The following is a 72,089-nucleotide window of genomic DNA, read 5'->3' as shown; positions in this document are numbered from 1 at the left end:
AATCCATGAACTCACATTCCACTCTAACCCTTTAAAGATTTTTCCTAATCAGCTTGCAGTCAAATCTTTTTGCTCTTCTTGTGCTTCATGCTCTATTTGTTTCAACTGATTGATGTCATATTCTACATCTGCAGTTACATTTGGGATGTGAACGCAGCAATGATCAACTCGTCTCTAAAAATCCACATACTCCATGCTCCTTCAGGAGTAACAAATCTAAGGCTAATCGATTTTGCAAAGTCATTTTTGTGGTGGCTTGTAATTGTACGTTTAAATTTTGAATCTTTCCCGGGTAATTCTTGCTAGTCTATCTACTTGGCCTGTAAGTTTGTACAGCATCTCTCTATTCTGATAGTTTGCTATAGGACCGAGTAAAGACTCTAGGGCCCACCTAAGTTTCACTCCACTAGAGGGTTCTTGCCAAGTGTCATCTGGATTTTTGTTGTCTAGAACTTCTCGTCTTGCTCTTATCTGCAGAAGTTCATGTTTTCCATTAAATGGGGACTTTTTCCAAATTGGACATAAGGTTGGGAGGCCCAAAGTAATTTCCTTTACTTTCCCATCTACAGGCAGATGTGTTGTCCAGGTACCATCGCTTGTTGCCCATACAAATTGTCCTGGACTTTTAATTGTACTCTTGGTACATCCTATAATCACTTTATAATTTATTTTGCCTTGTTTATGTTTGATCTCTCTGCAAGCACAACCAATCTGTAGGGCTATTGCCAGGGGTGGTATCTGTTTTATCTCTGCATCATCAGAAGTGCAGTCATAAGTTTTATTGCATGCCCACTAACTTACTTTGTCTGCCCACGTTCTGCTACTAGTGGCAGTGTATGTTACTGCTGGATCTGTTTCACTCTCAGAACTTTCCCACTTAATACACCAAGGGGTGTTTGCCATATATTGGAATTTTTGAAGTATACTCACAGACTACGCACTGTCCTGAGGCTCTATCTGATCTTTCTGATCTTCGGCCTCTCACTTCCATACCAGAGTAGTTTCTGTAACATTTTCTATGATCTTTTTATAATGTGGCAAATAGCATTGCCATTGTGTGATGCCTCCTGACTGTCTCAAAGGGGTTCCTAGTATGCCATCACTTAGAATACAGTCTTTCTGGCTCACGGGTCTCATCTATGTTCTTACTTTCTCCCAAGTTTCTTTGACTACCTGTCTCAGTTCAAGTACCTGTTTGCATGCAATTGTTTTGTTCTTTTGTATTTCAGGTAGTTTTGATGTTATGATTCCTCAATTTACTGGATCTCCTGCTGCCTTAGGTATTGGCAGACAGGCAGTTATCCTACTGCTGTTTTGTATTTTGGCAAAATCTTTGACTAATCTAATCATTACATTCTCAGCTCAAACTGCGTTAGAAATTTTTATCACTTATGTTTCTGCCTCTCTCTTCATTCTAGAATGAAGAGTGGTTAGTTGATCTTTTTGCATTCCACATCTCAAAGACATTAATGACCATAATATTAGCACAATTACTAATAGCATTCTCAAAGTAATTAAACACATCTTCTCTGCAGTCTTGGTTCCACAGTTTATACAGTCTGTGATCCAGGATGGACTTTCTTCACTCGGGTATAGTGAATCCAGGGGTCCACACCGGCTACTTTCACTGCTGTAAAGGTGGTCAGCAGTACCTGATAGGGTCTATTCTACTTTTCTTTCAGCGGTTCTTCATTCCAGTTTTTAATGTACACCTCGCCTCCTGGAAGTATGTTATGAACTGGGTTCTCGAGAGTTATTGGTCTATTCCACACGAGGATGCTCCGGAGCCGAGCTAAAGTTTTCCCAAGAGACAGAACATAATTATACACTTCCTGTTTTCCTGTAATGTGTACATTAGGGTTTGGCTCAGGAGATTTATATGGTTTCTCATACAATATCTCATAAGGACTGACTGACATCCCGCTCTTAGGTTTTATCCTAATCCTCAACAGTGCTATTGGCAAAGCCTGGGGCCACTGCAGCTTGGCTTCTTGCCATATTTTACTGATTTGCCTTTTTAGTGTCTGATTCATCCTCTCTACTTGTCCACTTGACTGGGGTCTCCACGGTGTGTGGAGGTCCCAAGTTATCCCCAGCAATCTACTTACTTCTTTTACTACTGTAGCTATGAAATGGGGCCCCCTATCTGATGATACCCCTAGGGGTACCCCAAACCTGGGAATAATTTCCTGTAGTAACCACTTAACTGTTTCTTTTGCTTGGTTTGTGCGACAGGGAAGGGCTTCTGGCCATCTGGAAAATGTGTCAACCCCTACTAACAGGTATTTGTATCCTTGAGTTCTTGGCAATTCTACGAAATCTACCTGCCAGTAATCTCCTGGCTCTGTTCCTATCCGAATTCTTCTTAGCTGTGCCTGTTGCCTAGCCACTGGGTTGTTTTTCAAGCAGACATCGCATTTTGACATGACTGATTTTGCCATTGTTAACATCCGTACCGAAATTAAATTCTGCTTTAGCAATTTTACCAATGCCTCTGCGCCTCAATGACATTCGTTATGTTTAATTTGTAGAACTTCTCTCATTATCAAGGGGGATACCACTATTTGTCCTTGTGCAGTCAAATACCATCCTTCCTAGTTCTTTTGTGCATTCAGTAAACGTGCCAGTCTCTCATCTTCTACTGAATATCTTGGTTTTGGAGGCAGATTAAACTGGGATATATTGAGCCTTGAAGGTATCAATGCCATTGTTGTTTGCACCTCTCGAGCAACTTGTCGGGCTGCCCAGTCTGCCTTTCGATTTTCTTCACAGATTTTGGAGCTTTCTGATTGGTGTGCTTTACAATGTATAATTGCCACTTGCTCAGGTTTTTGTACTGCTTTTATCAGTTGCAGGACTGCCTCTTGGTGTTTAATGTGTGTACCTCGAGAAGACAATAATCCCCTTTCTTTCCACAGTGCTCCGTGTACATGCACTACCCCAAAGGCATATTTTGAGTCAGTCCATATATTTACCTTTTTCCCTTCACTTAATTCTAGTGCTCTGGTTAGAGCAACCAGTTCTGCCTTCTGGGCAGATGTATTTGGTGGTAATGCCTTTGCTTTCACTACTGTGCTGACTGTTGTTACTGCATATCCAGCGTATCTGGTTCTGTTTTCCACGAAGCTGCTCCCATCTGTAAATAGCTCCCACTCCGGCTGCTCTAGCGGGACGTCTTTCAAGTCTTCTCTTGCTGAATAGGTGTACTCTATTACCTCTACACAGTCATGTTCCAATGGGCTTTCTTCAGTTGTGGTACCTAGGAACAAAGCTGGATTCAAAAGGTTAGTTGTTTTTAATGTGACATCATCTTGCTCAGTCAGGACTACCTGGAATTTTATCATCCTGCTTGGAGATAGCCAATGGCCCCCCTTCTGTTCTAAGACAGTGGTTACCATGTGTGGTACATAGACATCTATGTGTCTTCCCATAGTAAGCTTCCTGGCTTCTTGTATCAGCATCACGGTGGCTGCGACCGCCCGCAGACACGGAGGCCACCCCGCACTTATGTTGTCAAGTTGTTTGGAAAAGTAGCCCACCGGCCTTTTCCAACTTCCCAGACGTTGGGTCAGGACTCCTAGTGCTAGGCATAGCCTTTCATGTACAAACAGCTGAAAATCTTTAGACAGATCAGGTAACCCTAATGCTGGAGCAGTCGTCAGTGCCTCTTTTAGTTTTAGGAAGGCTTCCTTCTGTGGCTTGCCTCAGGTGAATGGCTGCGTCTTCTGAGCTTCGTACAGGGGTTTCGCAATCAGTCCATAGTCCATGATCCACAAGCGACACCATCTTGCCATCCCGAGGAAGACTCGCAGCTCATGTAAGTGCTGGGGCTCTGGAATAGCACAGATAGCTTGGATACGGTTAGTACCTAGTTTTCTTTGCCCTTGTGAAATTTCACATCCCAGGTAGATCACAGTCTGTTGGGCAATTTGTGCCTTTCCTCTGGATACTTGGTAACCTCCCATTCCCAGTGAATTTAAAATCTCAATGTTTACCTTTATACAGGTTGCTTTTTCTTCTGTAGCTATTGGTATATCATCAACATACTGCAACAATAGGTATTGGTCTCTTGGTACTTGCCCATTTTTGGTCCAAATTTCCAGCTCCTTTGCCAGCTGGTTTCCAAATAAAGTCGGACTGTTTTTAAATCCTTGTGGTAATCGTGTCCAGGTGAGCTGGGTCTTTCTTCTGTTCCCTGGGTTTTCCTACTCAAAGGCAAACAGTTTCCTACTTTCTTTGTCAAGGGGAATGCAGAAAAAGGCATCTTTTAAATCAATTACAGTAAACCATTTATAGATCTCCTTTACGGATGTTAGCAATGTGTAGGGATTTGTTACCACTGGATAAATGTCTTTTGTTATTTTATTTATTGCTCTCAAATCCTGCACTAATCTATATTCTCCATTTGGTTTCTTTACTGGAAATATTGGTGTGGTAAATTCTGATTCACATTCTTCTAAAATTTGGTACTTCAAGAATTTCTCAATAGTCTTTACTATTCTTTGCCATGCTTCCGGTTTTATGGGATACTGTTTGATTTGTACAGCTCTTGCCCCTTCCTTTAATTCTACATGCACTGGTTGTGCCAATTTAGATTTCCCTGGTATATCCGTTTCCCATACAGAAGGAATCACTGCATCATCTACCTTCCTAGGGATAGAGGGAACTGGTTTTTCTTTGATCATTAAAATCTGTCCCGTCTTTGATTCAGGTATTTTCATTACAAGTTCCCCGTTTTCAAAGGTTATTACCGCATCAAGTTTCGCCAGCAGATCCCTCCCTAAAAGCTGAATTGGACACTCAGGTACATATAGGAATTCCTGCGTTAAAGTCTTGTTCCCAAAGCACAAATCTAGGGGTTGCAAGAATGGCCGATTTTCCTCCTTCCCTGTAGCCCCAACTATTGTTGTTTGCTTATTTCCAATTTTACCTTGTAGATCATTCAGCACAGAGTAGGTAGCTCCAGTATCCACTAGAAATTTGACTTCCTTATGCCCTAGCTGTATAGTTATGACAGGTTCTTTAACCTGTTTTACGGGTTCCATGTCTAGTCAGCTATTATATTCGCCTAACACCATTGCCTTGGCAATGTTTTCCTGCTGGAACTGATTGCCCTGGTGAAACCGGTTGTTTGGCTTGTTTGGGCACTCTCTCTTCCAATGCCCCTCTCGCTTGCAATACGCACATTGATTTAGGCTTAACCCTTGCATAACTGGTTCTCTACCACAACTACCTCCGCCACTTCCCCCGAAACTTGGGTTCCCTTTTCCTTCTACTACCGCCAAAGATTTTGCTGCTGCCCCCCACCAGCTTCTCTTTCGCAATTATTATACACCCTCCAGGCCACCCTCAGGATTCTGAGTTTTCATAACTATTTTCACTACTCATGCTACCTTACCAGGACCTTCTCTACAAGTTCTAGCTGACCGCCTCTAAATAATTAAATCTGCAGGAAAAAAGGCACTTCTACAAACACTGACTCCTCCACTCCCACACCTTGTCGCAAGGGAGCAATCACAGTCCATTTTTGTCTGCCTATGTCTTTTCTTTCTACAACCAGGGCAAGCACCGACCGGCTTTGGGTTCCGTGGGCCACTGGGATCGCTGATTCATTACCATCACCATCTTTTTCACCTGCATCCCTCTCCCTCCTTTCTATCATGGCCAGGCTTTGCCCAACTTTCGAGGAAGAGGAATCAGGTGATGATGGGAGAGGAGGATAAAGAGAGAAAGGTGTACTAGATGAGACAGGCTTAGGATCAGGTGAGGTAGGGGCAGGCAGTGGGACAAGGACAGATGAAGCAGGTGGATAGGGTTAGGTTCTCTTAGTCTTATTAGAGCTATCTGTAAATCAATATCTGTATAATTTCCCCTATTCAATGCCAAATGTTTTAGAAAATGTTTCTCGCAAACTCCACACTTATCACTTGCAGATGTTCTAACCACCATTAATCTACATTCATCCGGCCATTCTGGCTTTCCCGCAAATAGAAAAACAAATCAACATACGAAACCTCATCCATTGTGGGGTGTTTTTTTTGGTTTTTTTTTTTTTTCCTTCTTGCTTACGAAACAACATTAAGTGTGAAATACTGTTATATTGCAAAGTCCCGTATTTTGGCTATTTTTCACCATTCTCCAAGACACATTCTGGCCAGCATGTATTACAGTAATTAATCAACTTAGCTTTACAAAATTCTTCCCCAAAATTACCCTGTTTCCAGTGTGCTATTAAGCACCCCAAAGGAGAAGTTTGTGGAATAGAGGCATTGCTGCCCAAAATTCCTTTGAGCTTCTCCAACCAAAAATACCAAAGCCGAACCAGCAACGCTTTCGCGATTGTCTTACGGACGGCGCCTAGGCAATACCACCAGGAATTCCTTAGCCCAACCAAGCGTAGCTTTCGCTCCTTCTTACTGGCAGGCACCCAAACCAAAATAAAAGAACCCTACCTCTCTCCCGGGGACATTGTGAGCGGCAGAAGCGGTCGTGGCCGATGGGCTCCTCGAGAATCCCTCGGTGCCGGCTGGAGCGTGATCGAGTCGCGAACTCGCTCAGCAGCACTCACAGGGTCCCATCTGGGTCGCCAATACTTGTTAGCGTTGAGCAACACATAATCACGAGAAATGATTATATGCAGGTGCTTTTATTGAAGAGCTCTGGGTGTCAGGGGTAAAGACCCAAATCTGACTCCGACATAGGTTCGGGATGGAGATGCTTTTATATTCTATCGTTATATAACTTTCATGTTAATTATTAAACTTACATTGTTCTATAGTATACATAGATTTCAGCCAAGCATGGCCACCTTAGACTAGGAACACAGAGTTTCTCATTGTTCTTCTTATGATTATACAATAATTATTTTAATCACAAAACAATCATTTCAGCTAGCAATTATACTACTTACGCAGGTAAAACACAAGGCTTAACATTTCAGAGTTTATCTTAGCATTTTCCAGGGCGCCACTTTCAATACTGAAAGAAACTAGATGGAAAAATTAGTTTTCCTCATTCTTTTCTGTCTATTTTAAGAGGCACAACAGCAAAACCACTGGTATGAGTCTGAGTTGCCCTACCACTCACGGATGACAACCTTGTAGTGACTAGTCTATTATTTGCACACATTTCTGATGCTGTTTGTTAACTGTTGTGCAGAAAGATCTGTAAACAATTTTCACGGAAAGACATTCCTGAGTTGCTTCACTTATCTCTGAAGCAGAGAACTAAGCTGGCACTCTACTTCTGAGATCTTGCTGTGCTCGCCCACAAACCCATTTCCTTCAAATGCATTTTACTTCCAACCAAAGCACTTCATTACTTCATGAGGTAATCTCTTGTTCTTAATGTTCGGGGGATTGCTTTAAAACTGTAAGCACATATTCTAGTAAGCAGGTAGAACATCTGTCTTAAGTAGTAGACATCACTTGGCTTTGGTTCATGCATCATAACATCAGCAAGGAAGGTCATTTACAACCAATAGATGGGTTGGGGTAACAGGCCACAAGTTTAGGAATCTTTCTCCAATTAATTTTGCTTTAAAATTTGGCTCTTAGCATTTCAAGTGTGTCTTTATTGAAACAATCAACTATTTATTACCTGTACCACAATGAAGCACAATCAGCAGTGCTTGTGCATCCTTCAACAAGTCCAAGAAGAAGAATGGTCTGAGCCCCCAGTGTAGCTCAGGGAGTCTGTCATCAAGCCAGAGTGCTCCAGGCATCTTCTCAACCTGGAGAAGAGCAGACTCTGAGCAAATGTTAGAGCAGTCCTCCAGTATCTGAAGGCAGCCTAGGAGAAGGAGGCAGATGAGCTACACAAGGGCATGGAACAATAGGAAAAGTGTTGATGGCTTTAAAACCTGAAGAGTATATGTTTCCTTTGGGTATTGGGAAGAAATTCCTTGCCAGGAGGCCTGGTGAGACACTGGAACATGTTATGGGTGACCCATTCCTGGAAGTGTTCAAGGCCATCTTGAATGGGTCTTTGAGCTTAAGGTGGCCTAGTGGAAGGTGTCCCTGCCAACGACGTGGGGGGTAAATTTAGGTGAACTTTAAGGTCCCTTCCAATGCAAACCATTCTATTATTCTCTGGTAATATTCATTCTGTGCAGTAGCAGTAACTAGCTGAAGATAGAAAAACAGACTATTGATTCTGAAAAACTGCCATCCAGTTAAACTGTTTTGGTCTCACATAGAAGCTCCTTTTAGCATTATTATGTGTAGGAAAAGTTAGGGCACTTAAATATCATGAACAAAAATATTTTACTCTTTTTAATGCTTCTGACATTTGGGAATTTCCTTTCACTCTCTGTTTTTTTCTTCTATTCTTCCTTCCTTCCTTCCTTCCTTCCTTCCTTCCTTCCTTCCTTCCTTCCTTCCTTCCTTCCTTCCGCCACTTCCTTCCGCCACTTCCTTCCGCCACTTCCGTCCGCCACTTCCTTCCGCCACTTCCTTCCTTCCTTCCTTCTGCCACTTCCTTCCTTCCTCCACTTCCTTCCTTCCTTCCGCCGCTTCCTTCCTTCCGCCACTTCCTTCAGCCACTTCCTTCTGCCGCTTCCTTCCTTCCACCACTTCCTTCCGCCACCTCCTTCCGCTTCTTCCTTCTGCCACTTTCTTCCGCCGCTTCCTTCCTTCCTTCCTTTCTTCTTTCTTTCTTTGTTTGAATATCTTCCTCCCTTCCATTCCTCCCTTTCTCCCTCCCTCCATTGTAATGTCAATTGTTAAACAGGAAGTAGTTTCAGGAATTTTCTCTTACCTGAGTATAATTTTGAAGCTTAGAAATGGATCAAGAAGAAAATTGTGTGAAGACAGAGCATTTTAAAAGATTTTAACATCAGATTTAGAGTTAGCTATTGAAAATTCAAAAAGACAACATTGAAATGATGCAATGGATGAGTTTAAGGGATTTTTTTTTTGTATTTCTTTGATACCAATTATGATCTCAATTTTTTCACCTTCAAAATATACATCTTGAAAATTGCTACTTTGAAAACCCAAAATATTTCCAAAACAAGGAAATGGATTGATGCAGATGAAAATATCATCTTCTAAATAGTCATCATCTAGTCCAAAGGATTCTCCTCACACAGTAAGATTTATGGAGATTTCTATTCTCACACAAATACAGAAGAATTTTTCAACTGACTAGAAAATCTGTAAAAACAAATGAACCTTTGAAAAAAAACATCCATAAAGAGCAGGAAATTATATGCATCCATCCTTACGATATGTTGGTTACTAAATATTGCCTCTGGTTTGTGGGTGAGTACATTTCCCATTCACACACACACACATACACCTCCCTCCCTGCACACGTCTGATATTGGATCTCAAAGAGGGGATTTTCTTTTTCCTATTCAGTAGACATTGCTTCTCAAAGTCAAGGCCTATTCTTTTTTGATTCTCCTATTGCCTGGATTTATTACCTACAAGGTAAAGTGCCTCTGTCTATTAGCACGGGGTAGGAGGGGACATGGAGAGGTGTGATTTGAAAACAACTAGCCGCTTAAGAAAGAGAAGTACTTCTGAAATACACTGTAAAGGCAAAATATGAGGCCATAATCAGGGGCAGTTTGCTGTACTGGCACAGTTTCTTCTGGAGAGAAAGCATGGAAAACCTTTTCGCTAAGATGTGTGCGGCAAGAGACGCAGAAGACGGGCAGACGGCAGCTCTCCGAAGGTAGGTGCCGGTCCCGGGCGTCTTTCAGCAGAACCCGTGCTCCGTAGCTCACCGCGACCGGCACAATGCTCTGTGAGTGAAAAAGCTGCTTCTTCGCCTCCAGGAGACAGTGATCTCGGCAGATGCTGAGACGTAAAGAAGAAAGCCGCACAGCACTGGGATTGAGTGCGCAGCACTCACACTGAGAGAGGACAGGGACTAACCACTTTCCAGAAGTTAAAACTTATTCAAAATTACGTAGGGAAAGTGTTCTTGGAAAACCTTCTTTTACAACCTTCCAAGACATTTGCAGCACTCTGTGGCTTATCTACTTCTTTGTTTTCTTCTCGGAGATGGTATGAACTCGACTGACTTCATGAAAATCATTTTTGGACATTTGCTGTGCTGGCACAGTTCCTCCTTGAGAGAAAGCGTGGAAAAGCTTTTCGCTAAGATGTAGGCGGCAAGAGACGCAGAAGACGGGCATACGCAGCTCTCCGAAGGTAGGTGCCGGTCACGGGCGTCTTTCAGCAGAAGCTGTGCTCCGGAGCGCACCACGACCAGCACACTGCTCTGTGAGCGAAAAAGCCGCTTCTTCGCCTCCAGGAGACGGTGATCTCGGCAGATGCTGAGATGCAAAGAACGAAGCCGCACAGCACCGGGATTGAGTGCACAGCCTTCAAACTGAGAGATGAAAGAACTAACCAATTTCCAGCAGTTTATATATATATTAGCATACATAGGGAAAGAGTTTTTAGATAACTTTCCCTTTGCATCCTCCTAAGTCTTATGCAGCATTCCGTGCACAATCTTACTTTTTGCTTTCGCCCCGGAGATGGTAAGAACTGGACTAACTACATGAAAACAGTTTCAGGGACGCTTGCTGTGCTGGCACAGTTTCTTCTTGAGAGAAACCGTGGAAAACCTTTTCGCTAAGATGTAGGCGGCAAGAGACGCAGAAGATGGGCAGACGCAGCTCTCCGAAGGTAGGTGCCGGTCCCGGGCGTCTTTCGGCAGAAGCTGCCCTCCGTAGCGCACCGCGACTGGCACAATGCTCTGTACGCGAAAAAGCCGCTTCGTCACCTCCGGGAGACGGTGAGGTCGGCTAATGCTGAGAAGCAAAGAACGAAGCCACACAGCACCGGGATTGAGTGCGCAGAATCCGCTTTTAGGAGCGCTCCGTGACCTTCACAATGGTTTTTACACGAGCAAACCGCTTTGTGGTTTCGGGGAATATCGAAAGAACAAGCAGAAGCTTTAGACACGATTGCCACCATTGTGTAGAGTTTTGCTCGTTCTAGCAGGAATAACTGCTTTAGTTCTTACACTAGGTGTCACTGCTTATCAAGGTTTGGCTGCTTTTAATCATTTGAGATGCTGGATGTTCAAACAGCTAAACGTAACATCTTTTTTAAATCAGGTATTCATGACGTACATACTATTAGACATAGCACACTGCAAATAAGAGCTGTAATAGATTTATTGTTAGGATTACACATGGGCACGAGTGTAAGGAATTTGAAGGAATGTATTGTATGAATCTTTTTGACCATTCTGCAGCCATTCATAAGAAACTCACACAAGGACAAGATAACATGAAGAAATCGACTGGGAATGAGTGGGGTTTGCATCGATGGTTTGAGGGATGGGAAAGAACTGGGTGGCTGAAAGATCTCGTAAATGGAGCTTTGTTTTTGCTAGTAGTCATTATTTCATTGCTTTGTGTTATTCCATGCATTGTGAAACTGGTGTGCCTCTTGGTAGAAAATAGGGTGGAAAGGGTCTGGCTGATGCAAGAAGAATGGGTAATTGTGACAATGTACCTGAACCGCTTAGAATACAGGGTGCACCAGCCAGAGGCTGAACTCATTGGGAAGGATTCAAAGAATCCCAAGAAAAACATGACCAAAGACTAAAAGAATCCCAAGAAAAATAGGGGCTACTGACCTGTTTAAGCCTTAGGAAATCAGTGGCCGCTGATTTAGATAGGCCATTCAAGTTCATTTACTGGTGTACCTTCCACTCCTTTTTCACCTGTCAGCATCACAGGTTGAATTGGGACCTTGGAATCAAGATTGTTTGGGATTCTGTTCTTAGCTTTAGGAGAGAAGTACAGCAGGTGAAGTACCTATTACTGATGCGATACCCAGGAACACAGAGTTGACACATTTCATGGAAGTCCAATCACAGCTAGCAATACTAAGAGGACAGGACGGGACTCTTCTCATGACGCTCTTCTTGTTATACAGCCTGCTCTGATTCTGGTGAAACTGTTTCATTAGCTTCTCTCTAGAAAGGAGAAAAACCAATTAAATGTCCCTCTCTGCTGATGCAGGTTTACCATTCGGTTTGTCGAGCCTAAAAGTAGAATTGGAACTAGCAGGAATTACGGTGTTTTAAGCCTCCTGTCCGTTAAGACAATCTCAGGTTGATAAAAGCCTACATGCTATTGGCTAAATACTCGGTTTCCCCAAGAGCGGATGCATGCAATTTGATCCAACTTTCTGCAACAAACTCCACTAGTACAAAAGAGTCACAAATAGCAGGAATAATTTTTGGACCATTAAAGGAAGAACACTTCTCACCTCCTTTTGGTGAGAGCATAATCTGCTAGCTGAAGTAACAAACTTGAGGACAGAAATCTCCCTGCTCCTGAGCAAGTGCTGACAAGGGAACCACCTAAGCTCTGTGACTTTCCCCTTTCCATTCATTGGTCAAGCCTAGTAGCCTAAAATTTAGAGGGTCAATCAAAGTCAAATGCTAATCTAGTCAGAGGTCGATGAAAGGGCCAAAAATAATCAGAGTTCTTCTTAGACAATGGAAATGGAAGCAGAGCTACCAATCAATTTCCTTGCAACATATCCCTAAAACTCATTCCCTTCTATTCATAACTTATGTATAGCCAGCAGTACATTCAGGAAAAGATGAAACTGACTGATGTCAGCAAGGGAAGGACTTGAAAGAACTATTCCCATGAATCATCGCATAGACAGTAAATCTAGCATTAAAATCAGAACCCTTTTAGTAAGTATCACTTATGGGAAATTCAGGACTCCTGCACAATGGACCAAGAGGATTAGGCAGAAACCGTTTATGGTTTACATGATGCACTTACACATTCTGACTCTCTGCACACGCTAGTCACGCATTTCATATTGGTGCCTTTGTCTTGTCCAGGCATTCTGCGTGCACCTCTCAGAAGATATGTTTCCTTACAGTCCAGGTACTTTGCTCCCCCCCCACCTCCCCGTTTTGGAGTTCTTGTGGTCTTGGAATATGCTTTCTCAGCTTCTCCTCTCTTGTTTTACCACGGCTTATGTCTTGATGAATTCCAGAGGGCCCTGAGAAAATTCTGAGAAGAACAGTTCCACGCTGGATGGCTGGTGCAGCCCGTAGTCTAAGCGGTTCAGATACATTGCAACAATTACCCATTCTTCTTGCACCAGCCAGACCCTTTCCACCCTATTTTCTACCAAGAGGCACACCAGTTTCACAATGCATGGAATAACACAAAGCAATGAAATAATGACTACTAGTAAAAACAGAGCTCCATTTACGAGATCTTTCAGCCACCCAGTACTTTCCCATCCCTCAAACCATTGATGCAAACCCCACTCATTCCCAGTCGATTTCTTCATGTTATCTTGTCCTTGTGTGAGTTTCTTATGAATGGCTGCAGAATGGTCAAAAAGATTCATACAACACATTCCTTCAAATTCCTTACACTCGTGCCCATGTGCTAATAACAATAAATCTATTACAGCTCTTATTTGCAGTGTGCTAGGTCTAATAGTATCTACGTCAGTGAGCACCTGATTTAAAACAGAAGATGTTATGTTTAGTTGTTTGAACATCCAGCATCTCAAATGATTAAAAGCAGCCAAACCTTTATAGGCAGCGACACTTAGCGTAAAAAATGACGCAGTTATTCCTGCTAGAACGAGCAAAACTCTACACAATGGTGGCAATCAGGTCTTAAACTTGTGCTTGTTCTTTTGGTATTTCCGGACACGTGCAAAGACCATTGTGAAGGTCACAAAGTGCTCCGGACCACGGCTGCTGCAGAAAGAAGCCCGGGACCGGCGCCTACCTTCAGAGAGCTGCGTAGGCCCATTTTCTGCATGTCTAACCGTCTACATCTTAGCGAAAAGCTTTTCCATGCTTTCTCTCAAGAAGAAACTCTGCCAGCACTGCAAGCGTCCAAAAACGTTTTTCATGAAGTTAGTTGAGTTCTTACCAGCTCCGAGGTGAAAAGAAAAAGTAAGATTGACAACGGAGTACTAGATAAGGTTTAGAAGGATGCAAAGGGAAAGTTATCCAAGAACTCTTTCCTTTTGAATAATAATGTAAGTTTAAACTGCTGGAAATTGGTTACCTCCTGTCCGCTCTCAGTCTGAAAGCTGCACAATCAATCCCGGTGCTGTGAGGCTTTGCTCTTTGCGTCTCATCATCTGCCGAGCTCTCCATCTCTCGGAGGCAAAGAAGCGGCTTTTTCGCGCACTGAGCATTGTGCACGTCGCGGTGCACTCCGGAGCACGGGTTCTGCCGAAGGACGCCGGGGACCATCACCTACCTTCGGAGAGCTGCGTATGCCCATCTTCTGCATCTCTTGTGGCCTGCATCTTAGCAAAAAGCTTTTCCAAGCTTTCTCTCCAGGAGAAACTGTGCCAGTACAGCAAACTGCCCCTGATTATGGCCTCATATTTTGCCTTTGCAATGGATTCAAGAAGTACTCCTCCTTCTTAAGCGGCTAGTTGTTTTCAAATCGCCGCCATCCATGACCCCTCCTACCCCGTGTGAATAGACACAGGCACTTTACCTTGTAGGCAATAAATCCAGGCAATAGGAGAATCCAAGAAGAATACATCTTGACTTTGAGAAGCAATGTCTACTGAATAGAAAAAGGATAACACCCTTCTTTGAGACCCAATATCACACATCTGTGTGCCGGAGGGGAAGGTGTATGTGTGTGTGTGTGAATGGGAAATGTACTCACCCACAAACCAGAGGCAATATTTAGTAACCAACATATTGTAAGGGTGGATGAATATCATTTCCTTTATTGATTATTTTTTTCAAAGGTTCATTTGTTTTTACAGATTTTCTAGTCAGTTGAAAAATTCTTCTGTGTTTGTGTGAGAATAGAAATCTCCATAAAGCTTACTGTGTGAGGAGAATCCTTTGGACTAGATGATGACTATTTAGAAGATGATATTTTCATCTGCATCAATCCATTTCCGTGTTTCGGAAATATTTTGGGTTTTCAAAGTAGCAATTTTCAAGATGTATATTTTGAAGGTGAAAAAATTGAGATCATAATTGGTATCAAAGAAGTACAAAAAAAATCCCTTAAACTCATCCATTGCATCAATTCAATGTTGTCTTTTTGAATTTTCAATAGCTAACTTTAAATCTCATGTTAATATTCTTTTTTAATGCTCTGTCTTCACACAATTTTCTTCTTGATCAATTTTGAAGCTTCAAAATGTTATTCAAGTAAGAGTAAATTTCTGAAACTACTTCACATTTTACAAAATGACATCACAGTGCAGGGAGGGAGGAAGAGAGGGAGGAAGGGAAGGGAGGAAGAAAAGAAAGAGAGAAAGAGAGAAAGAGAGAAAGAAAGAGAGAGCAAAGTGAGAAAGAGAAAAAAAAGAAAGAAAGAAAGAAAGAAAGAAAGAAAGAAAGAAAGAAAGAAAGAAAGAAAGAAAGAAAGAAAGAAAGAAAAAGAAAGAAAGAAAGAAAGAAAGAAAGAAAGAAAGAAAGAAAGAAAGAAAGAAAGAAAGAAAGAAAGCGAAAGGAAAATCCCAAATGTCAAAAATCCTAAAAAGTATAAAATATTTGTGTGGATGATAATTAAGTGCTGAGACTGTTCCTACATATAATAATGCTAAAAGGAACTTCTATGTGAGACCAAAACAGTTAAACTGGAAGGCAGTTTCTCAGAATCAATAGTCTTCTATCTTCAGCCAATTACTGCTACTGCAGAGAATGAATATTACCACAGAAAATTAGAATGGTTTGGATTGGAAGGGACCTTAAAGTTCACCTAAATTTACCCCACATGTCGTTGGCAGGGACACCTTCCACTAGACCGCCTTAAGCTCAAAGACCCATTCAAGCTGGCCTTGAACACTTCCAGGAATGGGTCACCCACAACAAGTTCCAGTGTCTCACCACCTCCTGGCAAGGAATTTCTTCCCAATACCCAAAGGAAACATATACTCTTCAGGTTTTAAAGCCATCAACACTTTTCCTATTGCTCCATGCCCTTGTGTAGCTCATCTGCCGCCTTCTCCTAGGCTGCCTTCAGATACTGGAGGACTGCTCTAACATTTGCTCAGTCTGCTCTTCTCCAGGCTGAGAAGATGCCTGGAGCACTCTGGCTTGATGACAGACTCCCTGAGCTACACTGGAGGCTCAGACCATTCTTATTCTTGGACTTGTTGAAAGATGCACAAGCACTGCTGATTGTGCTTCATTGTGGTACAGGTAATAAATAGTTGATTGTTTCAATAAAGACACACTTGAAATGCTCAGAGCCAAACTTTAAAGCAAAATTAATTGGAGAAAGATTCCTAAATTTGTGGTCTGTTACCCCAACCCATCTATTGGTTGTAAATGACCTTCCTTGCTGATGTTATGATGCATGAACCAAAGCCAAGTGATGTATACTACTTAAGACAGATGTTCTACCTGCTTACTAGAATATGTGCTTACAGTTTTAAAGCAATCCCCCGAACATTAAGAACAAGAGATTACCTCATGAAGTAATGAAGTGCTTTGGTTGGAAGTAAATTGCATTTGAAGGAAATGGGTTTGTGGGCGAGCACAGCAAGATCTCAGAAATAGAGTGCCAGCTTAGTTCTCTGCTTCAGAGATAAGTGAAGCAATTCAGGAATGTCTTTCCGTGAAAATTTTTTACAGATCTTTCTGCACAACGTTTACCAAGCAGCATCAGAAATGTGTGCAAATAATAGACTAGTCACTACAAGGTAGTCATCCGTGAGTGGTAAGGCAACTCTCACTCATAGCAGTGGTTTTGCTGTTGTGCCTCTTAGAATAGACAGAAAAGAATGAGGAAAACTAATTTTTCCATCTGGTTTCTTTCAGTGTTGGTTCCAAGACTATTTTCCTGCCCTCAGGAGACAGTAAAATCTGTCAACAACTGAAATGCTTTAGAACTGGAAATGATCTGAATCACAAATATTTCTTTTCAAATAAAATTTAAAACATCAGTCATAACTGTAAAACAGATTGAGCTATTTAAATATGAATGTTCTATACATACTAAAACATTCCCAGAGATAACTCTTGTGTCCTAAGTCTGTTTAAAAGTATAGAGTTCCTGGTAAAAAACTTATATGCAGATGAGGTAGCTACATGATATTCTCTTTCCAGCTTAATTATACTCTTCACTCTCACCACCACTACCAATTGATTTCCATAAGTTCTTAGAAAACAGTAATTTAACATTTTTAGTTCTATGCAAAAAAATGACAATGACAAGAGTTTTTTGCACTCCCTGTTTTCTGAGATGCTTGACCATCAAGCCTTAGGAACTTGATCATGAGTTTTATTTCATCTCAAAGTAAATTTTAAGGGAGTGGCAGAGAGAATGGGAGCCTCAGGCAAAACAATTTGGGCTTCTAATTCTTGTATTGTCCTACTTACCTATGACAAGAACTGGAAAGAGGATAGATTAGAGTTAGCAGCTGTTGAACATTTGCCCATACTCTTCCACTAAAGAAGAGGTCAAGGATGGTTTTCTGGCCCTCCCTCCACAAGCTGCAGCTTCCTTCAAGGCACTTTCACCTGCTGTGTCATGGAGCCCTTCACTAGCTGCAGTGTAGGTATGTGTTCCTCCATAGTTCTCTAGGGACTGCTGGGAGACAACCTGCTTCACTAGGATATCTCCAGGGACTGCGGGAGATTCTTTGCTCTGTCAACTGGAACACCTCCTCCTCCTCCTTCTTGTCTCACTTTAATATCATGGAGCTGCTTTCAATACTCTCTTTTCCCCTCACTTGCCACTGCCTATTCATATGTTTTGTGCTTTTGACCATATATTCTCACAGAGACTGATGGCAAAAATGTTGCAAACATGTGTCTTGCTAGAAAAAGAGATGCGCTACAAAACCATGATTTTATAGAAAAGATTAGTGGAAGTACAAATAGACTGCTAAAGGTCCGGCAATTTGAGAGTGCTTCATTGTAATACATCCCCTGATTTTTGCTTCATTCCCCTTTTGATCTGGAAAGAATACTGGGCAGGAGACAGTGCTGTTTCAAGGAAAAGACTTTTTTAGGATTCTAGGGTGCATGATCAACTTTCTTGAGAACATTGAGGAAAGGCACTTTGTCTTTTGTGGTAAATATCATTAGGCAGTAGTGACAAATTCCGACCAACAAGAGCAGTCAAAATCTGGTGAGACCAAGCAATATACCTTGAGTGGCCCGGACAGAACCATAGACTCGTAGATTTAGTTGAATTGGAAGGAGTCCGTCAGGAGCATCAAGTCCAACTTCTGGCCCTTCATGGGACCTTCCTCGAGAATCACACCAGATGCCTGAGAGCAATGTCCAAAAGCTTCCTGAACTTTAGATAGGCGTGATGCTGTGACCACTCCCTGGAGAGACTCTTCCAGTGCCCAGCCATCCTCTGGTTAAAAGACTTTTTCCTGATACCCGACCTAACCCTCCCCTGACTCAGCTGCATGCCATTTCCTTGAGTTCTGTCCTTGTAAACCTCATTTGAGAACTTTCTGATACCTTCATGTCTTTTTTCATTGTGGCACCCAAAACTGCACCCAAGCACTCAAGGTGAGGCCACCCCAGAGCAAAGCAGATCAGAGCAGAGCAGAGCAGGACAATGCCCTCCCTTGCCCAGCTGGCAATACTGTGCCTGATGCACCCCAGGACAGGCTTGGCCCTCCTGGTTGCCAGGGCACTGCTGATACACGTTCAGCTTGCCATTGGCCAGGAGCCTGGCTTCCTTTCTGCACTGCTTCTCTCCAGCCTCTGGCTCCCTAGTCTATACACACACACCGCAGGATTGCCCTGTCCCAGGTGCTGAATCCAGCACTTGCCATTGCACAACTCCCTAAGGTTGGGGATTGCCTGTGGGAATCCTTGAAAACAGAGGATTTTGGGAAAGCTGCAAAAGGCTGGCCTCAGAGACAGCAGAACTGTGGTTGGAGCTAAGCAGTAGTCATAAGGTTTGTCAGCAGAAAAATGATAGAAGAAGTAGAGAAGCAAGGACAAATAGAACAATGGCCTGTGTATTAACGCTTGACATGAAGAACTCCCTAAGCTACCGCAAAGTATATCTAGCCAGATGTTAGGAAGTTCTAAGCTTAATAATGGAGCTCTGTGCATTCTATCTTAAGGCTTACAAGCAGGTCTTTTATTCAAAAGAAGCAAGCATTCTTTTAACCATAGTTATGTGTGCTTCTAGGGATTGGATACAACTAGTGTCAATATGCTTTTGCTTTGTGGGATTGGTCAATAGACTTTTCAAGTGCTGGGACGTGAGCTGCTGGCATCTTCCCACTGTCATAACCATGTCATGAGACTGATGCTGGAAAATACAACAGCTTGGGACTCCTTCCCCAGCAGTCCCGCCCCTTTCGTGATTTGTGCATGGACTCCCGGCCAGCCATAATTGCCCATCTCTCTTGTTTGTCAAGATCTCTCTGCAGAGTCTCAGTAGCCTCAAGGGAGTTAGGTGACAGCTCCTCCCAATGTAGTGTCTCTGGCAAACTTGCTTAATATTCCTTCAAGTGCCGAGTCCAAGTGGTTCCAAAGATGTTTAAGAGAACTGGCACAAGGATGATACTGTCTTAGCCACTGAAATTAGCGCTTCATGCTTCTTCTTGCTCCTTAGTGCAGAAATCACAACAAATGTCTTCTTTTTTTCTTTTCTATCCCTGCAGATATCTTTGCTTATGCTCATGCTTTTTATCCCAACAGCAGCTGACACGACATTTACATACACAGCAAGAGCACGCTTTTCCTGCTCTTACTAGACTTAACAATTTTGCAATCTGTCAATCAGTGACCTTTGCAACTGAAGTCAGACCTTCAGCATTTCTCATCAAAAAAGTAGAATGTCCTCAGAAGAAGAGAAAACTTTGCTGCATACTCTGTAAGCCGGCAGAATATATCATAAGGAGTTAGCATCACAATCATTTCAGCACTGACCCTATACTTGAGCAGGGAAAAAACTTCAAAGAAGAGCTATTTAATGCAGCAACATATCTGAGAAATGAAACAACTAGGATCTTCCAAACTGGTCTCTGCGGTAGAAATGTACTTATAAGAATACAGAAGATAAAAGATATGGTTTGGAAAGGCTATATCCTTACTAAGCTAAATTGGATCTCATCCCGTAGATGAAAGATCAAGAAGCTCAAAGTGGAGCTAGAGAGACATGTCCAGATAATGAGATATAGCAAAGTATTTTTCAAGATAATTAGGCATTCTGGTGGACATGGCAGTAAGGGTAAATCTGCCACACTTACTCACTTTTGGGGACTGAATTGTGGAGTGCTAAACCATATCTGCTGCTATATAAAGTAAAAGAGATTCATCCAAATTGTATGGTTAGTGTGAAGACTCTCACTCTCTATTGCTAAACACTTCATAAGCTATTAACCGGTCCTAGGAACAAAATGAAAAAAAGCTGTCATGCCATCCTGGAATGGGAAAATATGTTCCAAATATTTTTTTCCTTCTGTTTTCTTCCTCTTTTTTTTTTTTTTTTTTTTTTTTTTAATCCCACGAGATGTGATTCATAGTTTCAACCATTCTGGAATGCTTTCAACAGATGAAGCCAGCATAGTATTTTTCTAACAGGCTCTTGCCCCTTACATTCTTCATTACGGTTTTGGAATATACTCCACAGTCATTTGATCTCAGTCAGTTTTTTATCTCTTCCCCCTGAGACAAATTTTAAAGGACTACCTAACCCCTAAAAATCATCATTTCTCTGGATTCTCAAAGCTTTTTGAGAACGTGGTTTTGTTTTGGTTTTTATATTGCATCATTCCTAATGTCTTCAGACCTACTACAAGTGGAAGTTAAAAGTAAATCTTATCTTAAAGAGACTGAGCAAGATAATGAACTGCCAGTCTTGGTATTTGTATGTTTCTAAATCCTTTTGATTTCAAGGTTGCCTTCCTGAATGCTCAGTTTAATTAAAAAACATTGTGTTTCTAAAGGAGACCTAGTTCAATTGCTTCTGCAAATTCACCTTCATTTTGTAGGATTGTACTTCAAGAAATCTTCTTTCATTCAAACATCAAAAGTAGAGATTTGACATCATACGTGACCCTTTCATCTGTCGGAACTCTATTTCATTGTGTGAGTTTCACAGTTGCCTCCAAGAAGATTGCTTTCAATTCGCATAGCATGTTATCTGAAGATCTGTCTGCTTTCTTTTCTTGCTTTAATGGGAAGACAAGGGAAATACATTCTGAAGGTTATCTTTTATAGTCTACTTTTACCTACCAGAGTGCTTCTATTGACTAGAACCAATTTCAGCTGGAAAGAACATATTGTCATGATCCGCTCATACCAAGGGGGTGGTGATGGTTCCTTAACTGATCTCGGAGTGCAAAAGACAAGATGGAAAGGGGATTGCAGTATCACTCAAAACAAATGCACCTTTCTAGAATGACCACAGCAAATGCCTTAAAGGAATTAGGGAGAGGAAAAGAATAGAAAAGAGGGGGAGAAAGAGAGAGGGAGTATAGCTACCAAATGGAGAGAGATGAAGTCCTCGCAGTTGAGCCAATGGAGTTCTCCTAGAGGAGATCTCCATGTCCTGGTTAACTCAAGGCTCTATTATAGTCCATTGCTGAGGGGGGAAACAGATCTAGAAATGGCTGAGGGGGAGCAGATGCAATAAAGAGCAAGTCTATTGAAATTGCTGAGGGGGAGAAAGGTATTGAAGACGGGTACAGACAGTCCATGTTCTCAGCAGGAGAAGTCACTATCAATATGAGCAGTGAGTGGGACCCGTGGTTTCAGGACTGGTTTCTATGGGAAACCAGTCTAGGTCCAGCGAACACATCTGTAGGCAACACTTAGCAGGCATCCTGCTTCAGTCACGCCAGCACCCCTGGATCAGAATTACAGGGGTCTCAGCCTCAGTCCTTGAGAGTGGGGCTTCAATCTCCGTCCCTCACGGTGGTAGTGGAGCAGATGAAGGATTTTCCATGGGGCGGCTACCACAGTTGCCCCAGCGAGTTCATCTGGCCAAGAGGTGGGAAAATTCCTGGGCTGGTGTTGCCAAGCAGGTGCAGCATATAGGGCGCATTGCCCCTTGGCAGGCCCTGCTAGAAGCAGTCACTTTAGACACAGCTGCAAACAATCACTTGGCAGGCCAGAATTCTGCTCAGGGGCCTCAGGATTTCTGGTATTCCTCCGCTACAGGCAGGCCAGCATTCCGATCAGGGTCCTCAGGGTCCCGATGTCTGTCCCGGGGACGGTCGTGAGGCAAATGCGGGGAACTTCGGACCATCTTTCACATGTATTAGAAAATCTGTTTCCTAAAATGGCCAAAAAAGAAAGCGTAGCACTTAGAATTGAGGAAAAATAAAAACCCAAAACCAAACCCAAAGCGCTGGAGCAATATCATTCTAGAGAATGCCATGTATCTATGAGAAGTACAAAAAAACTTCTATTTTCAAATGCACTTACAAATCACCATTTTGCCTCTGGTTTTTTTGGGGGGTTTTTTGTTTGTTTGTTTGTTTGTTTGTTTGTTTGTTTGTTTGTTTGAAAGCTCTGGCACTTATCTGATTCCTTTTTGAGCTAGTTCAGCTCAATAATCTGGTAAGAAAGCAGCTAAAAGTAAAGAGAAAAACCTGTGGGGACCAGGATGCCACTTCAGCCACGTTGTCGTGAAGCATTAGGTCAGCCTTCTGGGTTGTAGAAATATGTCTGTCCTAGATGAAAATCAATGCATAGCACTATCTTCTTTTAAACTTTGTCCTTGCTACTGGGTTCCTGAATGATCAAGGTGCTTTCAAAGCAAACAACACCCAGCTCTCTAAGATACTCCCCAAAGTATTGTGATGGAATAACTTGATCAGGTGAAGAGCTCACTATGCAAAACCTGAATATGATGTCAAGAATGCTTTGTTGTGGATTACCATTGTGTGGGACCGTTTATCCCTTACCCCACTGTCCTAGGGTGATTGTTATCCCCATTGGTGTGTGTAATTTATGCTGGATATTTTGTTCTGTGCCTTTAAGACAGGCAGAGTGAAAGTTTTGTTTTGGGCCTCTTATCAGCCACTCGGCGGGACATACAGAGAGCACCAGTACTTACTGTTGCTTTTTTGCTTTTTGCGCTGCTTTTTGCATTTGCTCGTGCTTCTGCTTGTGCTTCTGCTTTGCTTCCTCTTGCTTTTTTCCCCCTCTTCTCATTAGTTAATTTAGCTAAACAGTCCAAATTCCTTTCTGGACTGTTTCCCCTGTGTGGACCTGCGGAACCTGCTTCGGACTGGGATTGGAACCACCGATTTGGAAACACCGAGCAGCTGCCCCAGCGCCGGAGGGACTGATAACAGCGACCACCCCCAGGAGAGACTTTCTGAATTTGTCATCTTTTTTCAGAGCGGTGAAATAGTGGTGTCATCTGGTATAGTTCATTTTGTGTGCCGGGGGTTGCTGTGCTTGTCAAATAAATAGGTTCTTTCCACCTCTCTCCGAGAAATTCTTCCCGAACCGGTTGGGGGGAGGGGCCGTGTGGATTTGTTTTTTGGAGAAGCCCTTTTTGGGGATTCTCTCCCAAATTTGCCCTAAACCAGGACACCCACCATATAGGTATAGGAAAAAATTAGGTAGCCACAAGGCTTTTACAGCTCTTCTTGTATTTTGGGATAGTAAGGATTTAGGGGAGTAAACAAAACTGAGGTGAGTTTTACTATTGACTTGATTGCTCTTTCACTTTGAATTAACTGTACTGCATGTCAGCTTACCCATCAGTATAAATGAGAAGAATAATATCTTCCTTCCTGTCCAAAGGATGTTTCATTATGCCTGTGATATCAGGGACTTAAAAAAGAAGAACATTAGGATTGAAAGTACTGGCATGCCACAAGGTAAGTGTAGTGAGCTGTGTTTCCTCCTCAGCTTCACTGTGAGAGTAGAATTTTAATGAGCAGTTCCAAAACTTGGTCTTAGCATAGTCTGGTGACATATCTCAATAGAGCAGTGTCCTAGGGCGACTTTATGATGCTTGTATCCCCAGTCATCTGTTCTGTTAATGCTTGATATGATATTCTCTGCCTTCAAGACTGGTTCTGAGAGCAAAGGTGGGGAGAAGAAGAAGCGCGGAGTTTGTTACCCGAGGCTGCACCCCTTAAAAAGCAACACTCCTCGATATTCTGCGCTGCACTGTGTTGTCTGAGCACTGACGGAGCAGAACAGAGCGCTCATTTGCTTTTTAGTTGGTTTAGCTGGCTGAGGCAGATTTCCATACCCTTTTCGTGGAACGTTTCGAATCTGCACCGGACTGGGAACTGGGGAGCACTGAGAGCTTGCACTTTGTTGCCTATGGAGGCCTGCCCTGGGCAGCAGCCTTCCCCATTGCCGGAGGCATTGATAACAGAGCGAGCACCCACAGGAGAGACTTTCTGATTTGTTGTCTCTTCAGAGTGGCAATTGAGTTTTGTCATCTGGTATTGTTCATTTTTTGTGCTGGGGAGTGCTTTGCCTGTTAAATAAACAGCTTTTTCCCACTTCTCTCCGAGGAAATTTTCCCCAAACCAGTTGAGGGGAGGGGCCGTGTGGGTGGGCTTTCTGGAGGAGGACCCTTTTTGAGGTTTTCTGCCAAATTTGCCCTAAACCAGGACAATTGGGATGTGCGACTTAGAGAATGATGGAATCACTTTGGTTGGAAAAGACCTTTAAGAACATTGGGTCTAAATGGAATTAGCAAATGCAACCATCAAGAAATGTTTTGCTGTTTGAAGAGACCATGGTTTATCTGATAAGCTTTGCAAGTATTTGTGTCATCACAAGCACACATGTCCAATGTATTTGATGGGAATATAATAAGAAACCTGTGCAGATCAACAGAATGATTCTCAGGGTAGGATATTTGCATGTTTAATCTTTCTTCCTGACTTCTTCAAATGAATTCTTTTTAGAAAGTAATGATTGGAATTGTTACTCTTTTGACAGTTCTGAGTGTATTACTAACCTTTTTGGCATATGAATGCCAAACGGGTTAATTCACCTAGTTTTTCAGATAAAGACTGAGATTTAGTTTTCCTTCAGCTGGAGGCAGAAACATTGAAATCCTCTGGCCTCCTTCTTAGTACCTAATTTCTATTACAAAATTAGTGCCCAATCTTGTCCCTTAAGGTCCAGTTAGCTCAGTGTATACCAACAGGGTGACTTTAGCAGGGCTCACATGATGCTGCACACAGAAGCCCTCAGTGTGCAGCTCTAGCAGACAGTAATTCCATGCAGTTGGACAATGCCAGTGCTGACTTTGGATCACCAGAATAGTAGAACGAGGCAGATTTAATGGAGAGGTCTCTGCAGGAAGTGGCCTGAAGAAGACAGCAGAAATCCCAGCTGTGTGTTTGTAGAAATCATTTGAATGCCATTTCTAGAAAAAGATCTTCAAATCTAGCTAGCTTTTTCTGCAGATTATTTGTAAACTATATGCATTACATGGAACGTTTCACTGAGCATCTGAAATACAGCTGCATTTAAGGGGATTGAATCAGTGTTGGGAAGCAGTGAAATAAAGCTTTTCAGGAATCCCTGACATCCAAGACCCGCAGGAATGTCTCCATGTTTTATGTCCAGATGCTTTTTAAAATAATGGGTGACCATTTAGCATAGTTTTAATCAGAAATACAAAGAAAATTTTAAATTCACATTTTATAGCTTGAATATTTTTCTTTATTTATTTCCTGCTTTCCAATTCAGTTCTCCAAATCACATGATTAGGTCTTGAGAACTCATGCTATATAAAAATATTTATTGCTATTCTTCCAAGTTAAGGCCATGTATTTCCTGGAACTGTTACAAAAAAAAGAAGCCTATCTGGATTCTCTCTTCCCCACGCTCATTATTAGATGAAAATCATTTCAATATTCCATATTGACTTTAGATGGTGCAATATTATATTCAGAAATTCAAAGCTCTACTGTTAGGTTGTTTACATGGTTTTCTGGCCTTTCTAACTTTGCACAACCACCCTTTGCAGCTATATCTTTTTGCAGTAAGGCATCACAGGGGTCTGTGAGAAGTTTTAATATGAAGCAGGACTAACATGTAAGCTACACATGACATACTCGACATATTTCACTTCAGAAAGTTACAGTATGCTTAGACAGGGTGAAATACGAAAGATAGACTTAACACAGCATTTCTAAATCTTGGAAATCTACTACCTGAACTTTGAGTCAGTTTGCAGGACTCTATAGAAATGCAAACGTGAAATCCAAGGAGTAGAGCAGAAGGCGTATTGGGCAGGGGGACAGAAGATTGCTCTGAAGGCTGATGTAAGCAAGATTGCATCCTATAAAGATAGCAGCTGCTTCTGCTGGTGCCAACATAGAGAATTTGTGCCACTGGCCTAGTTTTCTGAGGACTTTTGACCTGTACGCTCCTGAGGGCTTGCAGATGTGAATTAATCTGTCCTTTGATCTTTTATTCATTTGAATGTCTATGACCTGATTTGGTCTTGTGTACTGTACTGTATTGTTTTATAAACAGACATGTTTCCACTCTTTGAAAGCTGTAGTTGAAAGTTAGGTTGCAGGTATGAGTTGGCTGTCAAAAGAATTAATTGTCTGCTTTAAGCAAAATATCAATAGAAACATTCAATCCACTCCTGTGATACAGATTCATTTTGAATTTACAGGGTAATTTACATCAGCGGTTGTACTGCCTGTGCAATAAATATGGCTTGCTTGGTTTCTAATGATGATAATAGTCCTCTTTGTATTACTATAAGAATTGAATCCACCATCATTCTTTTCCTATTATTATATTTTGCTGTAAAGGAAAAACAGTTTTGCATTAACCAAGGAGTAAAATGCATGCATTGAGCATGATTCTTGCAGGTAGTCCTCAATTCTGGAAAGACCTCTCAGAAGCTGCATCAAACGGGAAAGCTAGACAGATGGCAGAATGCAGAAGCTGCCATTTAGGATCGAGTACAAAATGACACCCAAGAAATTCTTCATGGATGCTGCAGAAGTACAAAGACGCCATTATTTCAAGGTGAAAAATAGTCAATGTGAAACTTGTTCGATGAATAAAAAACTATGCTAATCAGGACACTAGAGTACCAAGCGTGCTACAAGGCTTTTTTGTAATGAACATCATTCCCAGCATGAAAAAGTACTCTTTTTATTGTAGATCGTTTAAAAGTGCACAACAGTTTGGAAAAAAGTGCTTTTCTTCTTTCTAGTAATAAGAACTGTGTATCATTCTAAGAGATACTGGGAAAAGGTTTTTGAAAACAATGATATTTTAAAGTCTAATTCTATTCATAAATACTTCACAGGAAAAAAATCTGATCTGCTGTTCGTCCTGAAGACTCTTAAAGGAAAATGTTTTGGTTGCGTTCTCTTCTCACTACTTCAGGAGCTCAGTCTTACCTGCATTCTAATGCTTTTTTATGCTCCTGATGGCACGGCTTAGACATCCTTGTCTCCATTACCGTCATGATTTCCATATCAAGTGATGAGAATTTTTCTTCCTGATTGGTGAAGTTAAGTGTCATAACATTAATGCAAGTCAATTTGAAGTCTTTTTTTCAAAAGAATCTCTTCCTTCCTAATGAAAACCATTGGCACTAGCAAACCTACTCAGTTTTTCAGAAAGTGATATAATACACCTGTAGAGTACAATGTCCTCAGAGTTGTTTATTCACCAGAAGAAGAAAACTGCTGTTTTCTTCTTCTTCTATCACCTTAGACTTACTTTATTCAAAACCTTTTTAAACCTTTGAATTTCTATTTTTATAGCTAATTCCTTTCACAGTGTGCTATAGCATATGTATTTTGAAAGGCCATTTGTACATATTCACTATGGCTTACTTCTATTCTACTAAGAAATGGCTGTACTTCTAGTAGGGAAACTTCAAGGTCCAGTAAGATTTTATCTTGTACAAAATTTAAGAAACTCCAACTCTTAAAAATGATACCTGAAAATGACGTCTGTAAGACTGTGGCAAGAGGCTTTTTCCAGAACAATGTGAAGTTCTTCCCAATTCTATTTTTCCCTCCCATTACTTTGTACACAAAGATTTTTACACAGTCTTCTAACAGTGGCATGTTACTACTGGGGTAGAGTATTGCCCTGCCAGCATTGGAATTGACTCGAATGCAGCTCTGTTCAAATTTGCTGATAGGACAAGGGTTTTTTGCTGAACACACTTTAGCAAGCAAGAGAGCTTCTTGGTCTTCAGAGGCTATGAGTCCCAGAAAAAGATGAATCAGGTGGTGACATGCCTTGTGTTTTGAAGAGAGATCAAAACCTTATTTCTGGAGTCACCTCCCTTTTGGTACAGAAAGCGCATAGAGGGCTTTGAAGCAGCACTTTCACCCTCTTTGCATTCACTAGTAAATCTGAGACAGAGCTTGCCCCAAGGTTTGTGCAAAAATACTATTTTGATGCAACTGTTCACCAGACAATATCTCTGGGAAAATTTGCAGGGGCAGAAAGCAAGCCCTTCCTGGGAAATCTACTGAAATGGTTCAGAAGTTATTCCCACTCACTGTTGCTAACCTCTGCTGTCTAGCTGTTGGATATGCTTGGGACCATATTGAAATAATTCTAAACAGTGTACTGAGGCTGCAGTATTGAGTAAACATAGGTATTTTCCATAGGTGTCAGGGAAAAATATTTCTATTGGTAAAAATGAGTTCCATAGAAAACAAGAACAGCATGGTAGAAAAAAAATTACATCCATAGAATGAAGATGCCCAGAATTCTTCTTTTGAAGTTACACAGAGTCAATATTTTCTAAAGAAGGTTGTGAAACTTATGAAGAAGTAGGAGTACATTCCACCTGATTGGTGCACAAGTTCATGTTTCCAACTTACAAAAAACCATATTATTAAAAGAAAAATATTCCACCTCGCGGAAAAGTAGCCCATTAGTAATTTTATCAAAGGTAGGATTAGATCAAGTATTCCTACAAGACAGTAGTAGTACTATGAAAAGCCTTTTGGCATCTATTTGACTACAGAAAACTTGAGCAAGCAGATGTGTCTTTCCCTGCTGCAAGCTGTACTTCCTATTTGCTACTGCTGCTTAAACATTGTTCAAAGAAAACTTGTCAAAATAAAACTACTCTATACAAGCAACTGGAACTATCCATTGCGTTCCAGCCAATTTTAACTAGAAAATATCAGACACACACTCCAGTTGAATATTCTAATGCATAGATGGAGTATACCAGCACTAAGAAATGGGAACGCTGGAGAAAGGAGCAAATGCAGATGAATTTCAGGGAAGGAAATTATTGGAGAGCTAACTGCAGTTCCTCGACTTTACAAGAAATGATGTCCAGTAAATCCCAACCTGAAACATAAAGAACTCTGTTTTGAAATGGGTTGCATCTATGGTCCTCTGTTCTTCCTAGATGAAGAAACTGTGTTTTGAATCAATCTTCCAAGTGGTATGGCTAAAGACCTTGGATACCACAATTTTTTTTTTTTTTTTTTCAGAAGCAACTGTCTCGAAACCTCTTTAAAGCTGACTTTTCCCCTTAAGATGCCATATTTTAAAAGAGCACCTTGTCATTTAACATGGTATTCCAAACAACATTTCCAAATTTAGACTAAAAGTAACACTCTTTCTAGTTATCTTTGGGTTTTTTGCAGTTTCCCGCCAACATAGGCAGCAAAGAAGAGAACAGACCGCAGCTCTTTCTGGAGCATCTTGAACAAATGTCCTTGCTTATGTTCCAATCTTTCACTTCTCCAAAATCCCTAACGATGAAGAAAAGGTTGTGAAGGCATTACTAGTAGTATGATATGACAATGTATAGGTGTGATTTATCAAGTAGAATTTGTATCACATAGATGATACTTGGCAAACAGCAAATGAAGGGGTTTCTTTCAGCTCTCAGACAGATGTTACATGTCAGTAATTTAAACAAAAGATAACAAGAAGGATATTTTTTAACAGTGAACTTAATTACACCCCTACCCATGGACATCTGAATCTTAGGAATAGACAGTGTCTGATTTAGAAAAAAATAAAGAATTATCACAGTTTAAAGAAGCATATGATCATGAACACTTTGCAGATGGAACGTAGCCTATTCTTTGGCTGAAATGAAGCAGGTAGACAGGACATAGGAAATATTGTTTTGTGGATCAAACATTTATTTACTAAAGAGATGCTTACAGATGGTGAACTCACCAACTTCGAAATTGCACAGTAGATAAGAGTACTTAACTTGCTCCATCAAGTTATCCCTTGGAATCAATATCCAAGGGCATTTTCCCCTGCCTCTGTGAAAATGTGCCTACCTTTTTCACAGCACTTTTGCAGCGGCATTATTAGGCCTGATCAGCTGGTATGGAGGGTGAATTATCAGCAGCAAGGTGACTGGCCAGGGTCATTTGCTTCAATGGATTTTGATCTACCGGATATTTTGAAGACCTGCTTCAGCCCTGTTGGTCAAACACAGCCTTCAAATGGTGCTAAACAATTTTTCGGGCTGTGGACCACATGAAAAAATACCTTCTGGTGCCTTTACTGGGCCATATGCTCTTTATTCTCTCCCTCAACTTCTCCACCACCTCTCATCTCTTTCACATGAGCTATGTTCAAGGTCCACAGGATACTTTTCACAGAATCTTCAGGCCTGATGCAGTAGGAATGATGATGAACAGAACGCAGCTGGGATGAATTTTGCAGTTTGGATAAAACCTCTTGTGCACACAAATCCCCCTATGCCCAGAAAAACCTTCACTAAGTACTCGTGTTCTACCTAAACCGCAATTTAGTCTGAAAGAAAAGCTTTTGTCTGAGAGTATCTGAGAGATCTGCATGAAGCACAGATATCTGGCCTATGCAATTTTGAATATCAGAGGAAAAAGAAAATGGCAAGAAGTTTTTAATTTTACTGGTTTTAATTTTCAATTCCATGCACTTTTTCAAAAAGTGTCAATCTCAAATGGCCATCAACATATTTCAGTCATCTCTAAGTTAGTATTCCTATCAAATGTGTTTCAAATCAAAAGAATTTCAAACCTTTCCTCAAAGTTCATATACCTAGATTTAGTAGTTCTGATCTCTATTAGATGAAACGAAGACATTTTTTGCTGTTGGGGTGCTGGAACACTGGAACAGATTGCCCAGAGAAGTTATGTTAGTCCCATCCCTGAACGTATTCAAGGTCAGCTTGGATGGGGCTTTGAACAGCAACGAATGTGACCCTTGATGGTAGATAAACAAAGCTTGAATATAGAAGAAACTCAGATTGAAGTATAGGAGCAAATTTTCTCTCAGCTCTTGGGGTAAATTCAAAGGTGTACAGAATTGCATTTCTCTGTCATTTTCACTGCTGTAACAGAAAGCTTCATGAAAACTATGCAGACGATATCAAATTTTAAAAGAGATAAGAACTACAACATGAAACACATGGGATGGGTTTCAGCATGGGACACTCTCTGAGAGAAAATCTCTGTATTTCAACACTTCATCCCAATCATTAGGATTTCATGCAGTGCCAAAGAAGGCGGCAAAATATCCTTCAGGACATTATTTACTGTAGTTCAGCCTGGCCATTAGTTGGAATTGGTGTTTGAACTAATGTAGATGTACCCACACACACTTTCCATACACTGAAAACTTACTGTTTACAATGAATAAGCAATGAGGATCAAAATTGGTTGAAAGCATCTTAAAAATGTCAAGTATTTCACTGTAAATGATCTATGATCAAAATACTTATTCCTCCTTAGTGCGGGACAAATAAATTCTTCCATACCATGATGGTTTAAAATTGTGTAAACCAATGTTTTCTTCTGAAAAGACATCATCTAATTTTTTCTATTTGTAGAAGAAAATATTCCTAGACATAGAACAAAGTAATTTTAAAGGAACAAATGAAAGGAAAATATTCTGCAAACAGAATTCAAGGAAAACCTGTGTTTTAAATATGAGGTAGATATTCAACAGAGTTTTTGTACCAGATATTTGAAATAGTGTACCGGCTATTTTGCCCACAAAGAGAGGTATTTAGCATTTCAGTCTTTTCCAAGGTGTTCATGATCTGCTATGCTGATCTCTGTGCGTGCCTAGGTGTGTGCGGAAAGGGGGGGGGGGGGGGCATGTGAAGGGGAGTGTCTATGTTTGCTTAGCACTCGGAGTGGCAGATTCATGCCTCAGCTCCATCATTCATTTTAGAAACTTCCCAGAGAGTGGATATGAAGTTTCATATCCAAAAGAGATCAATTCCCAAGTCATCCATTTTACTCTACCTTGGAAATCACATGCTTTGTTGCATATTTTATCAAATATACTTTCACACTACATGGAAGAATGAGAATGTGGAGAATCCCTCCAATGTCTTGCAACTTTTACGCAAATAGATTTTCAAGAAAATCATCATTTCTCTTTTCAATACATCTGGGACAGGCATGATGGTGGTGTCAACCTGTTGGAATTTTTGTAGCTGGGGGAAGTTGTACGAAAGGACTGGTTTTCACATTGACCAGTCACTGAATCAAGTGCATGAACACATTTGAAATTCAACTGGGGTTTCCTTTTTCTAGCAGACTACTTCTAGAACTAGCTAGCAGACTCAAGATGACTCTTCTTCTCTGTTTTTGTTTCTTTCCTATTTTCTTGCTTTCTTTGCAACTGTCTACACAGTTTTAGGACTTTTTTCCCAACTCAAATTGTTTCATAGACCGATAAATATGATACGCTTTTTACAAGGAATTTTTTAAATCTTTGTTAGAGTTAAGTTAAGGACATAGGTCCTTTTCTTCCCTTATGAATATTGCAATGAAATAGTTAAATAAAGTCCAACTCCTTTTTTTTATTTGGAATACAAGTAGATAATTTCCATACAGTAATGCATTTTGTGGACCTAATATTTGTCATTCTGATGTAAGTTGTCACTTCTTAACAATATGCCTTCAGTGACTGCGTTGACAACACTTTCGCTGAAGATCCTAACTGGTCTTAGACACACATAGGGAGAAATTTGCTCAGCCAGTGTCAGTCTTAAGCATGCGTCTTAGAAGATCTTTCTAGAGCTGGGGAATTTTCTCATGAAAGGGATTCACTTAAGGGAGAGACAGTTATCCCGGAGTTTTACATTCTTCTTGAACATTACTTAAGGAACTTAAATCCCATGTCCATTTGAATCTCCCTCTGCACAGAGCTTTGTCATGCCAGTCCTTGAAATGCATCTCTAAGAGAATTCACTAGCACAGAATGAATGAGGGTGGAAGGGGTCTGTGGGGCTCACCAAGTCCCATCCCCCTGCTTCAATCAGGATACCTAGAGCCTGTTGCCCTGGATTATATCTGGGCCTACTTTTAATGTCTTCAATGATCCAGACTCCACCATCTTTCTGGACACTCTGTGCCATGGTTCAGTCACCGTCACGGTAAAAAATAATTTTGTGATGTTCAGAGGCAATCTCCTGTATTGCAGTGTGTGCCCACTGCCTCTTGTCTTTTCACTGAGCATCATTGAAAAGACACTGGTTCCCTGCTCTTTGCACTATTCCTTCCCGTAGGTATGTGTGCTGCCATGTAGACAAACGTCAAAAACTTCCCTGAAGCCCAGGCAGATGATATTCTCTTCATCTGCCAGGCAAGTTCTTTCACCAGAGGAGTTTAAAAAGTTGTCAAGCACGAATTTCCCCTGGTAAATCCATGCTAACTACATTTGTTCTGTCCTCCTTGGTGTGCCTGGCAATGCTTTCCAGGAATAGCTACTCCATCCCCTTCCTGGGGATCAAAATGAGGCTGGCTGGCTTGTACTTTTCTGAGTCCTCCTGGTTGCCTTTTTTGAAGATGGGTGACATTTGCTTTCATCCAGTCTTTGCACACTTTCCTCAGTCACCATGATCCATCCAACATGATCAGGAGTGGCCTCAGAATAATATCTGCTAACACCCTTGAGAGCTGTGCATCCATCTCAACAGGGCCTGTGGACTTTATGGAATACTTTCCAATTCAGTGACTATGCCCATAAAAATTTGCATGGGATAAGAGGACATTTTAACAGGTACCTGAAGAGTGAGTGAAAAGCTATGGAAGCAATCCAAAAGGACAAAGACTAGAGTTCCCTTTGAAGACAAAGCATCCTATCATGGAGCTGAGTAGCTTTAGATCCAGGTAAGCTTCCTCTCTGGGAGGATGCGGAAGACATGATTTTACCGTATCCAGTAGTAAAATGTGTTGACCATTCACTTGCAATACAAAAAATTCAATGATTTCCAAAATTATTGCCTCCTAACTAGACAATAATGTACTGGCTGGGTATTCCCCTAACAGACGAGAGCACCTGCTTGATGTCTCGTATGCGTACAGACTATTTGAATTAGGTCATTTGAGTGGGGATTACTGGTCTTTGAATTTTCTTTCTGATGAATTTGGAATATTTACTGAAGCAAGGACCGGAAGATGAGAACTTCATTTCCCATCAGCGCACTCTAACATCCATGGCCGTAATGCCATTGTTTCTCCCCAACTGAGTCAAGAATTGATGACTACAAAGTGGATCAGCTCCAAAGGAAAGATCAAGGCTGGATAATATTCTCTCTTGGTAAAGCTATTTATCTCAAATGAAGTGACCCACTTCTAATCACTCACTGGCCTAAAGCTACAAGGAGGGGGAGATGGACCAGGTTTCCTTCCACTGCTGCTCTCTTTGTCACCTCAGTGTTTAATATGGGTATGAAGACGTTCAAAAAGAGAGCTTTGCAGAATTCATAAAATTCAGTCTTAAGAAAATCATTTTTTAGCAGGTGAAATAAAAATAGGAAATAAAATGTATAAGTTTGTCTTGCCTTGTTCTCCAGGTTTTGTAACTGGCACACCTTTCCTTATGAACGCGCTGTCCTTTCCTAAATACTCTCATATGGAGGAATGTGCCTCTGATAAGAAGAGCACTAGGATGTCTTTACTCGACCTTTACTTTTCACTGATGCTTGGTCCTCTGAAATGAATGGTTTTCTAAAATTGAAATGTGCTACTATTGTTCCCACGGGGTAAGCCGCAGACTCCTCCTGTCGGAGCTGTCACTAATCAGCTATTCTCCTATCTGCCTTTAGTAGTTGAATGTTCTGGTCTAAAAGTAGCACCTTCTATATAACCATGCTCTTAGTTGCCAGTGTCATCCTAAATCCAAACACCCTCCTGCAAAGGACCGCTGGTTCTGTAGTCAACTAAGGAAAAAAGACCCGTCTATCCATGCTTTCTGATTTAAAATATTAGGGTATCATGTCCCTAAACAATTCTCTGCAGTTGAACACTACTTATCTTTGGCGTGTTTCTTCAACTCACTTGCAAGTCATTCATGCCTTAGGTTATTGGGAGAATTGCTTCATTTGAAGATGATTAAAAGGGGTATGAGAATACTTTTGTGCCTCTGCTATGAGGATACTTTTCAAATCCATACAAACTTCTTGCAAATGCCAAAACCAGCATCGTGTATTGTCCTAGCTTACAATATAAAAATGCATCCTATTCCCACTCTCAAGAACTGCGGAAAGCAGGGGTGGCATCGTTTTTTCCTTATCTCCTGTTAATGGGCCCATCAATGTCTTGCCACATGACTCAGAGATAACTCCCTCCAGGAGCCATTTCTGTTTCACGGGTAATCAAGGACCCACATCATGACTCAGAACGATATCAGCCCATTGGGAGATGCTCTGCCCAGGGGGTAGGAGCTAAGCATCCCCACCTGGATATAATCTGGGTTTATGAAGGCAAGCAGCACTATTTCTACCGCATTGCCAGAGGAATGGCCACCCTTAGCCACTGGTTTTCCAGAGGACAAGAGCTACCAGATGGTTTCTACAGAATCACCACTTCAACAAGACCATTTCATCCAAACTGCTTTCACCACCCTAACTAGCAGGACGTCAGCTTGTATTCTGACTCTGTCAGTGGTTTTTCTTTTGTATTCTTGCATGGATTTGGGTTTTTCCCCCTTTTCCTAATAAACTGTATTTCTGACTTGGAGTCTTGCTGCGGTGCTGGATTTCTTCAGCCCAACTAGCTCCCAACACCAACAGCGAGAATGGGCCGCCCCAAGAAAGCTGTCGAATCCTGGGCTGCAGCTGTAGGGCACAGCTGCTCTACGGCACAGGTGGACTGCCTTGGGGATAGAACTGCGCTGAGGGCAGGGACAAGGAACAGGGAGAGGTCTTCTGTATATTTTTCAGTTTGCTCCCTGGAGGGTCAAGGACAGAAAGACACTGATTCAAAGGCATACATCAACTTCTAAATGGGGGGAAGGTCCCAGGGGAGGATACAATCTTTAACCAACTGGGAGAAACTGGGGGTGGAACACAAGGCGGGGAATACAATGTTTAAACCAGTAGGGGGACTACAGGGGAGGAGAATAACTTGAACAAACCAATGGGGTTTCAAAGGGTACAAAATTGAGAGGGAAGTTTCTAGAGAAAGGGGCAGGTTTGGGGAGGGGTTGATGTTCAATGGGAGAAGGAACAGGGAACAAAAGGGCAGTTCTTTGGGGAGATGGACAGCTAGGGCAAAAGCCAACAATACTGGGGGGAAAGGAACAATCCATTAATAATAACATATGCTATAACAGCACAAAATAGGGAGGCTTAGAAAACGGACTGCTAGAACTGCAGTACAATAATAAACACACACTGCCACAGAGTGTCTCACTGGTTTGGCTTTCAAACCAGAAGAGGTGCCAACCTAAAAATTTCCCAACTTCAAAGTTAACTGGCTGCTGTTTTGATTTCCTTCTTAAATATATCACCGAGGCGCTACCAGCTTCTGTAATTGGCTCAGCAGCATGTCTGTTCTTAGTGCCAAGCAGGGATTCACTTTGCCAGGCATGGAGGAAGCTTCTAGGAGCTTTGCACAAAAAATCACTTCTGTGGCTGGCTTCTTCCCTCCCCACCAAAACCCAAGCCATGCCAAACCAAAATCTTAACTAATCCGTAGTACTTAGTACGCATCCAATCATTTCTTTCAAACAATACTTTATGTTTTTTACCAAACGCACTGAAAAGAAGTGGATCCATAATATTGATAAAAATTGTTCCAGTTCAATAGAAATATTGGGTCATGCAACTCTAGATTACATAGCTATTTTTTTGTACAATACCCAGAGGCTTTTTTCACCTCCATGTAAGAGCCTAAATGAGGTATGTGGGAGTCCAGGCGGCTCTCCAAAATGCAGTTTATTCCATCCAAGTCGTTGCAGCAGTCCAGGGTAGTGGGCAACAGAGCCTGTGCCTACAGCTGTCAGCTCTAGCTGCAGGCAGGCCTGGAGACCCTTTGGTTTTGGTACTTCGCTGAGCATCTTCATACAGTAGAACCAATCTATCCCTTAACTATTATCTACAGCCTATCATAACTACTCTAATTACCATATGTTGCTATTCTCCACTCACTAAAAGTCAGTATATTACAGTTGAAGCGGAAAGGTGTTTTTCAGTTTTCTTGGCAGTGGAAAATTTGGAGACCTTTTTCTGCTTGCAGCATTTGCTGACTTGTTTGCCTGTGCTAGCTTCCTGCTTGGTAAAAACATCTTCTTGTTTGGACTGGGTTTATCCTTTGCTGTAAGTCATAAAACCCTCTTCTAACTAAGGTATCCTCGGTTATCCAGTAAGACTGGCTCAGCAATTCTTTTCTTCTAGATCAAAACTTGCTTCCAACTCTATTATTTCTTCAGACTCCACATTGAAAAATCTTTCTGCCAAGCATACATATCTGTGAGACTTTCTTGTCAAACTTTCATCTTTCCCAACTCCTCTAAAGAAATGTTTCCTGATGGTTTGGATCAGAAGATCCAGTATTGCCATCCTGAGATTTTTGTTTCGAAACCCATAAGCTGTGCTCCAGGTTTTGGCTATGTTCTTTGTTGTGCCTTGCATCTATTTTGGCTAGAAAGCCAGTGTAGATGATGTCCTTGCTGCAGTAGCCATGGGAAATAAGGTGGAGTGTCTGGCTGATGTACCGGGATGTAGACTATCCACCACTCCCCCGGGGAGGCGAGGATCCCTAAAGGAATAGAATATTGGCTATGCTCTGGGAGTTTTACAGAGAGAAAGATCCTCACAGCTCAAATGATTTGTCTCCTGGAGTTCTGAGGAGTATGTTGTGAAGAAGAAGGCTGCTGTCTTTTCCAAGAATCTTCCGTGCATTCAAGAGGATCATTGAACTTCTTGTCTGAGAATGAAAGAAATATTGGTAGTAATTAGTTCTTTTTCTGTGTCTGTGCATCACTGATTGAATTTGGGTAGGGTATATTTTTTTTATTTATTTATTTGAATTATTCATCATAAGGTCTTCCAAATTCCCAAATTCTGCTTCACATCTTTTATTTGAAGGCCAGTCTGGTTCATCCTCTCTTCTACTGTATTATTGCAGACCATATCTGAATGGATTTTTTTTTTCATTTTGAACATTAGGTTTAAACTGAATGAACAGAACACTTTATTTATCCTTATTTTACCAGTTTGCAAGGAAATACAGAATTTTGAAGAGAAGTGAGGCGACTCCACTTGAGGTTTTCAATGGAAGTGAAGAATGACCATGTCCTACATTCACAGCATTGTTTACAGTAACATTGCAGCTAGTTTCCAGCAACGAAGGTCAGGTTCTGGAAGCAGGCATGCATGATTGTAGAGAAGTCTAAAAAGTTTCAGTTTGGCCGCTTTTCTTGAAAAATAGCTAATATGTCTCAACGTTGTGCTGAATCTTGTTGTACAGACACTTCTTTTGAGGTCTGAACTCCTTGCGGGACTTCTGTATCTAAGAATCAGATACAGTAAACCTATGTTTCCTTATATGCTGTAAGAATTTGGTTCTAATCTAGAAGAGCAAGAAAAGGTTGCCATATTAATAGAAGCTAAAGAACCTGCTAAGAAAGCAGTTAATGGACTGCTTTTTTTATTGGAGCAGTGATTTAGTGGTTTGACGGGATTTTTTTTTTTTTGCTTCTCAATAGAATTTTAGAAGTGGTGGGGTAAGAAAGTGTGGATTTTGATAGGTTTGCCTTGAAAGAAGAATTTCAGGGGAAACAGATGAAAAGAATTGATGCAGAGCTCTATGCATTAATACACTCTTTCGTACAGAGTTTCAGAAGTGAAAACCAAGAGGAGAGAGTGCCGACAAGATGAGAGTGCCGATTTACTAGAATGAATTCAAGACAGCATTCTTTTCTCTCTCTGAATTACAGCTCTAAACCTCAGGGTATTAATAGGAAGTACATAACAATCTCAAAGATTTAAAAATGGATGATGAAATTTTATATCCATTAAACTGTAAGGCTTCACATTTTAATCTGGTTTGCATTTTGGCAAAAGCCTGGAATCTTTTGCAATTTGCCAGATAACAAGGGATTTAGAACAGGAAGTATGCAAGTAATCTTTTGGACCTTCATCTCCCTTCTTAGAACAATGAATACATTTATTAAGCTCCTATTTTTATTCCATCAGGGGATTTGATCATGGAAATGTCTAGTCATTCTTTTCTTGTTTTCAACCCCTCAAAGAGCATGAATCCAAACTATTCAGAAGTTCTTGATCTGCAACAGTGACAAGCACTATACCGGTAAGAGTCAGTGGACATTAGCAGATCCCCTATGACAGCCCCCTATGGCGGGCAGTTCTGGCAGGACTGATGTTTGAGGGGCTGGCATTCTGTGAAATAGAACATTCTATGAATGGGAAAAATGGAAACAGATTCTGAACGTTCAACCCAACACATGAACAAGTAATAGGGCAGGTAATTTTCTGTGGAAATTTCTTTAGCCCCAGAGTTGTGGATGATGATTACTCTTCCTACCTCCTTTGGCCAGCTGCCAGCACAGCCACATTACTCTGCTTATGGACAGAAAACCAGAAGAAGTGATTTTTGAACAAAACACGTATCAGGACCTTAGAGTGTTTTTTGCTGCAAAATGTTTCAAGGCAGATAGGGAAACAATTCCATTGTAGAGAGTGTGCTGAGAAGACAAGTTTGGTAGTTGGAAGTTAAAAACCATGGGATCTGTTTCTATATATGTCACTGATTTTGCTTATTATTACTTTGGTGGGGTTTCTTTTTTTTTTTTTTTTCTTTTTTTTTTTCTTTTTTTGCCGGCACCCTTGAGATTAGAGCATTAGACAGAAAAGTACTGTAAGGTTAAAATAGTTTTGAGATGCCTTGTGCTGAAAAACCTTGTAGCTACTGCTAAGGCCCATTGGCCAGTTCCTGTTTCATTTCTGAGAAGCTATAAAATTCCCATTGGTAATTTAGTTCTAACCATCTGTTGTTATGGTGGAGATGCAAATTAAGAACAATTTTTGAATCTGTAGGGATGTATTTACCATTTTGTAGCTGCCTTTTCAGTCTCTGAGCCATCAATGAAAAAAGGAGAAGAATCTACACTGTTTTCAACCTGTGGACCATCCACTACTGTCCACGTGCCGAGATTCAAAGCCAAACAATCCTGTCGGGCCTGATTGGGAGGAATTATTTGGATTCAAAATACTAGACTAGTATTTGATTTCCACCAGCACAGTCCATTGGGCACGAATTTTGATATCAATAGAACCTTTCACGGGGATCCATCTTTCTCACCTGCATCACATTTTAAAGAGAAGAGGCATTGTTGAATGGCTTCAGTGGAAAAAAAATCTTAAATGCACTCTGAATGGAATTGAGATCCAAAGGAGCCAGTATTTCAAGAAAGCCTGAGATGTTGTCTGTGATGAGATCCCTTCTAAGAGGTTCTATTAAGGTACCAAATTCTCCATCAAAATACTGGCAGATTGGTCAGAGGGGAAGAGCAAACATTTTGAATGGTCCTTTGGGAAGACAGGGCTTGCAGCGAATTTAGTACTTGCTGCTAGGTTGCCTACATTCCAGGAAAGAGTATTAAATACTGAACTTCAAGCAATGGTAGATGAAGTCTTTGTGACTGTGAAAGTCCAGTGCATGGCAATCTCAGAAAGGAACCCATCAAAGCCCCTGAAATGCCAACACACAAGTTGTGAGTTGGCAGTGCATGCCAGGTTTTAGCAAACCACAGCAAAATGCTGATTGCAAAACGAGGCCATCAAGTCACATACGGTATGAAGCAGTAGGAAAGAGGAAAGCAGCTGAGAGCATCAACCCTGCTAAGTAGTCTCAGTATTCCTATTGCCATTAGCAGAAATGTGAAATGAGTCAATAAAAATTACAGAGGCAAAAGAAAAGGGAGTGATGACTCCTCTGGCATAGTGTTCCCTAACAGGGATCTTCAAAATGTAAAGATTCTATCATCATTTAAACTGAAGGAAGGTATTAATGGCAGTAAGGAAGTGGCATCAAATGCTAGAAAGACTCTGGGCAGTGTACTTCTAGACAGAAATGCCACTGATGGAAAACCGACTAAACTGGCACCAATGCAGCAGCATTGTACTAAAGCCCAGAAATGTCCACTGCTTCACTCTCTGCCATTCCTTTAATATGCACACAGCAGCTCTGCAACATTCCTACTCATCATCTCCTTGGAAAACTGGGCGTGAGGGTCCGTAGTGACGCAGAGTCCCCAGGCAGGTGCAAAGGAGAGCCGCTTTCTTGCAAAAGCCAGGCTTTTGAAGCAGTCAGGCCTTTATCACTTGCATAGCTTTAAGCCACAACAAACATAATTCAACCAACCGTCATACACCACGCTGTGAACACGCAACGGTTCTAGAACTTCTTGATCGACCTCTAATTCAGCTGTCTCACTTTCCCCTAGTCATTTTCTACTTAGCCAAAGTAACGGGCCTCAGCCATGGTTTTACAAGGCCTTCCTTTTGGAAAGTTCTACCTATATGCAACAGCATACCAGTAGTTTCTTCACCACCAAGAGTTTAGGTAGATGATTTGCATCTGCCCTTGCGGTGAAACACAATGGGGAGAGAAAATGCTGTCGGAGATGTTCAGTCATTCCATTTTCTAGACAGGCCAAATCAAAAGAAAAGCAAGCTATAGGATTGAGTACTTGCTCTTACAGAACACCTGCTGCCATCTGAAAATGAACTAGCAGAAAATCAGCAAGAATGAGACTTGAGGCAAACAACCTTTTGAAGGGAATAATGGGTTGATAAATAAAGACAACACGTTTCCAGGCTATCGAGATACTTTAAATGACAGCAAAGGATTTGAGAGCAGAGGCTGAACTCATGGGGAAGGATTCAAAGAATCCCAAGAAAAACATGACCAAAGAATAAAAGAACCCCAAGAAAAAAAGGGGCAACTGACCTGTTTAAGCCTTCAGGAAATCAGTGGCCGCTGATTTAGATAGGCCATTCAAGTTCATTTACTGGTGCACCTTCCACTCCGTTTTCACCTGTCAGCATCACAGGGTGAACTGGGACCTTGGAACCAAGATTATTTGGGATTCTGTTCTTAGCTTTAGGATAGAAGTACAGCAGGTGAAGTACCTATTACTGATGTGATACCCAGGAACACAGAGTTGACACATTTCATTGAAGTCCAATCACAACCAGCAATACTAAGAGGATAGGATTGGCCTCTTTTCATGACGCTCTTCTTGTTACATAGCCTGCTCTAATTCTGGTGAAAGTTTTTCATTAGCTTCTCTCTAAAAAGGAGAAAAACCAATCAAATGTCCCTCCCTGCTGATGCTAATCGAGTCAGAGGTCTATGAAAGGGCCAAAAATAATCAGAATTCTTCTTAGACAATGGAAATGGAAGCAGAGCTACCAATCTGTTTCCTTGCAACATATCCCTAAAACTCATTCCCTTCTATTCATAACTTATGTATAGCCAGCAGTACATTCAGGAAAAGATGAAGCTGACTGATGTCAGCAAGGGAAGGATTTGAAAGAACTATTCCCATGAATCATCGCATAGACAGTAACTCTAGCATTAAAATCAGAACCCTTTTAGTATCACTTATGGGAAATTCAGGACTCCTGCACAATGGACCAAGAGGATTAAGCAGAAGCCGTGTATGGTTTACATGATGCACTTACTCATTCTGACTCTCTGCACACGCTAGTCACGCTTTTCTTATTGGTGCCTTTGTCTTGTCCACGCATTCTGCGTGCACCTCTCAGAAGATGTGTCTCCTTACAGTCCAGGTACTTTGCCCCTCCCCCCCCCACCCCCTTTTTGGAGTTCTTGTGGTCTTGGAATTTAGTTTCTCAGCTTTTCCTCTCTTGTTTTAGCACGGCTTATGTCTTGATGAATTCCAGAGGGCCCTGAAAGAATTCTGAGAAGAACCGTTCCAAGCTGGATGGCTGGTGCAGCCCGTAGTCTAAGCGGTTCAGATGCATTGTCACAATTTCCCCTTCTTCTTGCACCAGCCAGATCCTTTCCAATGTAATTTTTAGCAAGAGGCACACCAGTTTCACGATGCATGGAATAACACAAAGCAATGAAATAATGACTACTAGTAAAAACAAAGCTCCATTTACGAGATCTTTCAACCACCCAGTTCTTTCCCATCCCTCAAACCATTCATGCAAACCCCACTCTTTCCCAGTCAATTTCTTCATAATGTCTTATACTTGTGTGAGTTTCGTATGAATGGCTGCAGAATGGTCAAAAAGATTCATGCAACATATTCCTTATAAAATTCCTAACACTCGTGCCCATGTGCTAATAACAATAAATCTATTACAGCTCTTATTTGCAGTGCTCTGTATCTAAAAGCATCTACGGCAGTGAGCACCTGACTTAGAAGAAGTTACGATAAGTTGTTTGAACATCCAGCACCCCAAATGGTTAAAAGCAGCCAAACCTTGATAAGCAGCGACACCCAGGGTAAGGAATAACGCAGTTATTCCTGCTGGAAGGAGCAAAACTCTCCATAATGTTGCCAATCGCCCCTTAAGCTACTGTTGCTCTCTAGGTATTCCCGGAAACGAAAAAGCGGCTTCCTCCAGCAAAAACCATTATGAAGGTAACACAGCACTCCGAAGAGCAGCTTCTGTTAAAAGAATCCGGCTATCGGCACCTACATTCGGAGAGCTGCGTATGCCCGTCTTCTGCGTCTCTTGCCGCCTACACCTTAGCGAAAAGCTTTTTCACGCTTTCTCTCAAAAAGAAACTCTGCCAGCACAGCAAGCGTCCCAAGACGTTTTTCATGAAAGTACTCGAGTTCTTACCATCTCCTGGAGAAAAGAAAAAGTAAGATTGGCCAGGGAGTGCTGCATAAGGTTTAGAAAGATGCAAAAGAAAGTTGTTTGAGAACTTTTTCCTCTACTTATGGTAATCTAAGTTTAAACTGTTGGAAAGTGCTTTGCTTCTGTCTTCTCTCAGTTTGAGAGATGCCCACTTTATCCGGGTGCTGTGCGGCTTCGTTCTTGGTGTCTCAGCATCTGCCGAGCTCTCCGGCTGCCGGAGGCGAAGAAGCGGCTTTTTCGCGCACAGAGCTTTCTGCCGGTCGCGGTGCGCTCCAGACCGCGGCTTCTGCCGAAAGACGCCCGGGGACCGGCACCTACCTTCGGAGAGCTGCGTATGCCCGTCTTCTGCGTCTCTTGCCGCCTACACCTTAGCGAAAAGCTTTTTCACTCTTTCTCTCAAAAAGAAACTCTGCCAGCACAGCAAGCGTCCCACGACGTTTCTCATGAAGGTACTCGAGTTCTTACCATCTCCTGGAGAAAAGAAAAAGTAAGATTGGCCAGGGAGTGCTGCATAAGGTTTAGAAAGATGCAAAAGAAAGTTGTTTGAGAACTTTTTCCCTACTTATGGTAATCTAAGTTTAAACTGTTGGAAAGTGCTTTGCTCCTGTCTTATCTCAGTTTGAGAGATGCCCGCTTTATCCGGGTCCTGTGCGGTATTGTTCTTGGTGTCTGAGCATCTGCGGAGCTCTCCGGCTGCCGGAGGCGAAGAAGCGGCTTTTTCGCGCACAGAGCTTTCTGCCGGTCGCGGTGTGCTCCGGACCGCGGCTTCTGCCGAAAGACGCCCGGGGACCGGCACCTACCCTCGGAGAGCTGCGTATGCCCGTCTTCTGCGTCTCTTGCCGCCTACACCTTAGCGAAAAGCTTTTTCACTCTTTCTCTCAAAAAGAAACTCTGCCAGCACAGCAAGCGTCCCACGACGTTTCTCATGAAGGTACTCGAGTTCTTACCATCTCCTGGAGAAAAGAAAAAGTAAGATTGGCCAGGGAGTGCTGCATAAGGTTTAGAAAGATGCAAAAGAAAGTTGTTTGAGAACTTTTTCCCTACGTATGGTATTCTAAGTTTAAACTGTTCGAAAGTGGTTAGTTATCATTTTCTCTCAGTATGAGAGCTGCGCACTCAATCCCGATGCTGTGCGGTCTTGTTCTTGGCGTCTCAGCATCTGCGGAGCTCTCCGGCTGCCGGAGGCGAAGAAGCGGCTTTTTCGCGCACAGAGCTTTCTGCCGGTCGCGGTGCGCTCCGGACCGCGGCTTCTGCCGAAAGACGCCCGGAGACCGGCACCTACCTTCGGAGGACTGCGTATGCCCGTCTTCTGCGTCTCTTGCCGCCTACACCTTAGCGAAAAGCTTTTTCACTCTTTCTCTCAAAAAGAAACTCTGCCAGCACAGCAAGCGTCCCACGACGTTTCTCATGAAGGTACTCGACTTCTACCATCTGCTGGAGAAAAGGAAAAGTAAGATTGGCCAGGGAGTGCTGCATAAGGTTTAGAAAGATGCAAAAGAAAGTTGTTTGAGAACATTTCTCTACTTATGGTAATCTAAGTTTAAACGGTTGGAAAGTGCTTTGCGCCTGTCTTCTGTCAGTATGAGAGATGCCCACTTTATCCGGGTGCTGTGAGGCTTCGTTCTTGGCGTCTCAGCATCTGCCGAGCTCTCCGGCTGCCGGAGGCGAAGAAGCGGCTTCTTCGCGCAAAGAGCTTTCTGCCGGTCGCGGTGCGCTCCGGACCGCGGCTTCTGCCGAAAGACGCCCGGGGACCGGCACCTACCTTCAGAGAGCTGCATATGCCCGTCTTCTGCGTCTCTTGCCGCCTACACCTTAGCGAAAAGCTTTTTCACGCTTTCTCTCAAAAAGAAACTGTGCCAGCACAGCAAGCGTCCCACGACGTTTTTCATGAAGGTACTCGAGTTCTTACCATCTCCTGGAGAAAAGAAAAAGTAAGATTGGCCAGGGAGTGCTGCATAAGGTTTAGAAAGATGCAAAAGAAAGTTGTTTGAGAACTTTTTCCCTACTTATGGTATTCTAAGTTTTAACTGTTCGAAAGTGGTTAGTTATCATTTTCTCTCAGTATGAGAGCTGCGCACTCAATCCCGATGCTGTGCGGTCTTGTTCTTGGCGTCTCAGCATCTGCCGAGCTCTCCGGCTGCCGGAGGCGAAGAAGCGGCTTTTTCGCGCACAGAGCTTTCTGCCGGTCGCGGTGCGCTCCGGACCGCGGCTTCTGCCGAAAGACGCCCGGGGACCGGCACCTACCTTCGGAGAGCTGCGTATGCCCGTCTTCTGCGTCTCTTGCCGCCTACACCTTAGCGAAAAGCTTTTTCACGCTTTCTCTCAAAAAGAAACTGTGCCAGCACAGCAAGCGTCCCACGACGTTTCTCATGAAGGTACTCGAGTTCTTACCATCTCCTGGAGAAAAGAAAAAGTAAGATTGGCCAGGGAGTGCTGCATAAGGTTTAGAAAGATGCAAAAGAAAGTTGTTTGAGAACTTTTTCCCTACTTATGGTAAGCTAAGTTTAAACTGTTGGAAAGTGCTTTGCTCCTGTCTTCTCTCAGTTTGAGAGATGCCCACTTTATCCGGGTGCTGTGCGGATTCGTTCTAGGTGTCTCAGCATCTGCCGAGCTCTCCGGCTGCCGGAGGTGAAGAAGCGGCTTTTTCGCGCACAGAGCTTTCTGCCGGTCGCGGTGCGCTCCGGACCGCGGCTTCTGCCGAAAGACGCCCGGGGACCGGCACCTACCTTCGGACAGCTGCGTATGCCCGTCTTCTGCGTCTCTTGCCGCCTACACCTTAGCGAAAAGCTTTTTCACTCTTTCTCTGAAAAAGAAACTGTGCCAGCACAGCAAGCGTCCCACGACGTTTTTCATGAAGGTACTCGAGTTCTTACCATCTCCTGGAGAAAAGAAAAAGTAAGATTGGCCAGGGAGTGCTGCATAAGGTTTAGAAAGATGCAAAAGAAAGTTGTTTGAGAACTTTTTTCCTACTTATGGTAATCTAAGTTTAAACTGTTCGAAAGTGGTTAGTTATCATTTTCTCTCAGTATGAGAGCTGCGCACTCAATTCCAATGCTGTGCGGTCTTGTTCTTGGCGTCTCAGCATCTGCCGAGCTCTCCGGCTGCCGGAGGCGAAGAAGCGGCTTTTTCGCGCACAGAGCTTTCTGCCGGTCGCGGTGCGCTCCGGACCGCGGCTTCTGCCGAAAGACGCCCGGGGACCGGCACCTACCTTCGGACAGCTGCGTATGCCCGTCTTCTGCGTCTCTTGCCGCCTACACCTTAGCGAAAAGCTTTTTCACTCTTTCTCTGAAAAAGAAACTGTGCCAGCACAGCAAGCGTCCCACGACGTTTTTCATGAAGGTACTCGAGTTCTTACCATCTCCTGGAGAAAAGAAAAAGTAAGATTGGCCAGGGAGTGCTGCATAAGGTTTAGAAAGATGCAAAAGAAAGTTGTTTGAGAACTTTTTCCCTACTTATGGTAAGCTAAGTTTAAACTGTTGGAAAGTGCTTTGCTCCTGTCTTCTCTCAGTTTGAGAGATGCCCACTTTATCCGGGTGCTGTGCGGATTCGTTCTAGGTGTCTCAGCATCTGCCGAGCTCTCCGGCTGCCGGAGGCGAAGAAGCGGCTTTTTCGCGCACAGAGCTTTCTGCCGGTCGCGGTGCGCTCCGGACCGCGGCTTCTGCCGAAAGACGCCCGGGGACCGGCACCTACCTTCGGACAGCTGCGTATGCCCGTCTTCTGCGTCTCTTGCCGCCTACACCTTAGCGAAAAGCTTTTTCACTCTTTCTCTGAAAAAGAAACTGTGCCAGCACAGCAAGCGTCCCACGACGTTTTTCATGAAGGTACTCGAGTTCTTACCATCTCCTGGAGAAAAGAAAAAGTAAGATTGGCCAGGGAGTGCTGCATAAGGTTTAGAAAGATGCAAAAGAAAGTTGTTTGAGAACTTTTTTCCTACTTATGGTAATCTAAGTTTAAACTGTTCGAAAGTGGTTAGTTATCATTTTCTCTCAGTATGAGAGCTGCGCACTCAATTCCAATGCTGTGCGGTCTTGTTCTTGGCGTCTCAGCATCTGCCGAGCTCTCCGGCTGCCGGAGGCGAAGAAGCGGCTTTTTCGCGCACAGAGCTTTCTGCCGGTCGCGGTGCGCTCCGGACCGCGGCTTCTGCCGAAAGACGCCCGGGGACCGGCACCTACCTTCGGACAGCTGCGTATGCCCGTCTTCTGCGTCTCTTGCCGCCTACACCTTAGCGAAAAGCTTTTTCACTCTTTCTCTGAAAAAGAAACTGTGCCAGCACAGCAAGCGTCCCACGACGTTTTTCATGAAGGTACTCGAGTTCTTACCATCTCCTGGAGAAAAGAAAAAGTAAGATTGGCCAGGGAGTGCTGCATAAGGTTTAGAAAGATGCAAAAGAAAGTTGTTTGAGAACTTTTTCCCTACTTATGGTAATCTAAGTTTAAACTGTTGGAAAGTGCTTTGCTCCTGTCTTCTCTCAGTTTGAGAGATGCCCGCTTTATCCGGGTGCTGTGCGGCTTCGTTCTTGGTGTCTCAGCATCTGCCGAGCTCTCCGGCTGCCGGAGGCGAAGAAGCGGCTTTTTCGCGCACAGAGCTTTCTGCCGGTCGCGGTGCGCTCCGGACCGCGGCTTCTGCCGAAAGAAGCCCGGGGACCGGCACCTACCCTCGGAGAGCTGCGTATGCCCGTCTTCTGCGTCTCTTGCCGCCTACACCTTAGCGAAAAGCTTTTTCACTCTTTCTCTCAAAAAGAAACTGTGCCAGCACAGCAAGCGTCCCACGACGTTTCTCATGAAGGTACTCGAGTTCTTACCATCTCCTGGAGAAAAGAAAAAGTAAGATTGGCCAGGGAGTGTTGCATAAGGTTTAGAAAGATGCAAAAGAAAGTTGTTTGAGAACTTTTTCCCTACTTATGGTAATCTAAGTTTAAACTGTTCGAAAGTGGTTAGTTATCATTTTCTCTCAGTATGAGAGCTGCGCACTCAATCCCGATGCTGTGCGGTCTTGTTCTTGGCGTCTCAGCATCTGCCGAGCTCTCCGGCTGCCGGAGGCGAAGAAGCGGCTTTTTCGCGCACAGACCTTTCTGCCGGTCGCGGTGCGCTCCGGACCGCGGCTTCTGCCGAAAGACGCCCGGAGACCGGCACCTACCTTCGGAGAGCTGCGTATGCCCGTCTTCTGCGTCTCTTGCCGCCTACACCTTAGCGAAAAGCTTTTTCACGCTTTCTCTCAAAAAGAAACTGTGCCAGCACAGCAAGCGTCCCACGACGTTTTTCATGAAGGTACTCGAGTTCTTACCATCTGCTGGAGAAAAGAAAAAGTAAGATTGGCCAGGGAGTGCTGCATAAGGTTTAGAAAGATGCAAAAGAAAGTTGTTTGAGAACTTTTTCCCTACTTATGGTAATCTAAGTTTAAACTGTTCGAAAGTGCTTTGCTCCTGTCTTCTCTCAGTTTGAGAGATTCCCACTTTATCCGGGTGCTGTGAGGCTTCGTTCTAGGTGTCTCAGCATCTGCCGAGCTCTCCGGCTGCCGGAGGCGAAGAAGCGGCTTTTTCTTGCACAGAGCTTTCTGCCGGTCGCGGTGTGCTCCGGACCGCGGCTTCTGCCGAAAGACGCCCGGAGACCGGCACCTACCTTCGGAGAGCTGCGTATGCCCGTCTTCTGCGTCTCTAGCGGCCTACACCTTAGCGAAAAGCTTTTTCACTCTTTCTCTGAAAAAGAAACTGTGCCAGCACAGCAAGCGTCCCACGACGTTTTTCATGAAGGTACTCGAGTTCTTACCATCTCCTGGAGAAAAGAAAAAGTAAGATTGGCCAGGGAGTGCTGCATAAGGTTTAGAAAGATGCAAAAGAAAGTTGTTTGAGAACTTTTTCCCTACTTATGGTAATCTAAGTTTAAACTGTTCGAAAGTGGGTAGTTATCATTTTCTCTCAGTATGAGAGCAGCGCACTCAATCCCGATGCTGTGCGGTCTTGTTCTTGGCGTCTCAGCATCTGCCGAGCTCTCCGGCTGCCGGAGGCGAAGAAGCGGCTTTTTCGCGCACAGAGCTTTCTGCCGGTCGCGGTGCGCTCCGGACCGCGGCTTCTGCCGAAAGACGCCCGGAGACCGGCACCTACCTTCGGAGAGCTGCGTATGCCCGTCTTCTGCGTCTCTTGCCGCCTACACCTTAGCGAAAAGCTTTTTCACTCTTTCTCTGAAAAAGAAACTGTGCCAGCACAGCAAGCGTCCCACGACGTTTTTCATGAAGGTACTCGAGTTCTTACCATCTCCTGGAGAAAAGAAAAAGTAAGATTGGCCAGGGAGTGCTGCATAAGGTTTAGAAAGATGCAAAAGAAAGTTGTTTGAGAACTTTTTCCCTACTTATGGTAATCTAAGTTTAAACTGTTCGAAAGTGGTTAGTTATCATTTTCTCTCAGTATGAGAGCTGCGCACTCAATCCCGATGCTGTGCGGTCTTGTTCTTGGCGTCTCAGCATCTGCCGAGCTCTCCGGCTGCCGGAGGCGAAGAAGCGGCTTTTTCGCGCACAGAGCTTTCTGCCGGTCGCGGTGTGCTCCGGACCGCGGCTTCTGCCGAAAGACGCCCGGGGACCGGCACCTACCCTCGGAGAGCTGCGTATGCCCGTCTTCTGCGTCTCTTGCCGCCTACACCTTAGCGAAAAGCTTTTTCACGCTTTCTCTCAAAAAGAAACTATGCCAGCACAGCAAGCGTCCCAAGACGTTTTTCATGAAAGTACTCGAGTTCTTACCATCTGCTGGAGAAAAGAAAAAGTAAGATTGGCCAGGGAGTGCTGCATAAGGTTTAGAAAGATGCAAAAGAAAGTTGTTTGAGAACTTTTTCCCTACTTATGGTAATCTAAGTTTAAACTGTTGGAAAGTGCTTTGCTCCTGTCTTCTCTCAGTTTGAGAGATGCCCGCTTTATCCGGGTGCTGTGCGGCTTCGTTCTTGGTGTCTCAGCATCTGCCGAGCTCTCCGGCTGCCGGAGGCGAAGAAGCGGCTTTTTCGCGCACAGAGCTTTCTGCCGGTCGCGGTGCGCTCCGGACCGCGGCTTCTGCCGAAAGACGCCCAGGGACCGGCACCTACCTTCGGAGAGCTGCATATGCCAGTCTTCTGCGTCTCTTGCCGCCTACACCTTAGCGAAAAGCTTTTTCACTCTTTCTCTCAAAAAGAAACTGTGCCAGCACAGCAAGCGTCCCACCACGTTTCTCATGAAGGTACTCGAGTTCTTACCATCTGCTGGAGAAAAGAAAAAGTAAGATTGGCCAGGGAGTGCTGCATAAGGTTTAGAAAGATGCAAAAGAAAGTTGTTTGAGAACTTTTTCCCTACTTATGGTATTCTAAGTTTTAACTGTTCGAAAGTGGTTAGTTATCATTTTCTCTCAGTATGAGAGCTGCGCACTCAATCCCGATGTTGTGCGGTATTGTTCTTGGTGTCTCAGCATCTGCCGAGCTCTCCGGCTGCCGGAGGCGAAGAAGCGGCTTTTTCGCGCACAGAGCTTTCTGCCGGTCGCGGTGTGCTCCGGACCGCGGCTTCTGCCGAAAGACGCCCGGAGACCGGCACCTACCTTCGGAGAGCTGCGTATGCCCGTCTTCTGCGTCTCTTGCCGCCTACACCTTAGCGAAAAGCTTTTTCACGCTTTCTCTCAAAAAGAAACTCTGCCAGCACAGCAAGCGTCCCACGACGTTTCTCATGAAGGTACTCGACTTCTACCATCTGCTGGAGAAAAGAAAAAGTAAGATTGGCCAGGGAGTGCTGCATAAGGTTTAGAAAGATGCAAAAGAAAGTTGTTTGAGAACTTTTTCCCTACTTATGGTAATCTAAGTTTAAACTGTTGGAAAGTGCTTTGCTCCTGTCTTCTCTCAGTTTGAGAGATGCCCGCTTTATCCGGGTGCTGTGCGGCTTCGTTCTTGGTGTCTCAGCATCTGCCGAGCTCTCCGGCTGCCGGAGGCGAAGAAGCGGCTTTTTCGCGCACAGAGCTTTCTGCCGGTCGCGGTGCGCTCCGGACCGCGGCTTCTGCCGAAAGACGCCCGGGGACCGGCACCTACCTTCGGAGAGCTGCGTATGCCAGTCTTCTGCGTCTCTTGCCGCCTACACCTTAGCGAAAAGCTTTTTCACTCTTTCTCTCAAAAAGAAACTGTGCCAGCACAGCAAGCGTCCCACGACGTTTCTCATGAAGGTACTCGAGTTCTTACCATCTGCTGGAGAAAAGAAAAAGTAAGATTGGCCAGGGAGTGCTGCATAAGGTTTAGAAAGATGCAAAAGAAAGTTGTTTGAGAACTTTTTCCCTACTTATGGTAATCTAAGTTTAAACTGTTGGAAAGTGCTTTGCGCCTGTCTTCTCTCAGTATGAGAGATGCCCACTTTATCCGGGTGCTGTGAGGCTTCGTTCTTGGTGTCTCAGCATCTGCCGAGCTCTCCGGCTGCCGGAGGCGAAGAAGCGGCTTTTTCGCGCACAGAGCTTTCTGCCGGTCGCGGTGCGCTCCGGACCGCGGCTTCTGCCGAAAGACGCTCGGAGACCGGCACCTACCTTCGGAGAGCTGCGTATGCCCGTCTTCTGCGTCTCTTGCCGCCTACACCTTAGCGAAAAGCTTTTTCATGCTTTCTCTCAAAAAGAAACTGTGCCAGCACAGCAAGCGTCCCACGACGTTTTTCATGAAGGTACTCGAGTTCTTACCATCTCCTGGAGAAAAGAAAAAGTAAGATTGGCCAGGGAGTGCTGCATAAGGTTTAGAAAGATGCAAAAGAAAGTTGTTTGAGAACTTTTTCCCTACTTATGGTATTCTAAGTTTAAACTGTTCGAAAGTGGTTAGTTATCATTTTCTCTCAGTATGAGAGCTGCGCACTCAATCCCGATGCTGTGCGGTCTTGTTCTTGGCGTCTCAGCATCTGCCGAGCTCTCCGGCTGCCGGAGGCGAAGAAGCGGCTTTTTCGCGCACAGAGCTTTCTGCCGGTCGCGGTGCGCTCCGGACCGCGGCTTCTGCCGAAAGACGCCCGGAGACCGGCACCTACCTTCGGAGAGCTGCGTATGCCCGTCTTCTGCGTCTCTTGCCGCCTACACCTTAGCGAAAAGCTTTTTCACTCTTTCTCTCAAAAAGAAACTCTGCCAGCACAGCAAGCGTCCCACGACGTTTCTCATGAAGGTACTCGACTTCTACCATCTGCTGGAGAAAAGAAAAAGTAAGATTGGCCAGGGAGTGCTGCATAAGGTTTAGAAAGATGCAAAAGAAAGTTGTTTGAGAACTTTTTTCCTACTTATGGTAATCTAAGTTTAAACTGTTGGAAAGTGCTTTGCGCCTGTTTTCTTTCAGTATGAGAGATGCCCACTTTATCCGGGTGCTGTGAGGCTTCGTTCTTGGTGTCTCAGCATCTGCCGAGCTCTCCGGCTGCCGGAGGCGAAGAAGCGGCTTTTTCGCGCACAGAGCTTTCTGCCGGTCGCGGTGCGCTCCGGACCGCGGCTTCTGCCGAAAGACGCCCGGAGACCGGCACCTACCTTCTGAGAGCTGCGTATGCCCGTCTTCTGCGTCTCTTGCCGCCTACACCTTAGCGAAAAGCTTTTTCACGCTTTCTCTCTAAAAGAAACTGTGCCAGCACAGCAAGCGTCCCACGACGTTTTTCATGAAGGTACTCGAATTCTACCATCTGCTGGAGAAAAGGAAAAGTAAGATTGGCCAGGGAGTGCTGCATAAGGTTTAGAAAGATGCAAAAGAAAGTTGTTTGAGAACTTTTTCCCTACATATGGTAATCTAAGTTTTAACTTTTCGAAAGTGGTTAGTTATCATTTTCTCTCAGTATGAGAGCTGCGCACTCAATCCCGATGCTGTGCGGTATTGTTCTTGGCGTCTCAGCATCTGCCGAGCTCTCCGGCTGCCGGAGGCGAAGAAGCGGCTTTTTCGCGCACAGAGCTTTCTGCCGGTCGCGGTGTGCTCCGGACCGCGGCTTCTGCCGAAAGACGCCCGGGGACCGGCACCTACCTTCGGAGAGCTGCGTATGCCCGTCTTCTGCGTCTCTTGCTGCCTACACCTTAGCGAAAAGCTTTTTCACGCTTTCTCTCAAAAAGAAACTCTGCCAGCACAGCAAGCGTCCCACCACGTTTTTCATAAAGGTACTCGAGTTCTTACCATCTCTTGGAGAAAAGAAAAAGTAAGATTGGCCAGGGAGTGCTGCATAAGGTTTAGAAAGATGCAAAAGAAAGTTGTTTGAGAACTTTTTCCCTACTTATGGTAATCTAAGTTTAAACTGTTCGAAAGTGGTTAGTTATCATTTTCTCTCAGTATGAGAGCTGCGCACTCAATCCCGATGTTGTGCGGTCTTGTTCTTGGCGTCTCAGCATCTGCCGAGCTCTCCAGCTGCCGGAGGCGAAGAAGCGGCTTTTTCGCGCACAGAGCTTTCTGCCGGTCGCGGTGTGCTCCGAACAGCGGCTTCTCCCGAAAGACTCCCAGGGACCGGCACCTACCTTCGGAGAGCTGCATATGCCCGTCTTCTGCGTCTCTTGCCGCCTACACCTTAGCGAAAATGCTTTTCAATGCATTTTCTTAAAAAAAAAACCGTGCCAGCACAGCAAGCGTCCCAAGACGTTTTTCATGAAGGTACTCGAGTTCTTATTATCTCCGAGGAGAAAAGAAAAAGTAAGATTTGCCAGGGCTTGCTGCTTAAGGTTTAGAAGGATGCAAAAGAAGGTTGTTTGAGAACTTTTTCTCTACTTATGGTAATCTAAGTTTAAACTGTTCGAAAGTGGTTAGTTGTTATTTTCTTTCAGTTTGAGAGCTGCACACTCATTCCCATGCTGTGCGGCTTCGTTCTTGGCGTCTCAGCATCTACCAAGCTCTCCGGCTACCGGAGGCGAAGAAGCGGCATTTTCGCGCACAGAGCTTTCTGCCGGTCGCGGTGCGCTCTGGACAGCGGCTACTGCCGAAAGACGCCCTGGACCGGCACCTACCTTCGGAGAGCTGCCTATGCCCGTCTTCTGCCTCTATTGCTGCCTACACCTTAGTGAAAAAGCTTTTCAACGCATTTTCTCAAAAAGAAACTGTGCCAGCACAGCAAGCGTCCCATGACATTTTTCATGAAGGTACTCGAGTTCTTACCATCTCCGAGGAAAAAATATAAAGATTCGCAACGGAGTGCTGCTTAACGTTTAGAAGGATGCAAAAGAAAGTTGTCCAAGATCTTTTTCCCTACTTATGGTTATGTAAGTTTAAAATGTTCGAAAGTGCATAGTTATCATTTTCGCTCAGTTTCAGAGCTGCGCACTTAATCCCGGTGCTATGTGGCTTCGACCTTGGCATCTCAGCATCTGCCGAGCTCTCCGGCTCCCGGAGGCGAAGAAGGGGCTTTTTCGCTCATAGGGCATCGTGCCGGTCGCGGTGCGTTCCGGACTGCGGCTTCTGCCGAAAGACGCCCGGGGACCGGCCCCTACCTTCGGACAGCTGCGTAAACCGCTCTTCTGTGTCTCTTGACGCCCGCATCTTAGTGGAAAGCTTTTCCTCAAATTCTCTTCAGAAGAAACTGTCCCAGCACAGCAAACTGCCCCTGATTATGGCTTCATATTTTGCCTTTGCTAAGGATTCCAGAAGCACTCTTCTTTCTTAATTAAGCTGCTAGTTGTTTTCAAATCGCCGCTCTCCATGTCCCCTCCTACCCCGTGCCAATAGACACAGGCACATTACCTTGTAGGTATTAAATCCAGGCAATAGGAGAATCCAAGAAGAATACATCTTGAGTTTTAGAAGCAATACCTATTGAATAGAAAAAAGATAATCCCTTCTTTGCGACCCATTATCAGACATTTGTGGGGGTGGGGGGGAGGTGTATGTGTGTGTGTGAATGGGAAGTGTACTCACCCACAAACCAGAGTCAATATTTAGTAACCAACATATCATAAGGGTGGATGCATATAATTTCCTGCTCTTTATTGAACTTTTTTTCCCAAGGTTCATTTGTTTTTGCAGATTTTCTAGTCAGTTGAAAAATTCTTCTGTGTTTGTGTTAGAATAGAAACATCCATAAGGCTTACTGTGTGTGGAGAATCCTTTGGACTAGATGATGACTATTTAGAAGATGATATTTTCATCTGCATCAATCCATTTCCTTGTTTTGGAAATATTTTTGGTTTTCAAAGTAACAAATTTCAAGATGTATTTTTCGAAGGTGAACAAATTGAGATCATAATTGGTATCAGAGAAATAAAAAAAAAAATCCCTTAAAATCATCCGTTGCATCATTTCAATGTTGTCCTTTTGAAATTTCAATAGCTACCTCTAAATCTCATATTAATATCTTTAAAATGCTCTGTCTTCACACAATTTTCTTCTTGATCCATTTCTAAGCTTCAAAATGATATTCAGGAAGGAGTCAATTACTGACACTACTTCACATTTTACAAATTGAAATCACAGTGCAGGGAGGGAGGGAGGAAGGGAAAGGAGGGAGAAAGAAAGAGAAAGAGAGAAAGAGAGAAAGAGAGAAAGAGAGAAAGAGAGAAAGAGAGAAAGAGAGAAAGAGAGAAAGAGAGAAAGAGAGAAAGAAAGAAAGAAAGAAAGAAAGAAAGAAAGAAAGAAAGAAAGAAAGAAAGAAAGAGAAAGGAAATTCCCAAATGTCCGAAACCTTAAAAATTATAAAATATTTGTGTGGATGATAATTAAGTGCTGAGACTGTTCCTACATATAATAATGCTAAAAGGAACTTCTATGTGAGTCCAAACAGTTAAACTGGATGGCAGTTTCTCAGAATCAATAGTCTGTTTTTTCTATCTTCAGCTAGTTACTGCTACTGCACAGAATGACTATTACCACAGAATAACAGAATGGTTGGGATTGGAAGGGACCTTAAAATTCACCTAAATTTACCCCCCATGTCATTGGCAGGGACACCTTCCACTAGGCTGCCTTAAGCTCAAAGACCCATTCAAGCTGGCCTTGAACACTTCCAGGAATGGGTCACCCACACCATGTTCCAGTGTCTCACCAGGCCTCCTGGCAAGGAATTTCTTCCCAATACCCAAAGGAAACATATACTCTTCAGGTTTTAAAGCCATCAACACTTTTCCTATTGCTCCATGCCCTTGTGTAGCTCATCTGCCTCCTTCTGCTAGGCTGCCTTCAGATACTGGAGGACTGCTCTAACATTTGCTCAGAGTCTGCTCTTCTCCAGGTTGAGAAGATGCCTGGAGGACTCTGGCTTGATGACAGACTCCCTGAGCTACACTGGAGGCTCAGACCATTCTTCTTCTTAGAATTGTTGAAGGATGCACAAGCACTGCTGATTGTGCTTCATTGTGGTACAGGTAATAAATAGTTGATTGTTTTAATAAAGACACACTTGAAATGCTAAGAGCCAAATTTTAAAGCACAATTAATTGGAGAAAGATTCCTAAACTTGTGGCCGCTTTCCCCAACCCATTTATTGATTGTAAACGACATTCCTTGCTGTTGTTATGGTGCATGAACCAAAGCCAAGTGATGTCTACTACTTAAGACAGACGTTCTACCTTCTTACAAGAATATGTTCTTATCGTTTTAAAACAATCCCCCGAACATCAAGAACAAGAGATTACGTCATGAAGTAATGAAGTGCTTTGGTTGAAAGTAAATTGCATTTGAAGGAAATGGGTTTGGGGGCGAGCACAGCAAGATCTCAGGAGTGCCAGCTTAGTTCTCTGCTTCAGAGATAAGTGAAGCAATTCAGGAATGTCTTTCCGTGAAAATAGTTTACAGATCTTTCTGCACAACAGGTAACAACCAGCATCAGAAATGTGTGCAAATAATAGACTAGTCACTACAAAGTTGTCATCCGTGAGTGGTAAGGCAACTCAGACTCATAGCAGTGGTTTTGCTCTTGTGCCTCTTAGAATAGACAGAAAAGAATGAGGAAAACTAATTTTTCCATCTGGTTTCTTTCAGTATTGGTTCCAAGACTATTTTCCTGCCCTCAGGAGACAGCAAAAACTCTCAAAAACTAAAATGCTTCAGAACTGGAAATGATCTGAATCACAAATATTTCTCCTCAAATAAAATTTAAAACATAAGTCATAATGGTAAAACAGATTCAGCTATTTAAAGATGAATGTTCTAGACATACTAAAACATTCCCAGAGATAACTCTTGTGTCCTAAGTCTGTTTAAAAGTCCAGAGTTCCTGGTAAAAAACTTATATGCAGATGAGGTAGCTACATGATATTCTCTTTCCAGCTTAATTATACTCTTCACTCTCACCACCTCTACCAGCTGATTTTCATAAGTTCTTAGAAAACAGTAATTTAACTTTTTTAGTTCTATGCAAAAAAAATGACAGTGACAAGAGTTCTTTGCAGTCCCTGTTTTCTGAGATGCTTGACCATCAAGCCTTAGGAACTTGATCATGAGTTTTATTTCATCTCAAAGTAAATTTTAAGGGAGTGGCAGAGAGAATGGGAGCCTCAGGCATAACAAATAAGGCTTCTAATTCTTGTATTGTCCTACTTACCTAGGACAAGAACTAGAAAGAGGATAGATTAGAGTTAGCAGCTGTTGAACATTTGCCCATACTCTTCCACTAAAGAAGAGGTCAAGGATGGTTTTCTGGCCCTCCCTTCACGAGCTGCAGCTTCCTTCAAGGCACTTTCACCTGCTGTGGCATGGAGCCCTTCACCAGCTGCAGTGTAGGTATGTGTTCCTCCATGGTTCTCTAGGGACTGCTGGGAGACACTGCTGCTTCACTAGGATGTCTCCAGGGACTGTGGGGGATTCTTTGCTCTGTCAACTGGAACACCTCCACCTCCTCCTCCTTCTTGTCTCACTTTAGTATCATGGAGCTGCTTTCCATACTCTTTTCCCCCTCACTTGCCACTGCCTATTCATATGGTTTGGGCTTTTGACCATATATTCTCACAGAGACTGATGGGCTCAGTTGCAAAAATGTGTCTTGCTAGAAAATGACATGCGCTACAAAACCATGATTTTATAGAAAAGAATAGTGGAGGTACAAATATACTGCTAAAGGTCCGGAAAATTGACAGTGCTTCATTGTAATATATCCCCTCATTTTGCCTTCTTTCTCCTTAAGATCTGGAAAGAATACTGGGCAGGAGACAGTGTTGTTTCAAGGAAAAGACTTTTTTAGGATTCTACGGTGCATGTTCAACTTTCTTGAGAACATTGAGGAAAGGCACTTTGTCTTTTGTGGTAAATATCATTAGGCAGTAGTGACAAATTCCGACCAACAAGAGCAGGTCAAAATCTGGTGAGACCAAGCAATATACCTTGAGTGGCCAGGACAGAACCATAGAGTCGTAGAATCAGTTGAATTGGAAGGAGTCCGTCAGGAGCATCAAGTCCAACTTCTGGCCCTTCACGGGACCTTCCTCAAGAATCACACCAGATGCCTGAGAGTAATGTCCAAAAGCTTCCTGAACTTTAGACAGGCGTGATGCTGTGACCACTCCCTGGAGAGACTCTTCCAGTGCCCAGCCATCCTCTGGTTAAAAGACTTTTGCCTGATACCCTCCCCTGACTCAGTGGCATGCCCTTTCCTCGAGTTCTGTCCTTGTAAACCTCATTTGAGAACTTTCTGATACCTTCATGTCTTTTTTCATTGTGGCACCCAAAGCTGCCCCCAAGCACTCAAGGTGAGGCCGCCCCAGAGCAGAGCAGAGCAGGAAAATGCCCTCCCTTGCCCAGCTGGTGATACTGTGCCTGATGCACCCCATGACAGGCTTGGCCCTCTGGGATACATCAGGCCAAGGAATTGCTGATGCACATTCAGCTTGCCATTGGCTAGGAGCCTGGGTTCCTTTCTGCACTGCTTCTCTCCAGCCTCTGGCTCCCTAGTCTATACACACACGCACCACGATTGCCCAGTCCCAGGTGCTGAATTCAGCACTCGCTCTTGTTCAATGCCATATGCTTGGGGATTGCCTGTGGGAAACCTTGTGAACAGCAGATTTTGGGAAAGCTGCAAAAGGCAGGCCTCAGAGACAGCAGAACTGTGGTTGGAGCTAAGCAGTAGTCATAAGGTTTGTCAGCAGAAAAATGATAGAAGAAGTAGAGAAGTAAGGACAAATAGAACAATGGCCTGTGTATTAACGCTTGACCAGAAGAACTCCCTAAGCTACAGCAAAGTATATCCAGCCAGATGTTAGGAAGTTCTAAGCTTAATAATGGAGCTCTGTGCATTCTATCTTAAGGCTTACAAGCAGGTCTTGTATTCAAAAGAAGCAAGCATTCTTTGAACCAAAGGTATGTGTGCTTCTAGGGATTGGATAGAACTACTGTCAATATGCTTTTGCTTTGTGGGGTTGGTCAAAAACCTTTTCAAGTAAGTTGTAACATCAAGTTCTTTGTCTGCTGCTGGGGACGTGAGCTGCTGGCATCTTCCCACTGTCATAACCATGCCATGAGACTGATGCTGGAAGATACAACAGCCCCATTCGTGATTTGTGCATGGACTCCCGGCCAGCCATAAATGCCCATCTCTCTTATTTGTTAAGATCTCTCTTGTAGGGTCTCACTGGCCTCAAGGGAGTTAGTTGACAGCTCCTCCCAATGTAGTGTCTCTGGCAAACTTGGCTTAATATTCCTTCAAGTGCCGAGTCCAAGTGGTTCCAAAGATGTTGAAGGGAACTGGCCCAAGGATGATACTGTCTTAGCCACTGAAATTAGCGCTTCATGCTTCTTCTTGCTCCTTAGTGCAGAAATCACAACAAATGTCTTCTTTGTTTCTTTTCTATCCATGCAGATATCTTTGCTTATGCTCATGCTTTTTATCCCAACAGCAGCTGACACGACATTTACATACACAGCAGGAGCACGCTTTTCCTGCGTGACTAGACTTAACAATTTTGCAATCTGTCAATCAGTGACCTTTGCAACTGAAGTCAGACCTTCAGCATTTCTCATGAAAAAAGTAGAATGTCCTCAGAAGAAGAGAAAACTTTGCTGCATACTCTGTAAGCCTGCAGAATAGATCATAAGGAGTTAGCATCACAATCGTTTCAGCACTGACCCTATACTTGAGCAGGGAAAAAACTTCAAAGAAGAGCTATTTAATGCAGCAACATAATCTAAGGAATAAAACAACTAAGATCTTCCAAACTGGTCCCTGCGGTAGAAATGTACTTGTAAGAATACAGAAGATAAAAGATATGGTTTGGAAAGGCTATATCCGTGCAAAGCTAATTTGGATCTCATCCCGTAGATGAAAGATCAAGAAGCTCAAAGTGGAGCTAGAGAGACACATCCACATAATGAGATATAGCAAAGCATTTTTCAAGAGAATTAGGCATTCTGGTGTGTGGCATTGTGTGTTTTTAGAATCAGTTATTCCTTTTGTAACTCAATAATGGTTCGGGGTATTCGGTTCCCCACCATGTACTTCCCTCACAATGCTTTCTCCCTGTTAGAGCTGCTCCCCCCTCCCCTGCCTGTCATGGTAACCACCCTTCTTATCTCGAGAATCCTCTCTGCCAGTCATTCCTTAATTTGATGTATGATTTGCCCTTGGAGGTTTTCCCCTCCCCTGTGTGATCCTCAGTGGCTTAGCTGTAACCCATGCTCCTCCCTGGGTCCTTGCTATTGGTAAGCTTTGTGTCTCCTCTTATCACACCCACTCCCTTTATCAGCATCCCCCCGGGACCCTGCCTTTGTCACCTCTCTCTGAATCCACCGGGGAAGAAGAACAAGATTAAAAGGTCCTTGGTACTTATACAGGCGTCCCTCCTCCTTCCTTTGCTTTGGTATCTCGTAGCCGAAAATCCCGCCTGCGTCACCCATGCCGCAGATGGTACACAACTCCTCAGGGTTCCGGAGGGAATCTGGGAGTGGCACTTTGTGTGGCCATCTTCGGCTGGGCCGCGCTCAGCCTTGCCGGGCACCCGCACAGCCCCGCGGCCGTGGGAGAGAGGCTACACTGGTGGACTGGGCAGTTAGATTAAATCTGCCGCACTTACTCACTTTTGGGGACTGAATTGTGGAGTGCTAAACCATATCTGCTGCTATATAAAGTAAAAGAGATTCATACAAATTGTATGGTTGGTGTGAACACTCTCACTCTATTGTAAAACACTTCATAAGCTATTAACCGGTCATAGGAACAAAATGAAATAAAGCTGTCATGCTATCCTGGAATGGGAAAATATGCTCCAAATTTTTTTTTTTTTTTTTTTTAAATCCCACAATATGTGATTCATAATTTCAACCATTCTGGAATGCTTTCAACAGATGAAGCCAGCATAGAATTTTTCTTTCAGGCCCCTTACATTCTTCATTACAGTTTTGGAATATACTCCACAGTCATTTGGTCTCAGTCAGTTTTTTTTCTCTTTCCCCCAAGACAAATTTTAAAGGACTACCTAACCCCTAAAAATCATCATTTCTCTGGATTCTCAAAGCTTTTTGAGAACGTGGTTTTGTTTTGGTTTTTATATTGCATCATTCCTAATGTCTTCAGACCTACTTCAAGTGGAAGTTAAAAGTAAATCTTATCTTAAAGAGACTGTTAAAGATAATGAACTGCCAGTCTTGGTATTTGTATGTTTCTAAATCCTTTTGATTTCAAGGTTGCCTTCCTGAATCCTCAGTTTAATTAGAAAACATTGCGTTTCTAAAGGAGACCTAGTTCAATTGCTTCTGCAAATTCACCTTCATTTTAAAAGATTGTACTTCAAGAAATCTTCTTTCATTCAAACATCAAAAGTAGAGATTTGACATCATACGTGACCCTTTCATCTGTCGGAACTCTATTTCATTGTGTGAGTTTCACAGTTGCCTCCAAGAAGACTCCTTTCAATTCGCATAGCATGTTATCTGAAGATCTGTCTGCTTTCTTTTCTTGCTTTAATGGGAAGACAAGGGAAATACCTTCTGAAGGTTATCTTTTATAGTCTACTTTTACCTACCAGAGTGCTTCTATTGACTAGAACCAATTTCAGCTGGAAAGAACATATTGTTCTGATCCGCTCATACCAAGGGGGTGGTGATGGTTCCTTAACTGATCTCGGAGTGCAAAAGACAAGATGGAATGGGGATTGCAGTATCCCCTCAAAACAAATGCACCTTTCTAGAATGACCACAGCAAATGCCTTAAAGGAATTAGGGAGAGGAAAAGAATAGAAAAGAGGGGGAGAAAGAGAGAGGGAGTATAGCTACCAAATGGAGAGAGAAAAAGTTCTTGCAGTTGAGCCGATGGAGTTCTCCTAGGGGAGATCTCCAAGTCCTGGTTAACTCAAGGCTCTATTATAGTCCATTGCTGAGGGGGGAAACAGATCTAGAAATGGCTGAGGGGTAGCAGATGCAATAAAGAGCAAGTCTATTGAAATTGCTGAGGGGGAGAAAGGTATTGAAGACGGGTACAGACAGTCCATGGTCTAAGCAGGATAAGTCAATATCAATATCAGCAGTGAGTGGGACCCGTGGTTTCAGGACTGGTTTCTATGGGAAACCAGTCTAGGTCCAGTGAACACATCTGCAGGCAACACTTAGCAGGCATCCTGCTTCGGTCACGCCAGCACCCCTGGATCAGAATTACGGGGGTCTCAGCCTCAGTCCTTGGGAGGAGGCGCTTCAATCTCCATACCTCACGGTGGTAGTGGAGCAGATGAAGGATTTTCCATGGGGCAGCTACCACAGTTGCCCCAGCGAGTTCATCTGGCCAAGAGGTGGGAAAATTCCTGGGCTGGTGTTGCCAAGCAGGTGCGAGCATATAGGGCGCATCACCCCTTGGCAGGCCCTGCTAGAAGCAGTCACTGTAGACACAGCTGCAAACAATCACTTGGCAGGCCAGAATTCTGCTCAGGATTTCTGGCATTCCTCCACCACCAGCAGGCCAGCATTCCGATCAGGGTCCTCAGGGTCGCGATGTCTGTCCTGGGGATGGTCGTGAGGCAAATGGGGGAACTTCGGACCATCTTTCACATGTATTAGAAAATCTGTTTCCTAAAATGGCCAAAAAGAATGCGTAGCACTTAGAATTGAGGAAAAATAAAAACCCAAAACCAAACCCAAAGCGCTGGAGCAATATCATTCTATAAAATGCCATGTATCTATGAGAAGTACAAGAAAACTTCTATTTTCAAATGCACTTAAAAATCACTGTTTTGCATCTGTTTTTTTGGTGTTTTTTTTTTTTTTTTTGAAAGCTCTGGCATTTATCTGATTCCTTTTTGAGCTAATTCAGCTCAATAATCTGGTAAGAAAGCAGCTAAAAGTAAAGAGAAAAACCTTTGGGGACCAGGATGCCACTTCAGCCACGTTGTCGTGAAGCATTAGGTCAGCCTTCTGGGTTGTAGAAATATGTCTGTCCTAGATGAAAATCAATGCATAGCACTATCTTCTTTTAAACTTTGTCCTTGCTACTGGGTTCCTGAATGATCAAGGTGGTTTCAAAGCAAAAAACACCCAGCTCTCTAAGATACTCCCCAAAGTATTGTGATGGAATAACTTTATCAGGAGGAAGAGCTCGCTATGCAAAACCTGAATATGATGTCAAGAATGCTTTGTTGTGGATTACCATTGTGTGGGACCGTTTATCCCTTACCCCACTGTCCTAGGGTGATTGTTATCCCCATTGGTGTGTGTAATTTATGCTGGATATTTTGTTCTGTGCCTTTAAGATGGGCAGAGTGAAAGTTTTGTTTTGGGCCTCTTATCAGCCACTCGGCGGGACATACAGAGAGCACCAGTACTTACTGTTGCTTTTTTGCTTTTTGCTTTTTGCCTTTGCTCTTTCTTCTGCTTCGCTTCTGCTTTGCTTCCTCTTGCTTTTTTCCCCCTCTTCTCATTAGTTAATTTAGCTAAACAGTCCAAATTCCTTTCTGGACTGTTTCCCCTGTGTGGACCTGCGGAACCTGCTCGGGACTGGGATTGGAATCACCGATTTGGAAACACCGAGCAGCTGCCCCAGCGATGGAGGGACTGATAACAGCGACCACCCCCAGGAGAGACTTTCTGAATTTGTCATCTTTTTTCAGAGCGGTGAAAGAGTGGTGTCATCTGGTATAGTTCATTTTGTGTGCCGGGGGTTGCTGTGCTTGTCAAATAAATAGGTTCTTTCCACCTCTCTCCGAGAAATTCTTCCCGAACCGGTTGGGGGGAGGGGCCGTGTGGATTTGTTTTTTGGAGAAGCCCTTTTTGGGGATTCTCTCCCAAATTTGCCCTAAACCAGGACACCCACCATGTAGGTATAGGAAAAAACTAGGTAGCCACAAGGCTTTCACAGCTGTTCTTTTATTTTGGGATAGTAAGGATTTAGGGAAGTAAACAAAACTGAGGTGAGTTTTACTATTGACTTGATTGCTCTTTCACTTTGAATTAACTCCTCTGCATGTCAGCTTACCCATCAGTATAAATGAGAAGAATATCTTCCTTCCTGTCCAAAGGATGTTTCATTATGCCTCTGATATCAGGGACTTAAAAATGAAGAACATTGGGATTGAAAGGAAGCACTGGCATGCCACAAGGTAACTGTAGTGAGCTGTGTTTCCTCCTCAGCTTCACTGTGAGAGTAGAATTTTAATGAGCAGTTCCAAAACTTGGTCTTAGCATAGTCTGGTGACATATCTCAATAGAGCAGTGTCCAAGGGTGACTTTATGATGCTTATATCCCCACTCATCTGTTCTGTTAATGCTTGATATGATATTCTCTGCCTTCAAGACTGGTTCTGAGAGCAAAGGTGGGGAGAAGAAGAAGCACGGAGTTTGTTATCAGAGGCTGCACTCCTTAAAAAGCAACACTCCTCCACATTCTGCGCTGCACTGTGTTGTCTGAGCACTGACAGAGCAGAACAGAGCGCTCATTTGCTTTTTAGTTGGTTTAGCTGGCTGAGGCAGAGTTTTCCCTGGACTGTTTTTTTTTTTATTTTCCTTACCCTTTTATTGGAACGTTTTGAATCTGCACCGGACTGGGACCTGGGGAGCACTGAGAGCTTGCACTTTGTTGCCTATGGAGGCCTGCTCTGGGCAGCAGCCTTCCCCAGTGCCGGAGGGATTGATAACAGAGCGAGCACCCACAGGAGAGACTTTCTGATTTGTTGTCTCTTCAGAGTGGCAATTGAGTTTTGTCATCTGGTATTGTTCATTTTTTGTGCTGGGGAGTGCTTTGCCTGTTAAATAAACAGCTTTTTCCCACTTCTCTCTGAGGAAATTTTCCCCAAACCAGTTGAGGGGAGGGGCTGTGTGGGTGGGCCTTCTGGGGGGGACCCTTTTTGAGGTTTTCTACCAAATTTGCCCTAAACCAGGACAATTGGGATGTGCGACTTAGAGAATGATGGAATCACTTTGGTTGGAAAAGACCTTTAAGAGCATTGGGTCTAAATGGAATTAGCAAATGCAACCATCAAGAAATGTTTTGCTGTTTGAAGAGACCATGGTTTATCTGGTAAGCTTTGCAAGTATTTGTGTCATCACAAGCACACATGTCCAATGTATTAGATGGGAATATAATAAGAAACCTGTGCAGATCAACAGAATGATTCTCAGGGTAGGATATTTGCATGTTTCATCTTTCTTCCTGACTTCTTCAAATGAATTCTTTTTAGAAAGTAATGATTGGAATTGTTACTTTTTTGACAGTTCTGAGTGTATTACTAACCTTTTTGGCATATGAATGCCAAACGGGTTAATTCACCTAGTTTTTGAGATAAAGACTAAGATTTAGTTTTGCTTCAGCTGGAGGCAGAAACATTGAAATCCTCTGGCCTCCTTCTTAGTACCTAATTTCTATTACAAAATTAGTGCCCAATCTTGTCCCTTAAGGTCCAGTTAGCTCAGTTTATACCAACAGGGTGACATTAGTAGGGCTCACATGATGCTGCACACAGAAGCCCTCAGTGTGCAGCTCTAGCAGACAGTAATTCCATGCAGTTGGACAATCCCAGTGCTGACTTTGGATCACCAGAAGAGTAGAATTTAATGGAGAGGTCTCTGCAGGAAGTGGCCTGAAGAAGACAGCAGAAATCCCAGCTGTGTGTTTGTAGAAACCATTTGAATGCCATCTACAGAAAAAGATCTTCAAATCTAGCTAGCTTCTTCTGCAGATTATTTGTAAACTATATGCATTCCATGGACAGTTTCACTGAGCATCTGAAATACAGCTGCGTTTAAGTGGATTGAATCAGGGTTGGGAAGCAGTGGAATAAAGCTTTTCAGGAATCCCTGACATCCAAGACCCGCAGAAATGTCTCCATTTTTTATGTCCAGATGCTTTTTAAAATAATGGGTGACCATTTAGCATAGTTTTAATCAGAAATACAAAGAAAATTTTAAATTCACATTTTTTTTAGCTTGAATATTTTTCTTTGTTTATTTCCTGCTTTCCAATTCAGTTCTCCAAATCATATGATTAGGTAATGAGAACTCATGCTATATAAAAATATTTAATGCTATGTTTCCAAGTTAAGGCCAGGTATTTCCTTGAACTGTTCCAAAAAAAGAAGCCTGTCTGGATTCTCTCTTCCCCACGCTCATTATTAGATGAAAATCATTTCAATATTCTATTTTGACTTGAGATGGTGCAAGATTATATTCAGAAATTCAAAGCTCTACTGTTAGGTTGTTCACATGGTTTTCTGGCCTTTCTAACTTTGCACAACCACCACTCTTTGCAGCTATATCTTTTTGCAGTAAGGCATCAGAGGGGTCTGTGAAAAGTTTTAATGTGAAGCAGAACTAATATGTAAACTACACGTGACATACTCGACATATTTCACTTCAGAAAGTTACAGTATGCTTAGACGGGATGAAATACGAAAGAAATAGACTTAACACAACATTTCTAAATCTTGGAAATCTACTACGTGAACTTTGACTCAGTTTGCAGGACTCTGTAGAAATGCAAACGTGAAGTCCAAGGAGTAGAGCAGAAGGCGTATTGGGCAGGGGGACAGAAGATTGCTCTGAAGGCCGATGTAAGCAAGATTGCATCCTATAAAGAGAGCAGCTGCTTCTGCTGGTGCCAACATAGAGAATTTGTGCCACTGGCCTAGTTTTCTGGGGACTTTTGACCTGTACGCTCTTGAGGGCTTGCAGATGTGAATTAATCCGCCCATTGATTTTTTCTTTCATTCGAATGTCTATGACCTGATTTGGTCTTTTGTACTGTACTGTATTGTTTTATAAACAGACATGTTTCCACTGTTTGAAAGCTGTAGTTGAAAGTTAGGTTGCAATTATGAGTTGGCTGTCAAAAGAATTAATTGTCTGCTTTAAGCAAAATATCAATAGAAACATTCAATCCACTCCTGTGATACAGATTCATTTTGAATTTACAGGGTAATTTGCATTAGTGGTTGTACTGCATGAGCAATAAATATGACTTGCTTGGTTTCTAATGATGATAATAGTCCTCTTTGTATTACTGTAAGAATTGAATCCACCATCATTCTTTTCCTATGATTATTGTGCTGTAAAGGAAAAACAGTTTTGCATTAACCAAGGAGTAAAATCCATGCATTGAGCATGATTCTTGCAAGTAGTCCTCAATTCTGAAAAGGCCTCTCAGAAGCTGCATCAAACAGGAAAGCTAGACAGATGGCAGAATGCAGAATTTGCCGTTTAGGATCGAGTACAAAATGACACCCAAGAAATTCTTCATGGATGCTGCATAAGTACAAAGACGCCCCCCTTATTTCAAGGTGAAAATAGTCAATGTGAAACTTGTTCAATGAATAAAAAACTATGCTAATCAAGACACTAGAGTACCAAGCGTGCTACAAGGCTTTTTTATAATTAACATCATTCCCAGCATGAAAAAGTATTCTTTTTATTGTAGGTCATTTAAAAGTGCACAACAATTTTGAAAAAAGTGCTTTTCTTTTTTCTAGTAATAAGAACTGTGTATCATTCTAAGAGATACTGGGAAAAGGTTTTTGTAAACAATGTTATTTTAAAGGTTAATTCCATTCATAAACACTTCACAGGAAAACATTTGATCTGCTGTTCATCCTGAAGACTCTTAAAGGAAAATGTTTTGGTTGCGTTCTCTTCTCTCTACTTCAGGAGCTCAGTCTTACCTGCATTCTAATGCTTTTTTATGTTCCTGATGGCACGGCTTAGACATCCTTGTCTCCATTACCATCATGACTTCCATTTCAAGTGATGAGAATTTTTCTTCCTGATTGGTGAAGTTAAGTGTCATAACATTAATGTCAAGTCAATTTGAAGTGTTTTTCCAAAGGAATCTCTTCCTTCCTAATGAAAACCATTTGAAATAGCAAACCTACTCAGTTTTTCAGGCAGTGATATAATACACCTGTAGAGTACAATGTCCTCAGAGTTGTTTTTTCACCAGAACAAGAAAACTTCTGTTTTCTTCTTCTTCTATCACCTTAGACTTACTTTATTCAAAACCTTTTTAAACCTTTGAATTTCTATTTTTATAGCTAATTCCTTTCACAGTGTGCTATAGCATATGTATTTTGAAAGGCCATTTGTACATATTCAAATGGCTTACTTCTATTCTACTAAGAAATGGCTGTACTTCTAGTAGGGAAACATAAAGGTGCAGTAAGATTTTATCTTGTACAAAATTTAAAATCCCCAACTCTTAAAAATGATACCTGAAAATGATGTCTGTAAGACTGTGGCAGGAGGCTTTTCCCAGAACAATGTGCAGTTATTTCCAATTCTATTTTTCCCTCCGATTACTTTGTACACAAAGATTTTTACACAGTCTTCTAACAGTGGCATGTTACTACTGGGGTAGAGTATTGCCCTGCCAGCATTGGAATTGACTCGAATGCAGTGGTGTTCAAATTTGCTGATGGGACAAAGGTTTTTTGCTGAACACACTTTAGCAAGCAAGAGAGCTTCTTGGTCTTTAGATGCTGAGTCCCAGAAAAAGATGAATCAGGTGGTGACATGCCTTGTGTTTTGAAGAGAGATCAAAAACTTATTTCTGGGGTCACCTCCCTTTTGGTACAGAAAGCGCACAGAAGGCTTTGAAGCAGCACTTTCACCCTCTTTGCATTCACTAGTAAATCTGAGACAGAGCTTGCCCCAAGGTTTGTGCAAAAATACTCTTTTGATGCAACTGTTCACCAGACAATATCTCTGGGAAAATTTGCAGGGGCAGAAAGCAAGCCCTTCCTGGGAACTCTACTGAAATGGTTCAGAAGTTATTCCCATTCACTGTTGCTAACCTCTGCTGTCTAGCTGTCGGATATGCTTGGGACCATGTTGAAATAATTCTAAACAGTGTACTGAGGCTGCAGTATTGAGTAAACATAGGTATTTTCCATAGGTGTCAGGGAAAAATATTTCTATTGGTAAAAATGAGTTCCATAGAAAACAAGAACAGCATGGTAGAAAAAAAATTACATCCATAGAATGAAGATGCCCAGAATTCTTCTTTTGAAGTTACACAGAGTCAATATTTTCTAAAGAAGGTTGTGAAACTTATGAAGAAGTAGGAGTACATTCCACCTGACTGGTGCACAAGTTCATGTTTCCAACTTACACAAAACATATTATTAAAAGAAAAATGTTCCGCCTTGTGGAAAAGTAGCCCATTAGTAATTTTATCAAAGGTAGGATTAGATCACGTATTCCTACAAGACAGTAGTAGTACTGTGAAAAGCCTTTTGGCATCTATCTGACTACAGGAAACTTGAGCAAGCAGAAGTGTCTTTCCCTGCTGCAAGCTGTACTTCCTATTTGCTACTGCTGCTTAAACACTGTCGAAAGAAAACTTGTCAAAATAAAACTACTGTATACAAGCAACTGGAACTATCCATTGCGTTCCAGCCAATTTTAACTAGAAAATATCAGACACACACTCCAGTTGAATATTCTAATGCATAGATGCAGTATACCAGCACTAAGAAATGGGAACGCTGGAGAAAGGAGCAAATGCAGATGAATTTCAGGGAAGGAAATTATTGGAGAGCTAACTGCAGTCCCTCGACTTTACAAGAAATGATGTCCAGTAAAACCCAACCAGAAACCTACATAACTCCATTTTGAAGTGAGTTGCATCTATGGTCCTCTGTTCTTCCTAGATGAAGAAACTGTGTTTTGAATCAATCTTCCAAGCGCTATGGCTAAAGACCTTAGATACCTCAAATTTTTTTTTTTCTTCCAGAAGCAACTGTCTCAAAACCACTTTAAAGCTGACTTTTTCCCTTAAGATGCCATATATTCAAAAAGAACCTTGTCATTTAACAGGGTATTCCAAACATCATTTCCAAATTTAGACTAAAAGTAACACTCTTCCTAGTCATCTTTCTTTTTTTTTTTTTTTTTTGCAGCTTCCTGCCAACATAGGCAGCAAAGTAGAGAACAGACCACAGCTCTTTCTGGAGCATCTTGAACAAATGCCCTTGCTTGTGTTCCAATCATTCACTTTGCCAAAATCCCTAACGAAGAAGAAAAGGTTGTGAAGGCATTACTAGTAGTATGATATGACAATGTATGGGTGTGATTTATCAAGTAGAATTTGTATCACATAGATGATACTTGGCAAACAGCAAATGAAGGGGTTTCTCTCAGCTCTCAGACTGATGTTACATGTAAGTAATTTAATAAAAAGATAACAAGAAGGATATTTTTTAACAGTGAACTTAATTACACCCCTACCCATGGACATCTGAATCTTAGGAATAGACAGTGTCTGATTTAGAAAAAAGTAAAGAATTATCACAGTTTAAAGAAGCATATGATCATGAACACTTTGCTGATGGAACGTAGCCTATTCTTTGGCTGAAATGAAGCAGGTAGACAGGACATAGGAAATATTGTTTTGTGGATCAAACATTTATTTTTTTAAAGTGATGCTTACAGATGGTGAACTCACCAACTTCGATATTGCACAGTAGATAAGGGTACCTAACTTGCTCCATCAAGTTATCCCTTGGAATCATCATCCAAGGGCATTTTCCCCAGCCTCTGTGAAAATGTGCCTATCTTTTTCACAATACTTTCGACGCAGCATTGTAAGGCCTGATCAGCTGGTATGGAGTGTGAATTATCAGCAGCAAGGTGACTGGCCAGGGTCTTTTGCTTCAATGGATTTTGATCTACCAGATATTTTGAAGACCTGCTTCAGCCCTGTTGGTCAAACACAGCCTTCAAATGGTGCTAAACAATTGTTCGGGCTGTGGACCACATGAAAAAGTACTTTCTGGTGCCTTTACTGGGCCATATGC

The sequence above is a fragment of the Haemorhous mexicanus genome, chromosome 13, assembly GCF_027477595.1.
Source record: "Haemorhous mexicanus isolate bHaeMex1 chromosome 13, bHaeMex1.pri, whole genome shotgun sequence".
Taxonomy (NCBI): Eukaryota; Metazoa; Chordata; class Aves; order Passeriformes; family Fringillidae; genus Haemorhous; species Haemorhous mexicanus.
The sequence above is the reverse complement of the archived record's forward strand: the minus strand, read 5'-3'. Positions refer to the sequence as shown.